Source organism: Gastrolobium bilobum, unplaced genomic scaffold (genome assembly GCF_033153095.1).
Source record: "Gastrolobium bilobum isolate Gb01-03AN ecotype WA unplaced genomic scaffold, APGP_CSIRO_Gbil_v1 utg11809, whole genome shotgun sequence".
Lineage (NCBI taxonomy): Eukaryota > Viridiplantae > Streptophyta > Magnoliopsida > Fabales > Fabaceae > Gastrolobium > Gastrolobium bilobum.
Window position 1 is genome coordinate 250,657 of NW_026897907.1, and position 72,089 is coordinate 322,745.

Genomic DNA, 72,089 nt, shown 5'->3' on the forward strand with positions numbered 1-72,089 from the left:
GAAAACTCAGAAAATCCCTTGAGTCATAGGTGAAAGGCTTGAAAAAGCCCTGCATCTGAAGATTTCATGGTCAAAAGAAATGAAGCAAAAAAAAAAATGGTTTTTCCTTTAAGGGTGAATATGACATACAAATCAGAATTCAGAAGGGTTTATAAAACAGTACTATTTCAACTTCAGGGTACTTTACTTACATGCAAACATGATTAAAATTTTAGATTGGATTTGCATAGAGATTAATGAAGGCACAAGCTTCTTCATGCCATAAATGGCATAGAAATTGCTTCCATACTCGGAACCACATGCAGAAAATAATAATTGAATTTGGAAGAATGGTATTGGGTCATGGAAGTGGGTCTACATAACTTTTGTTAAAAGATTATTCAAAGCTATGTGTTGTTATCTTCTGGCTTTTGAGTATGTAGAGGGCCCCGTACATAGTTGCTCATTTTAGACTTGGTGACCTTAAATTAAAAATACTTTTGATACTAGTTAAGGTGCTTTCATGTCTTAATCTGATAGATAATTTTTTGGCTAATGGATGTTAGGATAAGTATAGCAGCCATCCCTTTCTTAAATGTTTGATATTTTATATTCATCATGTGTTCGGTCCTAAAGGATCATACTTAGTGGGGGATATGTGAATCAGAAATATCTATAATAGGCAAAAACCCTATTTATTGTTGTACCTTTGCTTATTTTCCTGTATTTATAATTGTTAAATAGTTAAATTATTAATATAAAACTTCTTTGTAAAATCTAAAGGTTGAAAATAAAAGGACACCATGCATTGCAATTTGTTCCTTTTTTTTTTATTGGTGCACATGAAGTAAAATTAAAGGTTTTTTATTTATTTTTTTTATAAATTTACCCAAACAAGTAATGTGGCCAGTTCTGAATCTTCTTCTTCTGATTCTGTCCGCTCACCAAATGACAACTATCTTATCGTATCACACACTTTGAAATTGTATAAAGGGAAAGCCATCACAGGTTTCTCCCTTACAGATAAGGACATGGAGAATTCTTCCTATAGAAAATAGAAAAAAGCTAAAAAGAGAACTCATCTTCCACCTACTTGTCATGATGGATGGTGATGTATCAAACAAAGAACTCTACCCCTTTACGCTTAAATATATATATAAGTTGGGATTAGTATTTTTTTTTATAAAGAAGGAGAGAGAGTTGATAAAAAAAAATAAAAGTGTGGGTCTTTCCCTCTCTGTGAAAGTGAAAGGATTTAAGTTGTGTCATTTAAAAGGATAAATAATTTTCCATTAATAAAAACCTATTTGGTGGGAAAGAGAGAGATGCAAACTCTCAATGAAAACCTTATAAATGCTTTTAGGAGGTGTTTGATTCAGGTGATTGAAAAAAATTTCTATGCACCTGACTTTGATCTTTTGGGAGGCTCATGTTTGATTAAGCATATTGAACAATTTCCCCACCTAATATATTTGCCTAGCTTTTGAAAAATGGGAAGCAAATGAGATAGAAAGCATTGTTTAGAAGATCATTCCCAAGATTGTATTTTGTACTTAGCTGGCTAAATGGCAAGACACACTCCACTGAAAAGATAGAAAAGACACGGTCATAAAATTTTTAGTATTATTAACAAATTTTCATAAAGTATGATAAAGGGTTATTTTAGTAATTTTTATTTGATTTTTCCATCAATATTTTACCTTCAACCAAACATATACTTAAAAAATTTAATTTCATTTTTCCGGTAATATTTTAGCGTACCAAACAACTTTTTTAAAACTTTTTTGCCAAAATCATTTTCCCACCATATTCCTACTAATTTTATTTTTTCTGATAATTTTTTTTTTCTGAACCAAACGCCCCCTTAACTTCTCAATAAAAACTCTTCCTCTCTGCGGTAAAAAGAGAGAGATGCAGCCGGTTTTATTTTAGGGAGATGATTGAGAAACAATCAAAAGTTTGAATTTTCTCTCTTCATTAATTTAAAAGTAAATATCATTTTTTGTCTATGCAAATTTCACGATATCCGCTTTAGTTCCTAGCAAATAAAAAGGCTTATCGTAGTTCTTAAAAAATTCAAAATGGACCCATTTTAGTCCTTTTAGAGACTAATATGGATCTTTTTTTAATTTGAAAAGGATCATGATTTCAACTAAATAGGTCCATTTTGAATTTCTTAGAAATCACAATGGACCTTTTTATTTGCTAGCGACTAAAACAGACATCGTAAAATTTGCTGGAATATTTACTCTTAATTTAATATTCTCATCTTCATAAGTTATTTAATTTTTTTAAGAGAAAAAAACCCAACAATAGCGAATTTGTAAAGACAAGACACGTGTCCCTGACCAGAAAATGTGCCACGTGACAGGGAGTTTAATAACTTTAAGAAACGTGACACTTGACAAATCATACTCGTTGCAATTGTCAACTAATGGTAGTTTGTTAAAAAAAATTAAGGGTGTGATGTTATCATTTTAAATGAAATAAATTATGTTATTTTAGGAGAGAGATGGATACAAAGAATAAAAATCATGGAAGAGAAAGTGGATGGTTTTTTTTTAATTTAAATTTTAAATAATTTTTTATTTTGTGTCTACCTCTCTTAAAATGACATAACTTTATGTCATTTTAAATGACAAACACTTTTCCCAAAAATTAACCCCAACATTCAGATAATTGTTTTTTTTTTTTGGGAATTGTGACATTCTGATCAGTATTTCAATTTAGGAATATAGGGGGACTAATTCCTTACGAGTCTTAATAGTCAACGCATTGGGCTGTCCTCAGATATTGACTAACATATCATTCTTATAAATAATAGGGGTGTTTGAGGTCTGGATAGAATCGGTTTTGGAATCAAAAATTATCTGATCTACTCCCTTCGGTAGAGGTGGCAATATGGGTTGAACCCGACGGGTCAATCTGCCAACCTGTCAAAATGAGGCGGGTTGGGTTACATATTTCAACCCACCAACCCGCCTCAACCCGCCCCGTTGGGTTTTGGGTCAAAACGGGTTGGCGGCGGGTCGGGATGGGTTGGCCCGCTGGGTCAATTTTTTTTTTTACTATTAGGTAGTGTTTTATTTTTTTTTAAGCGTTTATGATATCCAATTTTTTGTTATCTTAGTAATCTCTAGAAAAAATATAGAAGAAAAATTTTATTTATGACAAAGGTAATTTATGTATAGAGATAAAAACAAGTTTGTAAAGAATATCTGACTAAATATTAGCATACATTTAGATTTAAGATTGAAAAAAAAACTAAGGGGAATGTGATATGAAAATAAGTAATATTATAATATTAATAAAATATAATTTATTTTTTATTTTTAATTATTTTTAATTTTTTAAGCGGGTTGACCCGCCAACCCACTATAAAACGGGGCGGGTTGGGGATTTCAACCCAAATTCAAGAGGCGGGGCGACCCAACCCACTTTTGACGGGTTCGCGGCGGGTTGGGGCGGGCTGATCCGTTTTGCCACCCCTACCCTTCGGTTTGATCATATAATCATCCATTTTGTTTGGATTGTTTTTCGAGTCTGATCCGATCCAATCCAATTTTTTTCGGTTTGGATTGGATCGGAAATTTTAAAATTTGTTTCATGATTATTCTGCAAAGAACATCTTTTGTATATATTGACTTTGTAAAAAAAAAATTGAAATACAAAAGAATCATCAAACGATAATATAATTTTTTTTTGGCAATGAGATTTGAAGAAGCTCTACACAGATGAAATTTTATTGATGAGAAGTGACTAGGCTTTTTCTTATTGATGGGTTAATGGGTCTTGAGTTTAGAAATTTATGGGTTATGATTGGGGAAAAGCCCAAATAGGTAGAGGAAAATTAATATATTGAATCGGTTTGGATTGAATCGGTTTTTATCAACTAATCCAAAAACTGATCCAATCCAATTAAAATTTGCGATTTTTTTTTTTTCGATTTTTCAATTTTTCGGTTATCGATTTTTCGGTTCGGTCACCGCGGTTTGAATCGGTTGATGAACACCCCTAATAAATAGTATTTATCTGTACGTCCCGTTCCAATCAAATTTTATCAAAATGTCACGTCACATTCTTGCTACGCCACCCAGCAAGAATGTACTGGACACGTGGCAGCATCTACATGGCAACCATTCTCGCTAAGCAGCCAACGAGGATGTCAGGGAGCTGACACGTGGCAAAAATACATGCATTTTCTGCAAAAGCTATTCAGGTGGCTAATCTCATTGGGCTGCCCAGCGAGAATGTCTGTACTTTTGTCACGTGCCAGTAGCCTATCATTCTCTCTGGGCTGCTCAGCGAGAATGGTTTCCCATGCAGACGCTGCCACGTATCCAGTCCATTCTCGCTGGGTGGCGTAGCTAGAATGTGATGTGACATTTTGGCAAAATTTATTTGAAACGTGGCATATCGATATTTTTTAGTCACAAGCATGTTATTATGGTAAATGTCCCAGGCTGTTCCAATGTGATCGATTCAAAATATAACATAATTAAAAAGGAGAATAAAAAGATTATTTTAATAAAATAAAAAATAATAATAAAAAATAAAAAGTTCACGAAAATAAAAGGAGAAAATAAGTTTTCCAATTATTTAATTGGTTAGATTAATTAAAAAATAAAACCAAGGTTGTTTATTGGCAAAATCATCTGATAAAAGCTAATGATAGATCATTTTGCAATGTCGCAAGCTATATATGATAGGTTGTAGGAGCCGTAATATATTATTAGCTAGTAAGACTTAGTTAATACTTAATTAGTTAGTTAACCAGTATATAAATAAGACTTAGAGGTTTCAAATGATTCATTAAACGATTGTTATAATGATTAGAGGGTGAGCATGCTTCTAGATAAATCTGTGAACCTGATTAACTCGAATTGACCTGAAACTAAAAAGTTGAATCATATGATGATTTGGTTGTATTTTAGTATTGGGTATGACTCATATTTCGCATGCTGATAAAGGTTCTTGTTGTTAAGATTAGCAAAAAGGCAAAGGTCCAGGGGCAGCGTCTTCAGACCCGTAGAGGCTAGGTACTATTGTAGGCATCTGATCTATTGTAATTTTCTTAGTAATTTGGGCTTGAGCCCATGAATAGCTATAGTTAGGATTTTTATAATCCTATTTATATTCTCTTTGTAAACCGAGTGACTTGTAACGAGTAGCGGTGGAGTGAATATAGTACAGACAAGCTAGACGTAGTTTACATTGGATGAACCAGGATAAATTATAATATCAATTTCTCTTTTCTTTTCTGTTTTGTCAATTTCGTGTGATTCTCAATTTTCAACAAGTGATGCCATGCCAACGCAATCCGTTAAAAGCAATCCGACCCGTTTCGACCCAACCCAAATATAGTTGGGTTAGGTACTGCCTATGCGATGAAGCATTTCGTTTCTGAAAAAGAGTGAAACTAAAAAGGCCGAACCCCAAAGCTCACACCGAATTGATTGGAACCATTTCAAATCCCTGTATTTATTTATTTTTCTGAATCGTAAACGTGTGTGCCTAATAATGATATAATATTTAAAATAAACAGGCCCAATACACTGTATCATATTAGAAAAAGGGTAAACACCCTTTTTCGTCCCTGGCAATATCTACGAAATCTTTTTTAGTCCCTGGCAATAAAAAAGAATCAAATTGGTCCCTAAAATTATGAAAAAGGGGCCACGTTAGTCCTTATGTCAACTCTTCCATCACTAACGTGGCCCTTTTTACATACTGTTAGGGACTAATTTGGTCCTTTTTTATTGTCAGGGACTAAAAAGGATTTCGTAGATATTATCAGGGACCAAAAAGAGTGTTTACTCTTAAAAAAATTATACTTCCGAAACATGTCTATACTAAATAAATAAATAAAATCAACACCTCCGAAAAGATGATTTTAAAAGAAGGTTGTGCCGGGGAGAATCTCGGTCAGGATTTCGGGGTAGACAATATTTCATTTTAGGAGGTGCTTGGTAGATGGTTTTGGCAAGGATACTTAGGTAATTTAAAATGGGTTTTCAATTTGTTTGAGTTTGGTACAAGAGTTACAAAAATTATGCATAGCAAAATTCTTTCCCAGCCAACTTGATTTCTTTGCAAAATTTCTTATTTTGCACTGTTCCAGAAAACCATTTTGAGGGTTGTATTTTGGGGGTTTGCTGGAGAAGTAAAAATTGAGTACGTATTTTAGGTTCCAGCAAAGTAAAAATTGTTGAAACAATGACACCAATTAAGCTGGCTTTTAAAAACTGTCATTTTGGGCAAGGGTTGATCAGATTCAAAAAAAAAGGGTTAGTTTTGTAATTTCAACCCATTTTCTCATCTATATTTTACCTTCAACCAAACATGAAATTCGAAAATTTAAATCAATTTCTCTGGTAATATTTTGGTCTACCAAACAATTTTTTTAAAATTTCCCCACTAATTTTAATTTACAACCATTTCCCCACTATTTATATTGACCTGGTTAAAAAAATTTCTCCTATACCAAACACTCCCTTAGGATTTCCGAACAGGTCATTTCTCACCGGCTACATAATTAGCTCATAGGGTGAGAGGAGGGGTGATAAACGAATAAGGAGACTTTAGCTCGTCCATTGAAGGCCTGAGCTTACATGCCTAAAATTAATTGTTGGAATCGGGCTTGGACTTATATAAAAAGCTCGTTTAATGAGAGGCTTCAGGCTCCAATTCAAAAGTTCGGCTTTAAAGCCTGTCAACCTGGCCTAGTATATTAATTTTTATTTTTTATACTATTTGTAATAGTCCCCCCTCTCTCCTCAATCCATTTCACCCCATTTTATTGGTTAAACAGAATTTTTGAATAATTTTATTCTATATTATGTTGTTTGGATATACATTGAATTTATGAATATTTATAGAATTACTAGTCCTGTTGATTATATATTCTGTTTGAATAAATTTTGTCGTCTTATTTTTTTTAAACAGACTAAATCAGATTTTTATTTTTTGTAAACAAGTCATGCCACATGCCGATAATTATATTATAACATGTAACCGGCTTGGATACATTTAAACACAAGCTTAGCCTTTTAAGACCAAAGCTTGGCTCGGCTCGGTCCATTAACACCCCTAGGTGAGAGCATGTATTCGATCCTCTATAATATCGTTTTTGGGAGGATTTTAAAGTTTTAATCCCAAGATCCGCCTCAAATTTTACTTTTTTTTGTTGGACATTACAGGGAATCGAACCGCACACCTAATACACCCTAAACACACCCAACACCACTAGGCTATCCCAAGATCCGCTTCAAATTATACTAATCACGAAGCGATTAACCAATTATAATATATTAAAAAAAATTAAAGACAATCAGCCCACCAACTCAGGAAGTAGAAATGCGACCCATGATCTCCTGAATATCACATTTTCATCCATATCCACTATTCGCGAGATTATAGCTAGTCCCTGGAGGCTCAATAAAAGCCAGACCAGTGCCAAAGGACGAAACTTTTAAAACACAACTTGATCTATCCCAGAGCACTCATTATCTCCAGTTGTTTGCACATACACTTAATTTTTGCCCATCAGACTTTTGGTTAGAGGTATTATGCTTCATATTATCGGTCATTTTTATTTTCACTCTATAAATACAATCAGGGTGTGTTTGGTACAGGAGAAATTTTTTGGTGACCGGGAATCATGATTAATGGAAATTCAGTAGAAATTGAGTTTACTTGGAATCTTACGAAAGATATGTTTGGTTCGCCAAAATATTACCGGAAATATTGGGTAAAAATTACTGATTCCATATTTGGTTTAGAACGAAATATGACTTGGAATATGAGGTTATTTTACAAAAATAACCCCAAACTATTTTTACTTTTGTAATTGATAGATTGGGTCTAGATTTTTATGTGTATTGGGGTATTTTTGTCTCAAAATTTATTGTTGTGTTTTCCCTTTACTTGGTATTCTGATTGGTATTCCGAATTACCATATTATTTTTGGTAATCTGAATAGTGACTTTTCTTTATAAATCAAATTACCGGTAATCCTTGAATATCCGGGAATCGTAATTTATTCCTTCTACCAAACGTGGTAATTACATTTACCAAAGAAGGATTACCGATAATCCTCTCCAAAAACTTGAACCAAACACCCCCTCAGTAGCTATTCAATTAGACTTCCTTATTCACCTTCGAGTTTAACATAAATAATGCTTGTAGAGGTTAACACATGATGTTGTACTAAAAAAATTCAAAATTAATGTTTATTATTTTATTTAGGGTTGAAAATTTCCCTTATTCTTTTATATTGAACATAAATAATCTATGTTTAACCTGACCCAAAAAATTAAATTAGAGAATGTCTGTGCCCCAGCAGACAAGTGAGGCTGGCACATGTCACTGTTCCCCTTCCAGTGTGACTATCTGATTTGTATTTGACTTTGTGTAAATATTATTATAGCTTTAAGTTTGGGTATCCAATGTAATCAAACAAATATACTTATGATTGTGAAAAGCTTACTATAATGTTAAAGCCCAAGGGAGACACGTAAATACACAAGCCAGCACCTGGACCCACCAGAAGCCATAGACAGAACTTAAAATATGGCCCCTCCTACTCGTTTCATTGTCTCAATGGCACAAGGCAAAGGTATTAATTTCACATATGCATGATTGTTTGAATAGGTATTCATTATTAAATGGCCATAGACAACTGTTGTGAGTGAGTCTTTGTTTGTTTTTCTAGTCAAAGAAATATGAAAGGTTTTGATTTCTTAGAAGGATATTAGTTTTGTTCTCATTTTCCTTGTTGGGAAAACTCGGTTCTCTCTAGCTCGGCTTAAGGGCCTTTGTGCGGAAGTTAATCAACAAGATCTTGATCTCGGATCTCGACAATACCTCGGCCTGAACTTCACCAGGTCGGGTAGCAGAGCGGAAATATCAAAACGAAAAATCACAAAACAGGAGAGAGAGAGAAAAAGAACACAACCAGATTTAACGTGGGAAAGCCTTCTTCAATGAAGAAGTAAAAATCCACGGGACTTAGTCCAGATCAAAAATCCACTATGAAAATAATGGTTACTGTAAAGAACCTTGGGATACACCACCCCAAAAGCTAACTCAAGGGGTGGGAGTGCCCAAGACCTTATAAAGGCCATATTAGTTGCTCATCCAATTAATGTGGGACTATATATCACAACACGCCTCCTCACGTAAGAGCTCTTTAGGCTAGAAGCGTGGAAATTGCACAGGCTCATTTTTAGTTTACCTTTTTGTGTTTTTTTTTATTTTTAATTCCACTTTAAAGTGGGAGACGGTGAGGCTCTGATACCATGTAAAGAACCTTGGGATACACCACCCCAAAAGCTAGCTCAAGGGGTGGGAGTGCCCAAGACCTTATAAAGGCCATATTAGTTGCCCATCCAATTAATGTGGGACTATATATCTCAACAATTACAAATAATCAGAATCACCAATGTGGTGATTAACTCAACCTCTCCAACAATGGTGATAATCAAACTACCCTAGAGATGTTTCACTCAAACTCTCTCTAGAGATCTCTCAAATGCAAAGCATAAAGCTTTGCTCAAACAATCAAATAATTCTCTCAAATTTTCTCTCTAATCTCTTCAAATAAAATTCTCTCATATATGACTTAGCCTCCACCCACAACTAATGAGTATATATAGAGGAGATGAAAATTAGGGTTAGGGTTTTTAGTAAACCCCTCAAACGGGCTTGGGCTTAGCATTGAAGGAGGAAGCCCAACAAATCTCCCCCTCCGACTTCAATGCGTCGGCTTCAGCATCAACCCGGCTCCTTCACAGCAGTCTTCAAATTTTCTTGCTGGAACCGGCTTTGTCATCATGTCGGACCAATTTTGGTCAGTGTGCACTTTGACGAGTTCGAGCTCTCCACCTTCCACCACATCCCGGATCCAGTGATACCTCACGTCAATATGCTTAGTGCGGGAGTGATAGGTCGAATTCTTCGCAAGATGGATTGCGCTTTGATTGTCACAACCCAGCTCGTACTTGTCTTGATCATGGCCGAGTTCCATGAGGAACTTCTTCATCCACAACATCTCTTTGCTTTCCTCAGTAGCGACAATGTACTCAGCCTCAGTTGTCGATAGTGTAACACATTTTTGAAGTCTTGATTGCCAAGAGACAGCTCCTCCGGCAAATCTCATCATGTATCCCGTCGTCGATTTCCTCGAGTCGGCGTCTCCCCCTAAATCAGAATCCGAGTAGCCTTGCAACTCGGCTTTACCTTCTCCAAATCGGAGACATAAGTCGGTCGTACTTCGGAGGTACTTGAAGATCCACTTCACTGCTTCTCAGTGCTCTTTGTCGGGGTTTGACAAATACCGGCTTACCATTCCAACAGCATACGCCAAGTCGGGTCTCGTGCAAACCATTGCATACATCAAGCTTCCGACGGCAGATTGGTACAGGACCTTCATCATCTCATCTTTGTCTTCATCAGATCTCGGACATTGCTTCTGGTTCAGCTTTATGTGTCCGGCAAGGGGGGTGCTCACTGTTTTGGCTTTGTCCATGCTGAATCTCTTCAGAATCTTCTTAATATATTTCTCTTGACTCAGCCACAGTAGCTTCTTCTGTCTATCTCGAATAATCTTGATTCCGAGTATCTGCTTTGCAGGTCCGAGGTCCTTCATTGCGAAGGACGAGCTCAACGCCTTTTTCAGGGCGGCTATCCTCGATTTGTCTTTCCCTACAATAAGCATGTCGTCAACATATAACAACAAAATCAAAAATCTCCGGCCTCATACCTCTTCACAAATACGCAGTGGTCGACTTCTTTCTTCTCAAACTTATGATCAGTCATGAATGATTCAAACTTCTTGTACCACTGTCGAGGTGCTTGCTTCAAGTCATAGAGGCTCTTCTTCAACCGACATACCAAGTCTTCTTGGTCTGGAGCTTGGAACCCTTCAGGTTGCTCCATATAAATTTCTTCTTCTAAGTCACCGTGAAGAAATGTCGTCTTCACGTCCATTTGTTCTACCTCGAGGTCCATTGAAGCCGCCATAGATAACACGGTTCGGACCGAGGCCATTTTCACCACAGGAGAAAAAATCTCCTCAAAGTCTACTCCTTTATTTTGATTGCAGCCTTTCACCACAATCCGGGCTTTGTATCTCGGCTTTTGCTCGTTCTCTTCATTCTTAATCTTGTAGACCCATTTATTTTTCAAAGCTCGTCTACCTTTAGGCAACTCGGTCAGCTCATAAGTCTGATTCTCGTGCAGAGACTTCATCTCATCTTGCATTGCATTTTCCCATTCTTTTTTCTCTACGCTTGTCACAACCTCATCATAACTCTGAGGCTCACCGTCTTCAGCAACAACGGTGTATTCATCAGATGGGTACCTTGTAGAGGGTCTTCTTTCTCGACTTGGGTATCTCGGTTGTTCTTCAGCGTGAGAACCCAGTTCATCATTCTCATCCCGGATATCATCATCAACTCGGACCTCAGTGTCTTGGTCATCCTCAGCTGGTTGCTGGTCATCAATTTCTTCATTTTCATGATTTTCTCCCCCTGCTTCAGCTCGGACAGGAGGGATGGGTTCTTCTTGTCTGACAGTAACTCGAACTTTGGGCTTCGAGATGTCATGAATGTTCTCATCTTCATGAAAGATCACATCTCGGCTTCTCACTATCTTCTTATTGATTGGATCCCAAAGTCAGAACCCGAACTCACAACTCGACGAACCAAGATAAATGCATTCTTTTGTCTTTGCATCAAGTTTGGCCCTTTCATCTTTAGGGATATGCACGAAAACTCGGCATCCAAACACTTTCAGTTGATTATAGGCCGTTTTTCGACCTGTCCAGACTTCTTCTGAAATTTCTCCTTCAAGTGGCCGTGATGGTGAGAGATTGATCAAATCAATAGCAGTTTAGAAGGCTTCTCCCCAGAATGATTTCGGCAATTCGGCATTGGATAACATGCTTCGGACCTTCTCTTTAATAGTTTTGTTCATCCTCTCAGCAAGTCCATTCAACTGTGGAGTCTTGGGGGCATCTTCTCAAGTCGGATCCTGGCCGCTCTGCAGTATGCATCAAATGGGCCGCAATACTCACCACCATTGTCAGATCGGACCACCTTCAATTTCTTGCCAGTCTCCCTTTCAACCATCGCATGAAATTCTTTAAAGGGTTGGAGTACCTGGTCTTTAGTCTTCAACAAATATACCCACACTTTGCGGGAATAGTCATCAATAAATGAAACAAAGTACTGAGCTCCTCCAAGAGATTTCTCCGACATGGAGCAAACATCAGTATGGACGAAGTCAAGAATATTCCTTCGTCTTCTTGGTTGATCCGGTCTCACAAAAGAAACCCGGTGCTGCTTTCCAGCTAGGCAATGCGTGCAACTCTCCAACGCTTGGCCTTTCAAACCGGTCAGTAATTCTTTCTTGTGCAGGATTTGGAGCCCTTTCTCGCTCATGTGGCCGAGGCGCTTGTGCCATAGCTCCAAGCTAGGTTCATCTCGGACAGAATTGGCTTCTCCGCCATTGATCTTTCCTTGCATCACGTACAAGGAGCCTTCCTTCTTACCTCGGGCCACGACCAAGTTTCCCTTGGCCAGCTTCCATCTAACACTACCAAAGTAGTTTACTAACCCGGCATCATCAAGCTTGCCTACCGATATTAGGTTCAAACGCATGTCAGGTACATGCCTCACATCCTTCAACTCAAGTCGGCATCCGACATCTGTGGTCAGAGTTACATCGCCGACACCAACAATCTTGCTGGTCACCTGATTTCCCATCTTCACGACTCCAAAATCACCACCTCGGTAAGAGGAGAAAAAACCTTTGTGTGGAGTAACGTGGAAGGAGGCACCAGAGTCAACAATCCAGGTGCAGTCATCATATGCAACATTTAAATAATTATCCTCACCAAGGAGGAATATCTCGGCATTTGAGTTTGCAGCCACTGCAATGGTGCTCTTGTCTTCCCTCTTCTTAGGAATAATCTGATCCGGCTTCACAGAGCTGTTCTTCTCATCATTCTGCAGGGTCCAACAATCTAGCTTCTTATGGACTGTCTTTCCACAGTAAAAGCACTTCAACTCGTATTTCGGCTTTGACCGACCTCTGGACTTTACTCGTCTATCACGACCTCTACCCCGGCTCTTGCTTCTACCCCGGGAATCAGATTTCTCTTTGTTCTCAGCAACGTTGGCCTCAGACGTGCTCGAAACACCTCGTTCTCTTCTCCTGACTTCTTCGCTCAGGAGACTGTCTGTCACGACATCCATCTTCAACTTTTCTTCTGGAGCTGAATTGCTCAAAGTCACCACCAGAGTATCCCAGCTTTTTGGCAGCGAGCTCAACAACAGCAAAGCCTGCATCTCGTCATCAATTTTCATCTCAGCTTTTGACAGCTGATTCACAATACTTTTGTAGGTGTTGAGGTGTTCAATCATTCTCATGTCGTCCTTGTATTCAAGCTTCACAAGTTGGCGAACTAGGTATGCTTTATTCCTGGGAGTCTTCTTCTGAATCATGGACTCCAGCTTCGTCCACAACTCATACGCGTTCGTGAACTCGGACACGTGCTCAAAGAGGCTTTTATCAATATATTTCCTGATAGTGGCTACCGCCTTATGACTCAAGATCTCCCACTCCTTATCAGTTTTACCTGCCGGTCTCTCATCAAGGATAATGAGCTCATGCAAATCTTTGCAGTAGAGATGATCTTCCATCATTGGTCTCCAATATGTGAAATTATTTGCGGTCAACTTGAACATGTCTCCATCATTGGTTATGCCATTGGTCTCCATCTCATCTCCCTCAGAACCCGTCGAACTCGGGCTCTGATACCACTGTTGGGAAAACTCGGTTCCCTCTAGCTCGGCTCAGGGGCCTTTGTGCGGAAGTCAATCAACAAGATCCTGATCTCGGCAATACCTCATCCTGAACTTCACCAGGTCGGGTAGCGCAGTGGAAATATCAAAACGAAAAATCACAAAACAGGAGAGAGAGAGAGAAGAAGAAGAAGAACACAACTAGATTTAACGTGGGAAAGCCTTCTTCAATGAAGAAGTAAAAACCCACAGGACCTAGTCCAGATCAAAAATCCACTATGAAAATAATGGTTACAAATAATCAGAATCACCAATGTGGTGGTTAACTCACCCTCTCCAACAATGGTGATAATCAAACTACCCTAGAGATGTTTCACTCAAACTCTCTCTAGAGATCTCTCAAATGCAAAGCATAAAGCTTTGCTCAAACAATAAATAATTCTCTCAAATTTTCTCTCTAATCTCTTCAAATAAAATTCTCTCATATATGACTTAGCCTCCACCCACAACTAATGAGTATATATAGAGGAGGTGAAAATTAGGGTTAGGGTTTTTAGTAAACCCCTCAAACGGGCTTGGGCTTAGCATTGAAGGAGGAAGCCCAACATTCCTTTCCATATTGATTTCTCACTTTCAAGACTCCGTTTTGTTTAGTCACCACTTCTTTTTAATTTGTTGTTTAGTCATTGAGGTATTCGAATACGCAGTAGATATAGATAATTGAATTTTAACATCCAATAAATTGTCTGAGAGCATAATAATATGGGAAAAAAGTATCTAATGTTACACTTTAGACAATTTTATCTAATGTTTATCGAAACGACGTCATTTTGGGTTGAAAAATTAGAAAATTAGAATGATAAAGACTATTAAACCCTGAAATAAATTAAAATTATAAAAAGACCATGATTTTCGCCTCAAAACGACGTCATTTCGATGAACATTAGATAAAATTATTTAAAGTACCTTTAGAAAAAACAAACCCTAATAATATATATAAAAGTTGTTCCAATATAGCTATAGTATAATTTTTTTAATTAAATTTTTTTAACTTTTATTCTTTATTTTTCGTCTTTTTAGTTTTATATTATCATGCTTTTTCAATTTTTTTATATTTTTTTCTAATTTTTTTATCAAGTGGAAATTAACATGTGTTCTAATTTCAGTTAAATTAGAAAAATACACACTTTATTATATTAAGTAGTTTTAAACAGAGAAAATAAAATAAAATAAAATAAAATATACATTAATAAAATAGCCCTTAAATGTAATTCTTTTATTGATTTATAGATTTTATTATCTTATACTCTTATTCTTTTAAATTTGAATAATATTCATCTAATTTAATTTTTGTATGTTTCATTAATAATATATTTTGATTTTATTTATATTTATAATATTAGCATAATGTTCATAATCTTTTTACGAATATATATAAGATAAAATATTATTCCATTACATATACTAATAAATTTTTATATAAAAAATAAAAAGTTACTTTTGAGTTTGAAAAATTAATTAAGCTAATACTTATATATTTTTGGTTTGTTTAGTCATCAAAGTTTAAAAGTGATTAGTCATATGAAATTGTTAAAAAAAATACCGACGAATGGAATATATTGTGAAATAAAAGTAAGGTTCGTTTTTTCTGCAGTTACTGCAGATAAGTTATCTGCGGTAAGCCCAATACGACGTCATTTTGGGGCGGAAATCATGGTGTTTTTGTAATTTTAATTTATTTAAGGGTTATAATAGTCGTTATATTTATAATTTTTTAAGATTTCAATATCAAAACGACATCGTTTTGAGGATAAATACATATAATTTATTTGCAGTAATTGCAGAAACATTTTTCCCATAAAAGTATATTAACTTTGATATAATTTAAAATATATTTCATCTAGAATCTACATTTTATTGTTATATATAAGATCATCTTATGATATATTTAATAATACTAATAATAAATTTAAAATTAATTGTAAAATAATCTCGATATAAAAATAATTAATGAATGGATGGAAAGAGTGTTCTTCTGAATCTTTAATACTTGGAACTTTTCAAGTTGTTTCCTTAACACTGCCTCATTCAATATTTTAGTTTAATTTAAAACGCAACTATATTATTCTTCTTTCATCAATCATCGTGATTGGAAGCATTTTTATTGATTGACTTCAAACTGATGATTGATTCAAGTAAGATTTCACAAAAGCCATGTACGGTTTGTTCTTGGAAAACACACAAGTAAAACTAAATAAATAAAAAAGATAAAAATGGAGACAAGTTAAGCAGGTTGGGTGCGCAATGCCAAAATTTGAAAAGGACATAGCAAGGCATTTGTTAAGCCAAAATGATTAAGGAAATTTTAATTATATAGCCCCAAAAAAAAGAGATAAAGATCTCCATGATGGAGTGATGTGTAACGTCTGATCATGGGACCATAGAATCAAATAATCAATTGCCATGATGTAAGGAATCTTTGTGGCAACCTATGAACCTAACAGTACTGTTAGAGTGTTAATTGCCTTTTTATGGTACTAAGTGGTTGTGTGATAATTCTCTCGCCTAATAAAATTATGATGGAGTATATATTTTTATATAAAAAAGTGATTATATAATCATATTATTTGATCATAATTATTTATTTAAAAATTATATATTTTTTTTTTATTTCATTGTCAATGAATAATTATGATTAAATAACATACACGCATCATCATTTTTTCATCCACTCCCAAATTATCAACATAGCCCACAAAAGCAGTGGAAAAGCCAACGACTCTCCCTCTCTTTAGGTATGCACGTTCGTTGTAAGCACGCGACTTTTAATGACGATTCAATTGAAGTTATTTAAGAGCCCGCTTGATACAATTTTTTTAATGTTAAAAACTATTTTTAAGAGCCTATTTGACACAGTTATTTTTTTTTATGGTTAAAATATAAAGTTAGAAATTATTTGATAATTATATAAAGTTATTATGAGGGTTTTAAAGAATGAAATAAATTATTATATAAAGTTATTATGATAGAAAAAACATAAAATCATTAATCTGACATTCACTTAATAGATTAAGCTCTTCGATTAGAAGTGGTTCTTTATATTTATTAATTGAGTTGCAATTTGTTTTATAACATTTAACGAGTTTAACATTTTATTCATATAGTTTTTAACATATTTAGTTAAACTCATATTTAAAAATAATAATTAAACTCATTAACTAATGTTTTACTGTTATGTCAAATGATAATGTAAAAAAAGTTACAATATGGTTTGCACAGAGATAAACTCACACACCCAATCAGCTTAGTTGGTTTTTTGGCGCTGAGTTAATAGAGTTGGACATATGTTCGATTCTCGCTGAATGCATTTTTGGGGAGGGGCTGAACTTTTAGCCCCTTTAGCCATCACTGACCCCCACACTCCGGATTAGTCCTATAGCCGACTAAAAGAGTTGAAGTTTGTGAGAATATCAGAAGGAGCCAACTCGCCTCAAAGATGTAATTAGAGTCGGGTAACTCAAAAAAATAAAAATAAACTCACCCTAAATCCTCAATTTGTGAAACTGACTATCATAGTATCATTAAGTGCAAGACAGATTGGAACAAAGGGACAGAAAATATTATTTGGGGTATGAAAAAAAAAGTTGAATGAGAAGTTCAGACAATTATGAGTGAAAGTTGGGTTGGGGGTGGGGAGGGAGAAGAACCTTTTAAAGTTATTGTTGAGAAATATAGTCTCAACCAATGTGAGACTATATTTCTCAACACACCCCTCACATGAGAGTCCATTGAATTTGAAGGGTGGACAACATACAAGCCTACCTACATGTGGAAGAGAATCTTGAGGTCATCACACCAAAAGCTCGCTCAAAAGGAGGTGAGAGTACCCAAGGCCATATAAACCTCACATTAATTACGTGTTTGAACATGCTAAGTTTGTTTTTAGCCTTGAATTTTGGGTCGATACCGATTTTAATTCATGGTTTAGTTTTCTTCTTGCTTGTCTGGAAAAGTTGTTTACTAAATTTATTTTCTTTACATATTTTGATATAATGTTTGAATTAACTTATGATTATGGATATACATATGTAATCAAATTAATATAATCACACATAAAAAAATTAATACAATCATATTTCACGTGTATTCGTTCTTAATTTTCTTCTTACTTAATTGGATTTTTTTTGGTTTATCTTCTTAGTTGGATTTTTTTTTTTGGTAAGCTTTCTTAATTGGATTTAACTAAATGAATAGTAAGCAATCATTATATATTTATCTTATATTTTAAATGATAACTTGTAATTTTGTCAGAATGTAAGTTTACAAAGATATTTTTTAAGGAATAATATTTCTGTTTTTGTTATAATTTTTATTTTTCAGTCACACTCGTATAAAAATAAGTGTATTACATTAATTTTTTTGCTTCTTTTTATGATGAGACCTATTCACTTTTATATGAGCGTGATAGAAATTTTTTTCAGCATAAACACATACTTTTTTTTAATAACAAGCTTATAATAATACTTATACATAGTTCGGATATTCATATAGACAAAAAAATTGAAACTAAACTTTACAAATAAAATCCTTTGATCGTGACTAGTTTAACAAATTATGTTGGCTCTATTGGATATTTTAGTTTATGAAAAAATAGTTTATTTATCTATTAATTAGTGCAATAGGGAGCTTAATTTTTTAGGCGCGTAAATCATTAGGGTAATAGTTTTCTGGGAGGAGAAATTTGTCTTCTATTAACATAAAATATTGGTAGAGATCACTAAAAAAATATCACTGAAAAGAGAAAAGAAAAAAAATAAAAAAATAAAACCCATCCCTTATTTTGTATCAACAGTGGACAAGTTTGAAAACTATTGCCCAAATCATTATGAGTGTTCGGACTTTTCCTCTCATTTCAGCGGATACATTTAATGGTGGGGCTGTTGTTAAAAGTGAAACACGCTGTTCGATGTCTGCGTAATATAGAAGTCTTCCGGTAACATAATACTTTTGTTTTTTCTATCATTAAATAAAGGGGGAAAAATATTTACACAAATTATATCATTTTATTTTTATAAAGAGATGAGATTCATATTTTTTTTTTGTCAATTTTCTCATCTTATTTATCTATTTTTTTCTCTCACTTAAAATGACTAACTTTATATCCTTTAAAATAACACATATTTTACTCTTAAATCAAGGGATTTATACCTCTCCTACCGCAAAAAAAAAAAGTTATCCTCCTTTTGCATTAATAATTTTCTTTTTAAAAAACAGATGTGGCACACAAAAGTTATATATTTGGCATAAGAAGACTTTATCTATGTTGATAAAATCTCAATTTATTATTATAATTTTATGTTTTTGTAATTTTTTTATCAAAACAATTTTATTAATATTCTAAATATTTTTATATTTTTTAACAGTTTTTTATGATTTTTTTATATTATAAGTTTATGTTTTACAATTTTTTAATTCTTTTTTAGTTTTACTTAAAATCTTGAATTTAACAATATTAGCTTCTCCTATAAAAAGAGAAGTGTTTTTCCCTTAAATCAATGTTTGTGTTTAAAGGTTTCACTCTTTTTCTCACTGTCCACTCAAAGGTGAACTTTTGGCAGTACGGATATAAATAGTTGAGTTGGGTTGGACTTTATCGTAAAGAAATTAGATTTGTATAAAATATTTTAAACCTAACTTGATTTATTAGTTTTGAACAAGCTTAAATTACAAGTTTGATTTAATTTATATTTAAAAATAAAATTCTTTGATCTAAGCTTGTTAGTTTATTTAAGTCAATTTAATATTCAATAATTAAAAAAATAATTACAATAATATTACTTTATATATTACAAAATTAATAATTTATTTAAAATAAATAATATAATATAATCAGACTGTAAACTTATAGATCGATAAATAAAAGAAAATATATAATTTACTTTCTAAAGAGAATTTTTATGATATCTAAACCTGTTTTAATATAGGCCGAGATGTATTATACCGGCGGACCATTGACACCCATATTTGACAGCATAAAATATGCACCGCCACAACTAATATTATTTTATTTTAACAACAACAACATTATTATTATTAAATAGGAAGAGTGTTTGTCATCTTAAATGATAGAAAATTATGTCATTTTAAAAGAGATCATACATAAAAAATTTGAATTTTAAATTAAAAAATCCATCTACATGATTTGATTTCTGTTTTTCTGTGTCCATTATGTCATACAAACACCAAACTCTAATTAAATATATAAAAATTTGATTATGTTACTCTAGTTTAATATTTTTTATTTTTTATTTTTTTTGTTGTCTTCAGAAACAACTACTCTACATGTTTCTCTTTCTCTGAAATCCTTGTGGTGGTACCCTAGATCCATGGCTGTTCACCTTTCTACATGTTTCTGAGTTTCAATGTTACCCTTTTTCGCTGTTCCTTTCCTGGGAAAGCCTTCTTCTGTGGGTCCCACATTCAAGGCACCGCACAGAGCCTTGCAAACTCAATTCCACAAAAAGAAAGTTGTGACTTGTGAGGATCTACCTGTTGGTATTTTACACTCTCCTAGTTCTGAATTTGCAAACTTAGGTGCTTCCTGGTTCATAAAGTAGCAGTCTTTCCTTGGGTGGATTATTCTACTGTGCAAAGAACTGTATTTTTTTTTTTTTTTTTAGATTTCTGAGGTTTTATTTGTTGAATTTGAGGTTTTTTTAACTGTTTGGACATCTAATTGAGTTTTTGTTTATTGGGTGGTTCGTGATATCACATTTGGGATGATATGAATACTGGGTTGCTGTTGTACTATTATTACAATCACAATTACAATTTGGCTTTTTTCTTTTTGGGGGTATAATGTTAGTGGTTATGTGCACTGAAGATCCTGTTGTTAGGATAGAATTGTGGGAATGCAATTGAAGGGGTGAGAAACATTGAGATTGAAACTTGGTTTTGTTGGAGGGGGTTGCTGTGCATAATGGGTAGCATCTGTTGCAAGCCCTCTTCCATTGAAGATAGCAAGGAGAGCCCAAGGGAGCGTTTGTCAAGCAAGGCTTCATTGGACTCTCATGTGTCTAGGGGTACTTCATTGAGGAGGGAGGAAGCATATGGAGTGAAGGATAGATATGATGGTAATGATGTGAGAACTGCATTGATTGATAAGGTAGGGAATGGTTCTGTCCGGTCGCAAGGTGATAATGTTGAAAGGAAGAGGGAGAGAATGGAATATGTTTCTGCTCAACAACATCCAAGGGTTGGTAGTGTTCCCAAAGCCATGGAAGGGGAGCAGGTTGCAGCTGGATGGCCCTCCTGGCTTGCATCAGTGGCTGGAGAGGCTATCAAGGGATGGTTACCGCGCCGTGCAGATTCTTTTGAGAAGTTGGATAAAGTATGTTTCTTTCTTGATCTGGTCTCATAATGGAATTTTGACAATGCTTTGGGTAGATGCAGATATTCTAGTTTTAGTTTTACAATTGCCGGTTGAGTATTGATTTAAATGTAAAAATTTCTAATTTGTTTTCTTTTTCTTTTAAAATGCTAAATTTGTTTTTCGTCATCCTCTCCTGCATTTTTCTTTGGTTATCTTTGTTTCCAAAATCTGCTCTATTCCTGTGATTTCAATTTGGACAACATGTTATCAGTTTCCCCACTATCTTCTTTGGTCATGACTTATTATGAATATAATAGTTGCCATTATGGTGGGCTTAACTAATGTATATCTATGTTCTTTCTTCTGCCAATTAGTTGATCAAAATTGGTTGTTTCTTTGCACAACTTTGGTAACTTATAAGTCTTGTAACTTATTTCACTAGTGGAGAAACTATCTGTAAGTGATTTAGAGTTCTCTCTTTCTCCCCCCCTCTCTCTCTCTCTCAACTTGTTACCCTAAACAATGCTTTATGCAAGCTATCATTTTTAAACTGATACTTGAATTTTATGATCTTACTATATAACTTGAACGTTATTATTAATTTAATGTAAGATACAAATGATGTTATGCTTAATATTTTACTGCTTTTTGTTGGTAAGACCAAGGTCAAGATACTATGAATTTGGACTGACTAGTCCGATTATGCTTCTATTTGCATTTCTTATATTCTTGATTTCACCCTCTGATGTATTTGACAAAACATTGAGGTAAATTTGGGATTTATTTACTTGTAGTTTGGAGATATATATTTAGTTGTCTTTTGTTTCTCCTTGATCTCAGTTAACTAAATGATGATATTACCTTTTAGCCTGCTTTAGTTTGCCAAGAATGATAAATTTTTCATCCTTCTGAGTTGCAGATTGGACAGGGAACTTATAGTAATGTTTACAGGGCTCGTGATCTTGAGCAAAAGAAAATTGTTGCTTTGAAAAAAGTAAGGTTTGATAATCTTGAGCCTGAGAGTGTTCGCTTCATGGCAAGGGAAATTCAAATCCTGCGTAGGCTTAATCATCCAAACGTCATAAAACTGGAAGGCTTGGTTACGTCAAGGATGTCTTGCAGCTTATACCTTGTTTTTGAGTACATGGAGCATGACTTGGCTGGGCTTGCGTCACATCCTGGTTTGAAGTTTACAGAAGCACAGGTAATTTGCAAAGCTTCTTTATTTTCTATTTCTTCCTTGCTGTTTTACAACAAATGTAACTTACGGCATGTCCCAAGAAGGACCCTGCTTCTACTTACTGCTGTTTGATGTGATATTCAACCAAATGACTTTTCCTATATTTGTATTTTTAAGCTAGTAATTGAAAACATTCATTCCTATTGCCACTGAGCTTTAATTCCATTTTTATTTTTGGGATTGAAAATGAATATATTGAAAATAAGAGGAACAATCTAGTAAGCTATATGAAAGGGTAAGATTTCCCCACAAAAATATGATCACTGTGGTTTAATTACTTCATATTTTTCGGATTGAAAAAGAAACGTAAAATAAGAGGATTGTTAGAGATATAATATAAAACCATTGATGGACCTTCACTTCTAAGCTTAAGCTTTTAGGTGAGATGGTTACTTTACAGGGATGAAGCTACTCGAAAGCGTTTAAGATTTCGTCTAAAGACAAACCTAGTCAAAGACAAGATGCTACATGACAAAAAAAGAAAAGAAAAGAGAATTTCAAACAGAGGTTTAATTTCTTATTGGAACTTGTCAGGTTAAATGTTACATGCAGCAACTTTTACGTGGACTTGATCACTGCCACAGCTGTGGTGTGCTGCACCGCGACATTAAGGGTTCCAACCTTTTGATTGACAATAATGGAGTCTTGAAGATTGCAGACTTTGGTTTGGCGAGTTTTTTCAACCCCAATCAAATTCAGCCTCTAACGAGCCGAGTTGTCACCCTTTGGTACCGGCCACCGGAGCTTTTACTTGGAGCCACGTACTATGGCACCACTGTAGATTTATGGAGTACAGGTTGCATACTTGCTGAGTTGTATGCTGGCAAACCTATAATGCCTGGAAGAACTGAGGTATGAGCTTAACTGTTTCAGTTCAAATATGGTATTAATGTATTTCCTTCATTTCATCTGTTAAATGTTGGTGGCAGTGTAGATTTTTATTCTTCACTGGTGCGGTAAGAAAATTTAGATTATACTTTTGTATAACGTATTGTTATGGCTCTGGAATACTTGCAAAATAGAAAGGAAGAATGGAAGAAAAAGATATGTTTATTGATGAGAAAAAATAAATGAACATACAAGAGACACTTCTCTTGCCAAGGGGTACTCCCCTTCTTTGAGAACTCTCAGCCTAATCCTATATTTATTACAAGCTACTTCAAATTAAAAGCACATTCCCTTATATAGTTGGGGAAGCTAACAACTCCTAACTGCCAATCCTCTCAACTAACTAATAACCCCTAATTTTCTATTCACTTGGTATATCCTATCAGAGGGAATATCCTTTCCCTCCTAATACAAATCGTATCACGTATGGTGGCTTTTGAAGAATTATTAAACATTAATAATTAGGTTTTGTTGACAAGGGAATATCAGTATTGCCTAACAAATGAATATTATGTACTGTAGAATTTCCTATTCATGTTCTTTTTTACAATCTTGTGTATTAGTAGCCTAGTTGTATACATGTATTAATAAAATGATTAGAAGCTACTGCTCTTTCTTACAGGTGGAGCAGTTACATAAGATTTTCAAACTTTGTGGTTCACCTTCAGAGGATTATTGGAGAAAATCAAAGTTGCCCCATGCAACAATATTTAAGCCTCAACAGCCCTATAGGCGTTGTGTTGCTGAAACATTCAAGGACTTTCCTACACCAGCATTAGCACTCATGGAGATCCTTTTGTCCGTAGATCCCGCTGATCGTGGAACTGCAGCATCCGCTTTGAACAGTGAGGTGTGAAATTTTTGAAGTTGTACTACAGCATCTTTTATAATTTTCATATTTTGCTGTTAATGCCAGTTGTCCTGATATTGTCAATATGCAATGTAACTTATCACATATAAGTAGATGTTCATGTTGGGAAAAGCATCTGTTTGACTTATATTTCAAAGTTCAAACCAAGGTTGTTGGTTATCCAAAAAGTGGCAACTTTAAAATGTTTTTGTGACATCTTTGGGCATACTTGCCTTTGCTTTAAACAAATTAATGCTCCTGTATTGTCTCTTGGTCACGCCTATTACTGTAAGTAACAACCAGGATTGTCTCCAAGATCTTAATAAGCTAGAAAATTTATATGTATATCAGCTAATTGATATGCTTATTACATATTGGTTAGTAGTTATTCATTATCTCTTGCTCAATTGTATTGTTTGCATTCATTTCTGTTTTATTGCGTTGTAAATTATTGTTTTAATGCTTCAGTATGCATTGTTCCTGACTGTCCCCTTTTGGTGTACTTGCAATTTAGTTCTTCAGAACAAAGCCTCTACCTTGTGATCCTTTGATCTTGCCAAAGTATCCTCCTAGCAAAGAATTTGATGCCAAAGTACGGGATGAAGAAGCAAGAAGGTGTGTATTCAGTTTTGGTGTGCATATGTATTTGTCATAAGTTCAGTATTGCCTAATGCATTATTACTACTCAGTTTTAAAGGGTGCCTCTGCATTTGTGTTTTTATGTTTCAACTACCTAATATCTTATAAATCTTCTAATTGAATTCTGCAATTACTCTTGTTGCTTCTCTATGGCAAGATTTTTCTGGTTCTTTCTTTTCCAAATGCAATGGCTTCATGTTTGTTGATTAACTTTGGTCATTTGGAAAAGAGGAACAGTTATTCTCTGAATTTCTTTTTTAGATTAAGTCTTCCATTTCCGCCCTCCTCTCCCCCTAAAATCTTCAAAAAACACAAGTGTGGCTGCCCGGAAATTGAGCAGCCATATCCTTATTTTTCTTCTTGAAAATTATTATTTGTACATTGCCAATGATGGTATATACTTTGGCTGCCGGAAAATTGAGCAGGGGATGATGTTACATTTGCCTCATGGCATAGGTTTATATTAAATTAGTCAATAAAACAATCTGAACTGTATCTAGTTTTTCTAATCAGAATGGTGCTTGTTAGCTATGTGCTTTAGCCCAACTGTAATATTCTCTTTTGGTGTTGTACTCCTTCATTGCTAGCTTGTGAAGTTGACTGTTATTTTTTCGTTTTTGATATTTGCAGACAAGGGATAGCAGGAAGCAAGGGCCAGAGACATGACCTTGAAAGGAGAGGGATAAGAGAATCTCGAGCAGTCCCTGCACCTGATGCCAATGCTGAACTTGTCTTGTCAATGCAGGTACCCATAATTAATCGTAGTATTAACCTGATTTGATCAAGGTGATTTGCTGTTTATGTTTGATTTTGTTAGCTGTTTCCTAACTCTACTGGTCTTGTCAATGCATGAATATATCTTTTTGGATTAGCTCTTGTTTTTATCCCACAAAACAAATATCTGCCTGGCATCTTAGGAGTTAAGGAATCTGAATGCTAAAACAAAGACAATCACAAAGCAAATAGAAAAAATGACAAAAGAAAAGGGGGTTTATAACTCTAGGGATAAATACTAATTTGAACAAAAGAACTTATGATGCTAAAAGAATAGAACTGCAAAAAAAATATTTTGCAGATATTACAAAGAAGAAATGTTTGATTAACCCGTATATTGCATTCTTTTTTTAAATTTTCCATTGAAAGTGTATACATAGATATCTTTCTATGTATCATTAGTATTCTTAGGACCAATGGACAACTTTTTCTTAAATCAACAAAAAAAAAATTATATATAAATCCATTTATAATAATGAAGCAAATGCAGAAAGAATGATAAAAAAAGAGAACAACTGTTTGAAAGTTGAATTACTTATTTCAGTTTCTCCTTCAAAATATCTTTATCCTCTTTGAATCCGGTGAGGAGGATATTTTTATACCATCTTATTTATTTATTTGTTTATTTATTTATAACATCTGTTTTTCTTTTTTTGAAACCTAAAATAACCTTTTATTACAGAAGAGACAAGGTCAGGCTCATTCTAAAAGCAGAAGTGAGAAGTTTAACCCTCATCCAGAAGAAGCTTCTGGATTTCCCATTGATCCCCCTAGACCGTCACAAGCAGTAGATGTAGGTGTAGATCCTCAGGTACAGCAACATAAAAGAGCCTCCCATTCTGGTCCGCTGGCTCACCACGCTGCATGGGCTAAAACTGGAAAGAACCAGGATGACAATCCAAAGATTTCAGTTGGGGGCGACCTATCAAAAATCTCAGGCTTAGTTTCAGCCAGGTGTATGTTGTCAGATGATCGAAGAGAAAGGTCTGGTTCATCACACATGGAGGCTTCAAAACTAATTAGCAGGTTCCCAGGATCATTCAAGGAGGCATATGATTCGACAATGCAACAGGATCAAAGAAAACATGTAAATAATAGCCTAGTAGGTGCTTCTCAAAAGGAAGAAGGGAGAGGCAGCCACAAAGACCCTGTTCTTGTAAGTAATTCGACTTCTACCCTTACCTTTTTTTTATCTTGAACTGTACAATACAATTTGCTCCATCATGTCGTTCACTACTGGCATGTTATTGTTTTTTTTAAGGGTTGGATTTGAAATTTTTTTGGTTTATTTGGTCTTAAAATATTTGCTTGTTCTCATATTTTCTTCCCCACATAAATAATGCTGCAGGTTGGTTATGGGTCAAAGGGTCATAAAATTCATTATTCTGGTCCATTGCTAGTTCCATCAAGCAACATGGATCAGATGTTGAAAGACCATGACCGTGAAATTCAAGAGGCTGTTAGAAGAGCACGTTTGGACAAGGCAAGAATGAGAAGACTTCAAGCCGAAGGGAACCAGATAACCAATTCATTATTGGTTTCTGGTCGTTGAGTTGTGGAGGCTGTTGCAGCAAAGCGTGTTTAAGAATATTTGATTCTTTTTTTATGTTTTTCTTCCCCCCCTTTTCTTTCTAGTTTTGGGCCAGTATAGGGAGAAAGTATCCTTTGCAAAATGCCCCCTTGGCCATTTTAGGTAACTTCATAGCATAGAAATCTCTCTTCCTTCAATTTGTCACATATGCAATTTCTGGTCTATGACCATTCTTGTAAAGCTTATATCACCCTTAAGATGATAGAGTACTGGAGAACAATGTTTTATGTTATGATAGAGTTAGTATTCACACGGAAGATGCTGTAAAGAACCAATTCAATTAGGAGATGCAATATATGATGAGGGGGTCAAAGGTTCTATGAAGCTAGGAGACAGAGGTGAAACTTGAAAGTATATGCAGCTACTGAATAATCGATTTCATGCCTCTCTCATTTGTAGTGCAAAGTCTGCTAATGTGTACTATTTTTTTGCCCATCTTTATTTTGGTGAAAATACCTATCTAAATTTCATGCTATTGCGCTTACTCTCTAAACCCTCTGCTGATTCCATAACTGTAGTTGCATTCCAAGATAAGACCCTCTTCTTGGGGTTCTTGAGAAGGCCATTCAACACATTGTATTTCTCCAGGTTCATCAACATACGCTGGAATTTCTCGATGAACAGTCGTAGATATCTGTAACACAAGATTCAATTTCTTGATATTATAACGATCTTCATCTAGACTCTTGCGTCCTATAATTTGCAAACAACTGAATCAAGCTTTAGTGGTGTGAATAAAAAACATGCAGAACAAGATTGCCTATTTTTCAATATTATTTTTGGGAGGGGTTTAAAGTCTTAATTTTGAATCCCTTCTGAACAGGATTATTTCTTGGGAAGAATACCTTTGGTTTATCCAAAAAAAAAAAAAAAAACATGCGGAATCAAATAAAAAGAAGGGAAAACTTCAAAAACCCCCATGTAAGTTTCTTCAGAATCACTTACTCCCTTCCCCAAAATTTTTAATCATTTACCCCCCTACCTAAAGTTTTTTTTATCATTTACCCCCTAACTTGATTTTCCATCCAAAACTACAGTTAACAATGTTAATTATTTTATAAAATACCAAAAATACCCTTTAATAAAAAAAAATTGACCGTTTATGTGTTAAGAGTTGTTGCCATATGCTCTCTTTGTCATAGCCTCTCTTGCTCCAGTTGCAGATTTCCATAGTCGTTGAGCTTCACACCTACATCGGTTTAGCTTCTCCTTTTCTCTACACACACGAAATCATTTGACCGAATCCCTATCCACCGGTGCACACAACGTTTGAGCAATTTCAGGTTTGTCAATCGAAACCCTAACTTTGTATGAAATTTCAGGTTTGTCAATCCCTAACATTTTAGTTAATTGCTCAAAACGCTGTGTTTCTGCAAAAAAAAAAAAAAAAAAAGAGTGCAGATCCACAGGCTTCATGTCTTCTCAATTAGCTAAAAAATGTTTCCCTGCATCTTTGCCTACACATACCCATATTAGGATGATTCAATACCCAATTTGTAAATGCTTTTAATAGTCTCTTTTCTACTTTTTGGATAAATTTTTATTGTATATCTAACTATATAAATGATGATATTAGTGATTTTAATACCAAGGTATGAAATTCGGTCATGATTCAAAAACACAGCGTTGAACTATTATTTGTGTGCTGCACCAAACCGGCCCGAAGGCCCTGGCTACAAAATGGTAGGCCACACGTTAAGGACTTTAGTGGACTTGAGATAATTATTATACATCTTCATTGTATATTATTGGTAATTAAATTAAAGATTAGAGAATCCACCTAGTTTTTTCCAAAGGAATATTTCTGAAGTAATATGCTGATTATATATGTCCCCAATATTCGTTTTGTCCACATTGTGCGAATACTCTAACTTACATAACTCTTCCTTCTATTTGATCACTGCAGTGACCTTATATGCTACACTAAACTGAAAGGTTAGAATTTCAGTTCATACTTCATGTTCAATCCGAGCAATTTCATAAAGTCTAATATCACCTGAACTAGATTGTAGAAATTTTTTATAGACTGTTGATAATATTTTCTTGAGACAGACCCAATATAGAAATGCCATCAACATATGTTAGGTTCTTTTTTTGATTTGCTTTCACCGTCAATGTTTTTTTAATTAAAGGGTATTTTGGTATTTTATAAAATAATTAACACTGTTAACTGTAGTTTTGGATGAAAAATCAAGTTAGAGAGGTAAATGATAAAAAAACTTTAAGTAGGAGGATAAATGATTAAAAATTTTGGGAAGGAAGGTAAGTGATTCTGAAAAAACTTACAGGGAGGTTTTTGAAGTTTTCCATAAAAAGAAATGATGAAGATCATTTGTGTTAATAGGATGCCTTATTGGAAATAAACTGCTTAGGTAACTGAGATAGGAGGGCAAGACAAAGACCAAGACCAATAAGACGTGTTCTCCTTGTTTTTGGAAGATCACAGGAATCCATTCTTATTGGAGACTAAATCCAGTAGGTGCAAGTAGTAAGGATGGACTCCTCTTAATTTTCCAAGAACAAGACTAAGCGCCCATTTGTATTCACTTTTTTTAAAAGTCATTTTTATTACTTCTTTATTTTAAAAGTACTTTTTATAAAAGTTACAGCTATTTAGATTTTTAAAAAAATATTTGATTTTTGAAAAAAATATTTGACTTTTGACTTCTGCTTTTTTGAGAAGCTAAAATTTTTAGCTTCCGAAAAAAAGTAAGTTTTTTGCTTTTTTTATGACTTCTGCTTTTTTTAAAAGCAGGCATCCAAACAGACTTTTTTCGAGAAATGCTTTTTTTTCTTAAAAAAAGCAGTTTTTGAAGAAAAAAAAGCTTATCCAAACGGGCTCTAATAATCTCGAGGATTTCTTTTTATTTGATGCACACTGATTCTCTGCATGTTTTTTATTCACACCACCACGTCTTGATTTATCCCACAAGATTCGGATTGGAAAAAAAAAATGCTTTAGTAAAAATATATGATAAAAAAGGAAAGTAAAATTATTAAAATACTCTGAATTTTTTTTTTCCTAAATTCCAAAATGATGTCATTTTAGAAATGTTGGAGATAGTTTTATCACTTGTTGCTGGAGAAATTTTTTTCCTATAAATATATTATTTAAACCTTTAAAAATATATTACTTAATTGAAAAAAATACAGGAATAAAAAAGATTGTTACACACCATCTCTCAATATAATTTTAAAAAGAACATTTTTTTGGGTGAGAGATTGCATTTCAAACTAGTAAATGTGTAGTTTGGTCCTTCAAATGTATATGAGATTTAATATTCATATTTTAGTTATAAATAGATTGAATTGTACAAAAAAATATTAAATTATTCTTTCAAATATATATATATATATATATATATATATATATATATATATATATATATATATGAAACGTTATATTTTCCTTTTAACTTTGTATTTTGTTATAAATTGACTTTAAAATAGTCTTTAATTCATCCTTAAAGAACGAAGTTTATGGTATTAATTTTCGTTGAGGAACTAATTTAATACTGCTGAATTGCTGATAAATATAAGATGAATATAACATCACGTATTTTTTGGAGCATCAAAATAGGTCCATTTCTAACAATTGCCTTTGAACTAGATAGTTGTTTTCGTTTCTAACAAAAAGTTAGATATGATGTAACAAAATGGTATCAAATTATTACCTTAAAAGTGGAAAAATTAAATGATAAAATTGTGCCTTCGAAACAAAATTGAGCAACGCTGATTGAAAAAATTATCCTTCTTTTAATTTTTTTTCTAACGTATCTCATTTTCCAATCTAAAACTAATATATTCCTATTTAATCAAAGTTAACCAAATGAGCCATACCTTTAAAACAAATTTGACACGGGTATGACTTCATTCACTATTCGACATTTAATCAAATAAATTACTTATTCGAATAAGTGCCCATTTATTAGAAAAGATTTTGGAGATGATAATAACCATTTTTATCTGGGCTCGTCATGTAATTTTCCTCTACACAAATGATTTGATACAGCTTTGACTCATGTGCTTTCACTAAAACAAGATGAGGGTGTATATGTAAGACATTCTGACACCCAAGTCAGATTTTGTGTAAACAGATTTATTCATGTAGAAAAAAATGTGTGTATACCTTTGATTAACACATTCATATTTATAGTGGGGAGATGATCAGATTTAGGAGATATCCCTCCAAGTTGCTTGCAAGTGGTAAGGCGACAAGCTTTCCAATTGGTTTCTACGTAGGTGACTGAGATAAGCTTTGCAGAGGTAATCATGACTAAGATGTAGAGAAGTTTTTGTTGACTGAGATAATCAACTTATATCTTTCTTCGTGGTGAAAGCTTCTCAAATGGGTTTTCTTCATGGTGAAGACTTCCAACGTGGGCCTTTTATTTCATTACGGATCAGGAAATAATACTACTACTCAAACATTTATGCACATCATCTCATATTTGTACACTTTTTACCATCTGATTCTTGTAGGTCTCACTAAAGATTGTCTCACACCTACATCTTAGTTTATGTTGATGCGAAGAAGCATCAATAGTGGGTGATGCATGAGAAGTGTTATTTTTAGAAAATGCTACTTACTGCATAATCAACGTTCAAACACTATTATTGGTCCATAATCAGCATGGCTCAGAGGCGGATTTAGGGAGGTACCCTATGTAAGCTATTGAATCAGTAATTCATGATTCATGTTCAACAGTAATCAGTCAAGAACATGACATAGGATCTTTAGAATTCACGAGTTTCACACAAACATACCTTTGTCCATAATTGCGGAAGATCTTTAACAGTAGAATGCTTTCTCTAAGCCTTAACCCTTTCACCGTTCTTGTACCTTCTTTGATAGGGATAAGATACAACTTTTCTAGGCAGACTCAGAAGGTCAATTATATAACTGGCCTATCACAGTTATTTCTAATTAACTTCCCTTAATGCGAAACGTCAAAACGTCAATTACCATTAATACGAAACGTTGCCATAATGCAAAACGTTAAAACGTCAATTATCATTAATGCGAAACGTTACCATAATGCAAAACGTTAAAATGTCAATTATCATTAATGCGAAACGTCAATTACCTTAAAGCCTCTTTTATTATTAATCAAACCAATTGACACACATCACACATGAGACACAAATTGTTTTACATTCTCCCACTTGGCTCATGTCATAAGGTGTCCCTTCATGATTTAATTAACATTAACTTTAATGCGCATTTACTAGGCTAAAGGTTCCATACATTGACGTCATCATAATTCATTATTAGAAATAAAATCAACATGAGTCATGGCGGTTGTATGCTATCAAGTCGGCATAGTCCCTTCCATGTACTACTATATTGACTCTTCTTCCTAACATGATACTTTAATAGGAAGTGTACATTATGTCCAACAATAATGTCTTCATAACGGACCATAATTATTTTCAATATCATCACATATACTTGCATGCATTCATAAATTGAAAATAAGACAATATCAGAAACATATATTCATCAATGAGCTCAGAGTGTCAACACTTAATGCATAACTATAATTTTTCATCATTCACTAGCTGACATAATGCCCATTTTACGTAGTAAATGTCTTGGGCGATAGTCCCTTCGTTAAGGGATCAGCTAACATAAGATCGGTGCTAATATGCTCTATTGACACTCTATGTGTCTGAACATCTTCTTTAACAGCAAAGTACTTTAATTCCATATGTTTAGCACCTTTGGAATACTTGTCGTTTTTAGAAAAGAAGACTGCTGCGGAATTATCACAATAAATTTTCAGCGGTTTTTCAATATTGTCGACCAATCCAAGCCCTGAAATAAAGTTCCGTAGCCATTTAGCCTGAATCGTGGCTTCAAAGCATGCCACAAATTCAGCTTTCATAGTGGACGCAACTATCACAGTCTGCTTTGCACTTTTCCATGATATAGCTCCTTCAGCTAAAAAATACAGGTAACCACATGTAGACTTTCTTGTGTCTACGCATTCTGCAAAATCCGAATCTGTGTATCCAATAACTTCAAGGTTGCTAGACCTTCTATAAGTAAGCATGTGACCTTTAGTTCCTTGCAAATATCTCAGAACTTTCTTTGCAGCTTTCCAATGATCCATACCGGGATTACTTTGGTATCTACCCAACATCCCAACTGCAAAGCTAATATATAGTCTCGTACAAGTCTGAGCATACATTAAGCTCCCAACTAATGATGCATACAGAATTGCTTCCATTTCTTTTCGTTCCAATTCACTTTTAGGACATTGTAAGAGACTAAACTTATCTCCTTTCTGAATTGGAACTGGAGACGATGAGCAGTTTTCCATTCTGAATCTGTCTAGAACTTTATTAATATATTCTTTCTGAGACAAACCTAACAGTCCTTGTGATCTATCACAGAATATTTCTATTCCTATCACATAAGCTGCCTCACCCATATCTTTCATTTCAAAGTTACTAGAGAGAAACTTCTTAGTCCAAGATCGTTAGATGCAAGCAAAATATCATCAACATACAGAACCAATAAGATGAACTTGCTCCCACTGATCTTCAGATATATACATCGATCAACGATGTTTTCTTTAAATCCAAAGGAAACAACAGTATCATTAAATTTAAGATACCATTGCCGTGAAGCTTGTTTAAGTCCGTATATTGACTTCTTAAGTTTGCACACCATATGCTCTTTACCTTTTTCTATGAACCCCATTGGTTGGTCCATGTACACTTCTTCATCTAAATTTCCATTTAGAAAGGCGGTTTCACATCCATTTGGTGTAACTCTAGATCATAATGAGCCACCAATGCCATAATAATTCTTAAAGAATCCTTCTTTGAAACTGGTGAGAAAGTTTCTTTATAGTCAATGCCATCTTTCTGAGTGAATCCCTTTGCAACTAGTCTGGCCTTGTAACGTTCCAAGTTACCATGAGAGTCACGTTTGGTCTTAAAGACCCATTTACAACCAACTCTCTTGCACCCTTCTGGTAACTCAACAAGATCCCATACCTTGTTCTGTTCCATAGATTTCAACTCATCTTTCATAGCATCTAACCACTTATCACCATTTTCACCATTCATGGCTTGTGAAAACGTTACTGGATCATCCTGAATACCCATGTCAAATTCAGACTCTTGTAGATATACCACATAATCATTAGAAATAGCAGGTCTCCTTTCTCTTTGAGATCTTCTTAATGCTATTTGTTGTGGTTCTTCTACTATGGGTTCATTCGGTTCATCAACAATGATTTCTTCATGAATAGTGGGATCATTAACTTGCCCTTCATTATTATTGATTGGTTCAATAGCATAAGGAACAATAACTTTACTAGAGCTACAAGGTAATGAAACTTGTACTCTCACTTCATGAATATCCACTTTACGTGGTGTTTCACTCCCACTAACTTCACCATTCTCAATGAACCTTGCATTTCCAGATTCATTAATCCTTGTAGTATGATAAAGACAGTAAAATCTATACCCTTTCGATTTTTCTGGATAACCAATGAAATAACTACTGATTGTCCTTGCATCCAGTTTCTTTTCTTGCGGATTGTAGTATCTAGTTTCTGCCTGACAACCCCAAACATGCAGGTGTCTTATACTAGGTTTCCTTCCAGTCCAAAGTTCAAAAGGAGTCTTTGGAACTGACTTACTGGGAACCCTATTCAATAGGTACATGCAGTTTTTAGAGCATAAGTCCACAATGAAACGGGTAAAGAAGAATTACTTAACATACTCCTAACCATATCCAGTAAGGTCCTATTACGCCTTTCTGATACACCATTCTGTTGCGGTGTACAGGGCATTGTGTATTGAGCACAAATACCACGCTTTTCCAGAAATTTAGCAAATGGGCCCGGATGTTGTCCACTTTCATCAAACCTTCCATAATATTCACCACCCCTATCAGACCTGACAATCTTCACCTTTCTGTCTAATTGCCTTTCAACTTCATTAATATAAATCTCCAAAGCATTTGCAGCTTGAGACTTATCATGCAGCAAATAGACATAACCATAATGTGAATAATCATCAATGAAAGTGATAAAATATTTTTCTTTATTGAAGGCATTAACATCAAACGGACCACATACATCAGTGTGTATAATTTCAAGAAGCTGAGTGCTCCTTGTGGCTCCTTTCTTTGTGTGTTTTGTTTGTTTTCCTTTAATACAATCCACACAAACATTCAAATCAGTAAAGTCTAAATCCGGAAGGATTTCATTATTTACCAATCTTTTCATCCTTTCTTTGGAAATATGTCCCAAACGTTTGTGCCACAAGTAAGCGGAACACTCATTAATTAAGGTACGTTTAGTACCAACATTATGATGCAGAGTCATAAGTGTTTCAACATAAAGATTATCAAGACATAATTTATACAATCCATCACATAAATTACCATTACCAATCAAATGATTGTACTTGTACAAACTGAAACTACCACAACCAAATTTAAAAGAGTATCCAGCAACATCAAGTTTGGAAATTGAAACTCAATTCCTAGATATACTAGGGACATACAAAGTTTCACATAAGTCCAAATGATATCCACTGTCGAGAATTAAACGATACGTCCCAAAAGCTTCCACCGGAACTTTCACTCTATTGCCCATAAAGACAAACTTTTCATTTGGCCTTGTGGATTTTAGAAGAAGAGGTCTCATTCACTTTAAGGGGTCCTCCTCGTCCTCCTTTCTTCTCATGCATCTTACCTTTATACTTTTCAGCTTCTTGATGCTTTACATAATTGACAGAATGATTTTAATAACATGCTCAATGATTTTAATTTTGCCGCAATGCTTGTCATTTCAATAACATGCTCATGCATAGTACGCGAACCATCAAACTTCATGGTGGTCAGTGTACTCATAAGTGTCCCAACAAGAGACTTATCAGCGGTTTGGGAGCGCTCTTCCACAAGTTCATCATTTCGATGGTACTTTCAGTTTGTGGAAGAGCTGACTTAATGCTTTGAGTCATACATGTCACATACTGACATACTTCACAGATTCAACTATACTAACTTCAATGCATAGATTCAACTATACTAACTTCAATGCATATTAATGTTCGCCTTTGGGGATCCATTAACATACAACATTAACTATAATGATGCTATATAAATTTCACATAATTTGGCAATGATGCATACCCCTATCATAATTATTTGTCATCTTTGGATGTCCAAATGTGAGGAAATATGCTAACAATACCAACATCCATGTTCATTTTATAAAACAAATAATCAACCTTTGGGTTGATCCCCAACTGTTCTATAATAATGAACTTCAATATACCATAACTATAATAATTATATCATACTATTCATAGCATCACAGTCATGGTAATTGAAATAAAATTCATAATATTTGAAATTAAAATAACTCTTCAAGATTTGGTCACTTTGGTGACTAACAAATCTACCATAATTAATTTCAAAACTTTAATATTTCATGGTAATTGAAATAAAATTCATAATATTTGAAATTAAAATAACTCTTCAAGATTTGGCCACTTTGGTGACTAACAAATCTACTATAATTTAATTCCAAAAATAAAATATTTCATAAATAATGATAGGATTAAATTTTCATATTCAATTTTAATCCAACCACATCATATAATCATTCACATTCACGGTTTAGAAGAAAAAAATAAAATAAAATATTCATACAGTACCTAAAAGCCGATTCAATCAGTAGCTAAAACTATTATGGGTCTTCTTATTATACTTTAATGAAACCCACCGATTGACTTTTAAAATTAATGAGCAACAATACTGTATGCATATATATCAATTATTGACAAGTTGATAATACAAGCCGATTCAATCTCTTTGCATACAGTATGCATTATTTTCAAATACAAACCGAATGGCAATCTTTCCAACTTTGTCCTTTTGTGAATACAAAGTCAATTTGAATTTTTCCTTCAAAACTCACGATTCTTTTCAAAATCAAATGTGGACACAAATGGCAGTGATTCATGAAACCAAATTGAAAACCGAATGGCTATCAAGAAGTACCTTTAAGCATGATGATCGGAAATTTTCAATGATGATCGTGAATTTTATTTTCAAAAACCCTAACTTTTCGTGAATCAGAAATTCATTCATAATTATTTATGGAAAAACACAAATTCTTAAACCATGCTCTGATACCACATGTAAGCTATTTAATCAGTAATTCATGATTCATGTTCAACAGTAATCAGTCAAGAACATGACATAGGATCTTTAGAATTCATGAGTTTCACACAAACATACCTTTTGTCCATAATTGCGGAAGATCTTTAACAGTAGAATGCTTTCTCTAAGCCTTAACCCTTTCACCGTTCTTGTACCTTCTTTGATAGGGATAGGATACAACTTTTCTAGGCAGACTCAGAAGGACGTTTGTTTTCTATCAGATACCCTTATTTGAAAACTGACCATATAAACTATTATATAACTGGCCTATCACAGTTATTTCTAATTAACTTCCCTTAATGCGAAACGTCAAAACGTCAATTACCATTAATACGAAACGTTACCATAATACAAAACGTTAAAACGTCAATTATCATTAATGCGAAACGTCAATTACCTTAAAGCCTCTTTTATTATTAATCAAACCAATTGACACACATCACACATGAGACACAAATTGTTTTACACCCCACCCCCAATTTAAAGGAAAAAAAATTATATATAAAATGACATTTTGATAAATATTATAAATTGAGTGGATAATAATATATGTGAGAATATCCCAAGAAATGAACATAAGCCTGGGTAAAAATTATTGTTGCACAATAAGATGATCTGATCTGGCTTTTCATCTTGTAGTTAGAAAATAGAAAATATTTAGGATTTGTGGTAAAGCAGGGTTCCCAAATTTTCTTCTATGATTATATTAAATATCTGGTGTCCATGTTGCTTCTTCTGTCTATATTAGTTGCAGATGCAGACCTTTGCTTCATATTTTGAGTTAACTTTCATTTATATGGATTGTTATTTGTTAATCATTTAAGATGCGATAATTTCATGAAGATTACTCTTTTTAACTTGTATCAATATAAAAATATTTATTCAGTTGATCTGTACAACAAAATTTTCATAGATAACGATGACTATTTTGTTTGTGGGATCATTTTGAATTGATGTTGATGTTAAGTGACCTCAATATTTAATGTTGATGTTTTTTTTTTGTATAAGATATTTAATGTTGATGTTAACAGAACTCAAACTTGTTGGTGTATGAATACATGCCAAATGAGAGCTTGGAAGAGTGGGTGCATGGTTCAAAGAAATTTACACAGTATATATATTCACATAACATTTTTTGTTTTTTAATGCATTTAATTTTTTTTTAAATAATATTTTTTGCGTCCATGCACTCTCATGTAAATTCCTAATTCCGCCATCCCTCTCTATTGTGCAAAATGGAGGGAATATTGGCCCACATATTTCTAAAACTCGCGTTCTTGCTTCATTTCTTGAGCATTCTCTACACGCTATCACCTTTTGTTCTGTCACGTACGAATATTATTTAATAAGTTTAACAGTATATAAGTTATTAAAATTTTTAAATAATATATTAATATATTATTAAATCACAGTATAAAGCTTTTTTATATTGTATATGAAGTTGCGTGAACCGTACCCCTAAAAGTGCCTACTTTACATAGAGTTCGAGTGTCTATAATAAAACCCCATTATTAATGAAATAAAGCACTATTAATCAAATTTATAATATAGAAAAAAGCTTCCAGGATAGAAGTCTTCTTTTCATACCTGTGATACATTGCCTAATATTTAAAGACAATGATTTATGATTGAAGTAGTTTTGCTAGTGATTTTTAATACTTGAAAAGAATCAATATCATTTTTCCTAAAAATTGTTATATTTTTGCAAACCAAATAATCATATTTTATCAGGATCTTTTGTGTCTTTTAAGTTTATTCTCCCGAAAAAAAAAAAAATGACAATATTGTCATGACGTCCACCTGTTGTGTCTAGGGGTGTTAACGGGCCGAGCTTTGGTTTTAAAATGCTAAGTCTTTATTTAAATGTGTCAGCCTGGCCAAACTTGTTACCTGTCATGAATATAATTTCAGTTTATGGCCTGTCTTATTTACAAAAAATAAAAGCCTGGTTTAGCTTGTTTAAAAAAAATAAGACAACAAAAATGTATTCAAACAAAATATACAATCAACAGCACTAGTAATTCTATAAATATTCCTAAATTTAATGCATATCCAAATAACATAATATAAAATAAAATCATTCAAAAAATCTGTTTAATTAATAAAATGAGATGAAATGAATTGAGGAGAGAGAGGGCTATCACAAGTAGTATAAAATAAAATAAAAAAATAAAATAAAATATTAGGCAAGCCTGATAGACTCTAAGACCGAGCTTTTGAATTGGAGTCTGAAGCCTTTTTATTAAACGAGCTTTTATACAAGTCCAAGCCTGGGTCCAATAATCAATTTTAAACACGTAAGCTCAAGCCTTCACGAGTCAACCAAAGACCCCTGACTCGTTTAGCACCCCTGGTTACGTCGTTTGTGTTTATGTTGTTACGTACTAACAAACGAAAATATCTTGTGGGCACATTCTTGTAATATGCTTTTGATTTTTATTTTTTCATAACATTTTTTTTTTCTTTTTTAGAATTTATTTTTTAAACGTTTACTTAATCTTTACGGTTTGTATGGTTGATACAAAGTGTAGTCGACTCGTCGTCCTTCTTTTAGTATATTTTAATATAAAAAATTAAGAAAAAAGGGAAAGATAAGAAAAACAAAACCAAGAAAACGAGAAAAGACACAAAAGGAGAGGGAAATGGCAACCACCACACCTCTGAAAAATCATAAAATTTGGATGCATGTTGAGGTCCTACCACTCACCGACCCAACTCCCACTCTGTAAATGAACGAAAGATCCAAAGATAAACAAAACAACAAGAACAGGTACATACATTTATTAAAGCCAACATAGATTTATTACCTATTACAGAAAAATGACACGCAGGTGAGAGTTGTGGTTCAAATCAAAACATGGAGAGGCCGTATACTTATTGCCATACAAAATCTATGGTACCACTGCAACATAAACGTGCTGCAAACAACATTGTTAACTCTTTCTCTAATTCTCTCCTCCATTAAATGTTATACTACAACTACGGGCTAAAAGGAGTAATATATATACAGAGAAAAATATTTCTGCAGTTAATGCAGATAATTTATCTGCATTTACTTTCAAAACGATATTATTTTGAGATTGAAAGATTAGAAAATTATAATTATAAAGATTATAATAACCCTGAAATAAATTAAAATTATAAAAACATCATGATTTTCGTCCCAAAACGACGTCGTATTGGGCTTACTGCAGATAACTTATCTGTAGTTACTGCATATAAGTTATCCGCAGTAACTGCAGAAAAAGCAAACTCCTTATATATATATGTGTAATATTTTTCTCCTTTCACATGACACAACCAATTTTTCTACAGACACATAAAAGTGAGCCCATCAATTCTTTTACTTTTCTTTTATTTTAAAAATAGTGACCCCCACAATTGATTGTCTATATGACATGACCTAAGAATTTTTCTACAACATAATACTTGTTTTTCCCTATATATATATATATTATAAAATTATTTCTGCAGCTGCTTTACGTACAACAACGACAGGTGTATGGTTATGATTCCCCACATTTAATGTTTTCATCCTTTGTATGGTTATGATTCCCCGCATTTAATGCTTTCTTCAAATATATATATGGCAATTATTTGATTGCTGCACGTACAACAACTGCAGAAATGTAAACCCCTATATATATATATATATATATATATATATATATATGGGTTTAGCGGATGTAAAGTGACTGCATCTAAGGATTGGTGCAGTAATATAAAACTACGTAGTTTTATAGTAAGAAAGTATTAAATATGGAGAATCATAATCATACAAAGACGGAAATAAATATAAAGCATTAAATATGAGAAATCATAACCATACAAAGGTGAAAATAAATATAATATTTCTATTTTTTACAATTAATTTTGAACGCGAACTTCCTTTATCCCAACCAAAACGACGATGTTTTAAGGTGACTGCACCAATGTTTATATGCAGTCACATTATAAATCATTTTGCCTATATATATATAAGTAGGTAGGATCCTTTGACACCAGTGACAAATTTGAAATTTGACACATCATCTGACAGCCCTTGGATCAAAAAAGATCAACGACTCCGATTTGTAAGCATGTGACACCATTGATCTTTTTGGCCTAACGACTCTGAGATGAGGTGTCAAATTTAATATTTGACACTAATATCAAAGGATCCTACCTCATATATATATATATATATATATATATATATATATATATGTTATTCTACCTATATTTTTTCTGTCTATATGTCTTTGTCTATCACTCTCCAACATTTGAAATTTTGATTTAACAGTGTTGGGGAATGGTATGCAAAGGTAAACAGAAAAAAAGTAGGTAGGTAGAATAAACTATATATATATATATATATATATATATTATTAATTCCCAATATTTGACGTTGATGTCAAGCTTGACAGTTATAATTTATTGAGAATAAATGATATATATATTATTTTATAAAAATAGGGTACAAAACCAAAGTTAGACCTATAAATACAGTCAAAATTAAAAGTTAAATGAGATAAATAATAATAATGCCTAATGATCTTTTTTTTTTTATGTGTGGCACAATATAGTTATATACTTATATTGGAAGTTATCTAATGGTGATTATGACACTGCTAGAAAAGTTCAAATTATTAATGGAAAAAATTTCGTTGAAATTAATGACGGGATTTTTGACCGAAAACGTATTCCGTCGAAAGTAGAAATGGAAATAAATTTTATCAAAAATAGAGATAGATCTTTTGACAGAAAATTTTCGATGAAAAAAATGTATTCTTTCAAAAATCTTCAACGAAAAAAATATTCCGTCAAAAACTTTTGAAAAAAAGTTGTTGAAGAAATCATATTAGTGAAATTTTTCAATGAAAAATAAATTCCGTCGAAATATATCGACGAAAAATTAATTCCGTCGACAAGTATAGTCAAATAAAAGAAAATATAATTCAACTGTAAATATGAAATAATGAGACTCAAACAACTAAACCTTCTATAATAACATAATTAAGACTTAATAATGATTTACTTAAAATAATGTTATGTAAAATGCTATATTTAAGTGAGGAAAAAAATCCACGAAGGAGCAGCTATACGCATTGGATATAAAAGGTTTTTTTTCCGATCTTATTTCTAAATCTTATTTACATTGAAATGCTCTTAAAAGTTAAAACTAATAAATTAAGGATTAATGTTTCTTATGTTGTAAGAAATAATTTAATCTTCTGTACACACATAAAAATATGTGAGATTCATATTTCTTTTTCTCTTTTCTCTTCACATGAACTCCACCCGCTTTTATGTGTGTTTAGAAGATAAAATTACTTCATACAATATGTGAAACATTAATCTCATAAATTAAAGTCCTTAGAGGTAAATAAATATATTTCACAACTAAATTGGATATAATGGCTTACATCAGTTTAACGATAATTTTGAATTTAAGTTAGTAGCTTCTCTCGTGATTAGTTGCATTTCTTGGAGCGTGAATGGCAAATGCATGTGTTAAGGGCCCATTTGGTAGTCGGATTGTTTGCGTTTTCCTGGAATTTCTTGGTTGGATAAATAGGAATGCAATATTTGGTAGGCATAAAAATGGAATTATCTAAGAAAAGTTTAAGGGAAATATTTGTCTCCTTTTATATGAGGTAATTTATCTCATTTTCTCTCATTTCAATTTTCGCACCTCAATTTTATTTTTTTTTGTAAAGGTGGGACCCACCTAGTTTTTCTCTATAACATAAGATACCTATCTTATGTAAAAGGAGATTAATAAAACTCAAAGTTTAAATACTGGAATTTGGAAATGCTGTCTAAATGACTTGGAAATCTGATAGGAACCCACACACACCACCCTTAGATATGGAGCACCAGCCGACATAAGTGAGACATGATGCAAGGGATGGGGATGAATGTGGCTTGCGTTTGAGGGAGAAGAGAGAGAGAAGGACACCTCAATGGCTCAAGGAGTTTGTGACATTGACACGTGGCTGAGTAGTGATCAGGAGGGAAAGAGTAATGGGCCGAGTACTGGAGGCATGGCCCAATTGATAGATATTATAATTCTGGTTGTTAATAGAAGGGCTTAGAGTGATGATAGGCCCAAGGCTATAATTCCTTAGTTTTATAATTCTGTTGCTATAAAGATGAGTAGGGACCACAGGGAGGGTTTTTATCCAAATTTGTTGTAACAAACTATCTCTTCTCTCTCATTGTAATCCTCTGGAGTTGCCGGCGAGCTCGAAATTGCCGTTGAAAATTTCACAATCAATACGTATTTCTTCACTCAGACTTTAATCAGATCCATAATCTATCATTTGGTGCTCTTTTCATTGAGAGAAACTTCCTCAAGAAATGGCGGAAGGAACTCGCTCCACAGTTAAGACCAATATGATGGAGGAATGCATGACCAGGCTTGCTCGCCACGAGGAGCAGTTTGGTGCTCTTGGAGAAATGCTCCAAAGCATGAACCTGAAACTAACATTAATGGAAGCTAAATTGGACCAAAATCAAAAAAATAAATCGGAAGTTAAAGGAGGAAGCAGCGGTGAATCGGGTTTAAATACCTTCTTTGGAAACAATGCGTACAAGTCAGTGAAGTTCTCTGTGCCGAGGTTTGCAGGAGGAAATCCAGAACCGTGGATTCATAAGATTCAACAGTTTTATGGTTTCCACAACCTAAGCGATGGGGACAAACTCACCCTGACATCCTTCCAAATGGATGGAACGGCTGAAGACTGGTTTCATTGGATGGATAGAAGCCAGCGATTGACAACCTGGAATGCGTTTGTAGCAGCCTTGCGTTCAAGGTTCGGTCCTTCAAAATATAGAGACCTTAGAGGAGAATTGGGGAGGTTGGTACATAATACAACGATGACAGATTATCAGAAGGAGTTTGAACAATTGTCCAACCAAATCATAGGGATTGATGACCTTACCTTGCAAAGTTACTTCGAGAATGGGCTCCGATCTGAAATTCGGAAGGAGGTTCGAATGCATCTCCCTGAATCCTTGCAGAATGCCATTGAGTTGGCCAAGGTAGTAGAAGATAAATTTAATGATAGAAACCCTGCACGAGTGGGTTTCCAAAGGAGTTTTAACAACAGTAATCCAGCTAGACAGCAACCAGGCTTATTACCAACACCAGCAAAAGGGGTAGCCAACAACACTGGGACCTCCAAAGAGATTTTGCCAATTAAGCGTTTGTCAGCTGCAGAGATGATGGAAAAAAGGGAAAAGGGTCTGTGTTATTACTGTGATGAAAAGTTTAACAGGAACCACATATGTAAAGGAAAAATGTTTTTGTTGCTAACTCAAGAAGATGAAGAAGAGGAGAAAGATGCAGTGTTCGAGGTTACCAATGAGACAATTGGGGGTGAGGAGGAAATACCTGGAATCAGTTTGCATGCTATGGATGGGCAATACTCTTCTAGCACTCCGAGATTGAAGGGGTTCATCAACAAGAAACCGATTCAGGTATTGGTAGATGGAGGATCCACACATAATTTTGTGCAAGAAAGGTTGGTTAAGTTTCTCGGATTGGAGGTGAAGCCTATTAATCAATTCAAGGTTTTGGTGGGGAATGGGGCCAGCTTGGGGTGTAAAGGGGTTTGTCAGCAGGTGAAACTCGAACTGCAAGGGAACAAATTCCTTACAGATCTCTTTGTCCTACCAATACAAGGGGCCGAAGTAGTACTTGGGGTGCAGTGGTTATCTGAGTTTGGGGATGTGACTACTAATTACAAACAATTGGTATTGAAGTTTGAAAGGCAAGGGGAGCTGGTTGAATTACAAGGAGAAAGCAGAATACAAGTAGAACCCATAGAGCTTCATCAACTTCGCAGGCTCACAAATTCGAATGCTGTGGCTACCTATTTTCAGCTGCAAACTATTGATCACCATTATTTCCAGGAGTCACTCAAGGAAGAAGGCTGCCATTCAATGATCCAACTGGTGTTACAGGAATATGAGGATATATTCACAATGCCCACTCAGCTACCTCCCAGACGCCTAGAGGATCATAGAATTCACCTTGAACCTGAAACCAAAGCAGTAAATGTTAGACCTTACATGTATCCATACTTTAAAAAGTCAGAAATTGAAAAGATGGTGAAGGAAATGCTAGACACGGGTGTCATCAGACCTAGCTTGAGCCCTTTTTCATCACCAGCTCTATTAGTCAAGAAGAAGGATGGAACTTGGAGGTTCTGTGTAGATTACAGGGCTCTAAACCAAGTCACCATCCCAAACCGATTTCCAATTTCTACAGTGGATGAGATGCTAGACGAATTAGCAGGTTCTGTCATTTTTTCAAAGATGGATTTGCGCTCAGGATACCACCAGATCAGGATGGCCCCTGAAGATGTGTATAAAATTGCATTTAGGACTCATCAAGCGCACTACGAGTTTGTAGTAATGCCCTTTGGGCTCACCAATGCCCCAACAACTTTTCAAGGTATAATGAACTCAATTCTGAAAGAGTTTTTGCGCAAATTTGTTATAGTATTCTTTGATGACATACTGATCTACAGTAAGTCATTATTGGATCACATGGGTCACCGAAGGAAGGTTATGGAGTGTCTTAGGCAGAATCAATTATATGCTAAAAGATCTAAGTGTGCTTTTGGGCAGAGAGAAGTGGAGTACTTGGGCCACATAGTGGATGCCAAGGGAGTGAGACCTGATGTAGGTAAAATTCAGGCAATACAAGATTGGAGTAAGCCTACTAATGTGAAGCAGTTATGTGGGTTTCTCGGATTGGCAGGTTATTACCGTAAATTTGTTCGCGGATTTTCTCACATTGCATCTCCATTAACTGCACTACTGCACAAAGGTGCCTTCATCTGGAGTGATAAGGCAGATCAAGCCATGTTCGATTTAAAGGCAACACTGTCTAACCCACCTATTTTGACTCTACCTGATTTCACTAAAAGATTTGTTTTGACTACTGATGCTTCAGTGATTGGAGTAGGAGCTGTGTTAAGACAGGATAATCAACCTATAGCCTATTTCAGCAAGAAGCTCAATCCGAAGATGCAGCAGGCTTCTACTTATGTGAGGGAAATGTTCGCAATCACAGAAAGCGTGGCTAAGTGGCGGCAATACCTACTGGGAGGGCCCTTTACAATTAGAACGGATCAAAAAAGCCTAAGGGATATGATGGGGCAGGTTATCCAAACCCCGGAGCAACAACGTTTTTTAGTCAAACTACTTGGATTTGACTACACCATAGAGTATTACCCTGGGGCCGTGAACAAAGTAGCTGATGCACTATCCCGCAAGTCAGAAACCGAACCATCAGAGGACACCAAGGGGGCTTGCACGATGATAATCACCACTATCAATCATAACCTGCTGGAACAAATCAAAACAGAGGTTCAACATACAACAGAGCTGATCCAATTGAAAGAAAAGATTGAAAGGGGAATCAAAGGGTATGAACATTACAGCTTCAGAGATGGACTTATCCTCTTTAAGGGAAGAATCACCTTGGCTTCAAACTCAGAGCTACGCACTGTTATTCTACATGAATTTCACTCTTCGTTAATTGGCGGTCACAGAGGAGTGAAAAAGACATTGCAGAGGGTGCTTCCAATATACTACTGGCCCAATCTAAAGCGAGATGTCCAAGAATTTGTGAGGACTTGTCCGGTTTGTCAAGTGACAAAATACCAGCCGATGTCCCCTGCAGGGCTCCTTCAACCCCTGTCGGTCCCACTGGCAATCTGGGAAGACTTATCCATGGACTTCATCACCGGACTTCCAAACTCCGAAGGAAAGACAACCATCTTGGTGGTTGTTGATCGTCTCTCCAAGTACGACCATTTTATTGGACTGCCTCCAAGCTTTTCAGCTACAAAGGTTGCTTCGGTTTTTGTCGAACACATTTGCCGCTTACATGGAATCCCTCACTCCATTGTATCAGACCGAGATAGCATATTTGTGAGCAAATTTTGGGCTGAACTGGCACGTTTGAGTGGAACAAAACTCTGCTACAGCACGGCTAATCATCCTGAAACAGACGGGCAAACCGAAGTTACTAACAGGGGCCTCGAACAATACTTACGATGCTACACTATGGAAGCTCCAAAACAGTGGATGCACTATTTACCGTGGGCGGAATTCTCCTATACTTCAGCCTACCACTCCTCGATTGGGACTTCCCTTTTCCATATTGTCTACGGCAGGGCACCTCCTAACATCCCAGCATACGAAGGAAGTACATCCCAAATTGAAGCTGTTGATGTACTGTTGACTCGTCGAGATGCCATCATACGGCAGCTGAGAGAGACTCTGCACAGAACAAGACAGAGAATGAAGAGCCAATCAGACAAGAAAAGAAGAGATGTGCAATTTGAGGTAGGCACCCAAGTCTTGGTCAAGTTACAACCGTACCGGCAGCGCTCCGTTCGAAACCAAACGTTCTCCAAGCTCCGGCGCCGCTTCTATGGTCCGTTCTACATCACTGAACGCGTGGGTCCGGTTGCATACCGCTTGGATCTTCCGGCGGAGTCAAGAATTCACCCTGTGTTCTATGTGGCACTCCTCAAGCAGTACCGCCAGAATCCCGAGTTCCACTCAGCTCCGTTACCCCATGCAAGTTGGGAAAACCACCCAATCACCAAACTGGTGGCTGTGCTGCGAACCCGTGTGTTGCAACAAGGAAAAAAAGAGTCTTTACAACTCTTAGTGCAATGGGAAGGCTTACCTTTGGAAGACGCATCATGGGTATCCTACTCAGAGTTTGGGCAAGCTTTTCCGGGTTTCGATCTTGAGGACAAGATCGCTTTTTCAACGGGAAGGGGAATTGATAGGAACCCACACACACCACCCTTAGATATGGAGCACCAGCCGACACAAGTGAGACATGATGCAAGGGATGAGGATGAACGTGGCTTGCGTTTGAGGGAGAAGAGAGAGAGAAGGACACCTCAATGGCTCAAGGAGTTTGTGACATTGACAGGTGGCTGAGTAGTGATCAGGAGGGAAAGAGTAATGGGCCGAGTACTGGAGGCATGGCCCAATTGATAGATATTATAATTCTGGTTGTTAATAGAAGGGCTTAGAGTGATGATAGGCCCAAGGCTATAATTCCTTAGTTTTATAATTCTGTTGCTATAAAGATGAGTAGGGACCACATGGAGGGTTTTTATCCAAATTTTTTGTAACAAACTATCTCTTCTCTCTCATTGTAATCCTCTGGAGTTGCCGGCGAGCTCGAAATTGCCGTTGAAAATTTCACAATCAATACGTATTTCTTCACTCAGACTTTAATCAGATCCATAATCTATCAAAATCCCAACTAAATAATTCCACCGGTTAGATGGAATTGTTCCTTTCTCAAACATTAAATGATTATAAATATTTAACAAGTAGAGAGAGACACACCTAAGTGAGATATGAACATTGTAAAAAAGAGGCTTAATATTTAAAATCGAAGGTAGATTTGTAAATTTCGTCCAAAATTCCAGCAAAATTTTACTATCAACCAAACGTAACAATATGAAAATACACCCAATGTTCCTAGGAATATTTCCACCTACAAAACAGTTTTTTGATAATATTTTTGAAAAAGTTATTTTTTCACTATATTTCCGAAAATCATAATTTTCGGGTAAAAAAAAATTTCTTCTATATTAAATGCCTCCTAAATGAATAGCTGTGTCATCTGGCTTATGTGGCATTATATCACACGAGAATTAGCCGGCTTGCTTGTAATTGATGCACGTGAGAAGAAAGAGTGTGATATTATGATATATACTTAGACGATAGTTATATTTATAATTTTTTTTTATACATTCTTACAAACTATACTATATACTAGGAATAATACACTGTATGCTAGAATGTATTATTTCTAATATATAGTATAGTTTGTAAATAAAAAAGTTTATAAATATAACTTTTTTTCATATAATTATGTTAAAAATTTGATAGGAAAAGTTTGCTTCCCTCTATAATTTTTTTAACTAGTATCTAATTAATTGACCGGTGAATAAATTAAAGGAAAAAAAATATAAGGCTAAGAAATATGCGAGTTGATATTCTAAAACAAAATAAAAAGGTAAAAAACCTGTTGCACCAGCACGCATTTATTTAGAGCGCCATCTGCATTACCGAAAGGGATTCTATATAACGAAAAATATTTTCATTAATACCATGGATGCACCGCGCTCATTCGGTGGATTCTTTATCAAATATGAAAAAAATAATATATTTACATAAAATTTTTGATATATTTTTTGTTTTATTTTTGATAAAAGAGTACTTACTTTCATTACACACAAAAATTTAGAGTAAAGTTTTTTTTGGCTCTCCGACAAAAATTACGGTCCCCACTTTCATTCTTTACAATAAAAAAAATCCGTATTAGTCATTTTTTAGGGATTAAATTGGATCTTCATTGAATTTTTGAGAAATTACATTTCTAAAGAACTGAAAAAAACATTTGACTTTTTTTTTTTTTTATAAAAGATGAAAATAAAAATTATATTTTTTGTTAGGGATAAAAACACTTTGCTAATATTATGAAAAAAAGTGTGTCATTTTAAAGGGAATGAATCCTCTCATCTAGGGATGTGCATGGGTCGAACCGAACCAGTTTTTTTGAAAAACCGAACCGAATTGGTTTAAATGGTTAGATTCGGAAGTGGTTCGGTTCAGTTCAAAACCGGTTTGAGTCGACCCTCTTTTGAAAAGACAAAAAATTAAAAATTAAAAAATAAAGTTATAAAAATTAATTTGGTTCGTTTTGAAATGGTTTGGTTCGGTTCTTAAACCGGTTCTAAAAATCGGCTCGGTTCATGAACTGGTTCTTTAAAAACTGGTTATTTTATGTTGTGATTTGGTTCGGTTCAATTTTTTGGTTATTTTGCGCACCCCTACTCTCATCTGCTAATTAACATGATTATGTCACGTTGGACAATCATAATCATACATGGGTGAGTTAATGGTGATAAGGGAGGAGAGAGAAAAATATAAGGGTACGAAGTTACACAATCATCACCGTTGATTTAATTATTAATAGTTAAAATACTCGCACATGACATGATCGTATTAAATAAATTACACATGAGATGATTCATTTCTCATTTTAAATGACACACCTTACATCCTTTCAGTCTCACAAAAAAGTGAGATCCATATTTTTAATTTTTTTTTCCCATTCTATCTCCCATAATTTTTATCTTTATCTCATTTAAAATGTGATAACTTTATATCGTTTGAAATCATACACACTTTTTTCAAATTTATTCCTATATAACGGGGAAACAAGAATCTCCGTACAAGTTTTCGCAACTCCCACCAGATTTTCACCGATTATCTAAGCCCGTGTTTCAGCAATGATTAGTCCTGTAATTATGAAACATTATTTTGTACCTTTATTAAAGCTATAGGTATTAAACCCAATAATTTAAACACATTTAATTATTTCTTTATTATCTTCAACGGCACTTTTACCCAAAGAGATTACCATTGGCAGATACTACGGTTTGGTTTAATTTGTTTTTAATGAGTAAGATCACACTCACAACAAAAGTTTCTGAAATTAACAGAACTCGTTACTCTTTTTTATTCTTCAACTTGTGAGGCTATGGTAAAGCCACGTCGTTTGTTTGGGATAAAACGGTAAGAGGACTAGAAGAAGCGAAAAAAGTAAAATAAAATAATAACAAATTGGTGACAAAAGACCCAATAAGGAAACAATGGAAGAGGGACTCATTTTTTTAATATAATATTGTCAACTGCGGTCTTTGTTTTATTTATTTATTTTGTCTTGTTTGATTTTTTATTTTTTATTTAAAATTAATATTTTTTTGTTATAAAAAGTAATTTTTAGAGTAAATACTTTTTTGGTCCTTGATAAAAAATACGATCTCTACTTTAGTCTTTTACAAAAAAAAATAGTAAGTTGATTCCTAACAAATTCAAAATAGACCTATTTAGTTGAAATTATGGTCTTTCACAATTTCAAAAAAGACTCATATTAGTTCCTCAAAAGGACTAAAATGGAAACACTTTGAATTTGTTAGGGATCAACTGACTAATTTTTTTTTGTAAATAACTAAAGTAGAGACCGTGTTTTTTGTTAGGAACCCAAAAAGATATTTACTTTAATTTTTATTTTTTATACATAGGTAAAAAATATGTGGGACTTATTTTTTATTTTTTTATTTTCTATGACGTCATATGAATCCTTATACGTGTGTTGATCTCCCATCACGTAATAAACATTAATTTTTTATTTTATTTTTAGTTTTTCTTTTTCTGTTTTAAGATTTTCTTTGCTGATAGAAATGTTGTGGATTTATGAGACTGTGGTCTGTGGAGGTTCATAAACTGTGCAAGTGCAACTACAAACTAGAAAGTTTTATCTTTTGGTTTCATTCTCAGGTTGGTTTAGCAGAAACAGAAGATCCTCCTATGGTGATGCACCTCTCTCTCTCTCTCTCTCATTTGTTCTCTCTCTCTCTCTGCATGTATTTTTCTGCCCCTATACTTTCTGAGGTGGACATTTGGAACCAAATGGGAAATTTTTGATTCTTTTTGAGGGTCTATACTATTTTTCCATATGTTGGAGTTATCTGCGTTATAATTGAGAAATCTATGCAGAAAATTATAAAAAAAGTATAATTTTTTTGTTGGGTTTTTGTAATATTTCCAATTTTCTTTACTAGAAGAAAGTTTCTTGTTTGACTTTTAATGAATTGGTTTTATTTTAATGTGATGAATTGCATGCTGATAAAAGCTCATGAATTCACGTTGATAACTTGGCAGGAAGTTGTCAATGGGTAGTGTGGCAACAAGCTTAGAATTTGATCTTGATATTGGCCTAATGGGGTCTCTTTATGGCCTTCCTGGAACCACTAAAATGAGTTTTTGAGTTATAATGGTGATGGTGGAGGAGGTGCAAGAGTGTGAAACAAGTTGGATAACTACACCATTTCTTGGCCTTCATGCAGCTCTTGGTGTATAAAGATGGAAGGTTCATCTGGGTCTACTTGGCACAAGTCTTTCAGTTCTAGGGCATTAGATGCTTCTGGAGGCTCAGTCATGAACCCAAGGCCTCATTCTTCTGAAAGAAACACCTTCTCTGGTGAGGCTTCTCAAGATTCTTACTTCATAAATGAAAGAGACAGGGTTGTGTTAGCTCAAGATGATCAGTCCAAAATCCTTGGTGGTTTTTCTGGTGTTTGTGAGGATGGAGTAGGGGTTGACCCTTTTGTTTGTACTATGGATTGTGGTGATATTAGCTTGAGGCTATGGTTAGATAAACCTGAACGATCAGTGGATGTCTTTGAATGCTTACACATATTTAGGCAAATAGTAGACATTGTTACTGTGGCCCATTCTCAAGGAATTGTTGTTCATAATGTGAGGCCCTCTTGCTTTGTCATGTCATCTTTCAATCATGTCTCATTTATTGAGTCAGCATCTTGTTCAGACTCCTACTCTGATACTTTAGAAGAAGATGGATTAAACAGCCAAGCTGTTGAGATTAAACTTCCAACATCTATCTGTCCCCATGATATGCATCAGGAGAGATGTTTAGGAAGTGATGATTTTGCACCTGTCAAGACTTCAACAACTGCTTTGTCAGACTCTAGTTGCATGCTGTCAAGTGCCGTGTTTGCAGCGCCTGCATCGTTAATAGAAGATACAGAAGAAAATAAAATGAAAGACAGGAGAATGGCTGAGGAAGTAGAAGGAAAGAAGCAATCATTTCCAATGAAACAGGTACTACTGATGGAGTCGAGTTGGTATACTAGTCCTGAAGAGGTAGCTGGTACTCCAAGTTCCTGTGCTTCGGACGTTTACCGATTGGGGGTTCTCCTTTTTGAGGTTCTCAACAGAAATATACAATTCTTGTTTAAGTTGTTATATTCTAATTGGGTGCTTTTGATCTAATTTATCTTTTTTACCTTGTTATTCAAATGGAAATAAGATAAAGTTTTCAAAGACCCAATTACTATTTCTATTTTTTATTTTGGTAATTATTACTATTTCTATTTACTCTAACTGGATTATCCATCATGTGACCAGCTATTCTGTCCACTCAGCTCAAGAGAAGAAAAGAGCAGAACTATGTCTAGCCTTAGACATAGAGTTCTTCCTCCACAGGTACTTGTAATGTGGCCTAAAGAAGCTTCATTTTGCTTATGGTTATTACATCCTGAGCCTAGTAGTCGTCCAACATTGGGGTAAATTCTCTTCACCACATGCCTTTTAAATATTAAATATCCAAACTGTTTGTGATATGTTCCGATTACCCGCCACTTGTATGCCTTATTTTCTGTAAAGAACCTTGGGATACACCACCTCAAAAGCTAGCTCAAAGGGTGAGAGTGCCCAAGACCTTATAAACTTCACATTAGTTGCACATACAACCAATGTGGGACTATATATCTCAACACGCCCCCTTACACGAGAGCCCATTAGACTTGAAGAGTGGACAATGCAACAGGCCCAGCCTACCTGTGCTAAGAAACGCCACAAGAGAAAGTGGGGGGCGGTGAGACTTTGATACCATGTAAAGAACCTTGGGATACACCACCTAAAAAGCTAGCTCAAAGGGTGGGAGTGCCCAAGACCTTATAAACTCCACATTAGTTGCACATACAACCAATGTGGGACTATATATCTCAACATTTTCCTTTTCCTTTTTGTTGTCCAATTCCTTAATTTTTGATTGGAAAGTTGAAATTCAGCTAATTGGCAAATTATTTTGAATAAGATCCTTTATAAGCTGGTTTTACGTATAAGCAAAGACTGCATTATGGTCTTCAGGTTGTTTAAGCTTTAAGGTTTGTGATGTACATATCTCCTTGATGGACTTGGCATGCAGTTTGTCTAGTTTAGGTGTTAGATCATGGATAAAACAAGTGCTACCAAATTACATGAGGGGGTAGATAGTATAGATATTGAGTAGGAAACAATATAGAGGAGAGAATCTGGTTTTGCAAAATGGAAGATCACATGCAATTAATTAGATAGCATGCATTGAGAACCACATCCCTGATAAAAATGCAAAATGACATGATTGTACTAGATTGTAAGTATGAATGATCTCAATTTTTATGCTTGCCAGCCGAGTGATGTGAGCACATAAAGGTTTGTGAAGCAGAAGGATCCCCTAGATTGACATAAATGTACATAACAAAGTAGACAAATATTCGTGGGCATTATCTATGTGTAATATAATAGTAGGGGAACAAAATGATTTTGAATTTCAGCACAAAAAGATTGAAATATTAGGAAACATTTCAGTATGATATATATATATATATATATATATATATATATATATATATATATTATAATGTAATCAAGTTCAACGAGGACCAATAATGAAATAAATGTGACAAGATAGTTTATTCTATGATAGAAGGGATCAACCAATTCAATGGGGACACAACACAATTATTAACTTGCTTTAGAGGCAAAGTATGTACTTGTTTGCCAAGTTGACATGACTTACTTAAGAGATGACAAATATGATAGATTAGAAACCATCTTATAAGCAACATGAAATGAAGGCATGGAAAGAAGATGTTTTAGCCCCTTGGACTTATGCCTTATGCCCTTGCCCTCACAAGAACTAGATTATCATTGAAGTTAGCAACACAATGAATAAGGCAAGTTGAGTTACTAATGAGGATAAGATTTAAAGGACAACCAGGGACATAATCTGAGTTAACAAGGGATGAGGGAGAGTTTTACCAATACATTTAGCTATGATAGTTTGAGATAGCAAATTCTTTCACCATGTACTAATTGCTTGCAATAGTGCATGTTTGTTTTAGCTTATTTTGGGTTTAGAAAAACTTATAAGCAAAATGATGCCAAGAGAGCTTTTGGCTGAAAAACTTCATTGAGTAAATATTAACCAAAACCAAACTTGTGCTTAATGTTTTAAAGGAATTTTGGTATGAAGGAAGCTGTAGTTTTTTGGGATTAATTCAGATTTCTAACTTGCTTTTCAACAAAGGGATTAGTACAATATATATGGATTAAAGGCTTTACATCAGGTCAGCCCGTTAATCCGAGATGAAGGGTATAGTCCCTATAAATCAGCTATACACTAATCAGGGAAAGAAATCAGCGTAAAAAAAGGGAAACGAAATAGGAAGCAAATAAATACAAACTGGGAAATAAATAAGATCAGGATAATTTTCTGAAATCAAGCAATGATGGAGCGCAATCATTGGGGCGCGCATAACAACAGTTTCAATATATATATATATATATATATATATATATAACGTAAGTCATACCAATTTTTGCTTAGCTGTTTGTTTTGAGTTGTCAATAACAAGACCTACTCCTATTTAAAAGTTTCTGCATCTGAACTGCCCATTGCCTTTCTAGATAATATAATATCTAAGAATATAACCCCTTGGCTGATGCCCTGCTCCCCCGTCCTCAAAAGAACAAATTATCAATGAAGTTAGCAAAACAATGGAAAGTTAGTCAATTTACTAATGGAGATAAGATGTAAAGGACAATCAGGGACATCAAAGAGTTAATGAGGGAAGAGGATGGATTTGACCAATGCCTTTAGCTATGATAGGTTGAGGCAGCCAATTCTTGCACCACATACTTAATGTCAGCATTAGTGCATGTTCGATTAGCTTATTTTGTGTTCAGAAAAGCTTACAATTAAAATGTTGCATAGAGAGCTTTTGGCTGAAAAGCTTAACTGTGTAAAAATTAAGCAAAACCAAACTTATGCTTAGTGTTTTCAATTATTTATTTACAAAAGTAATACCGATTTTCACTTGGTTATTTGCACCGAGTTGTCAATAACAAGAACAAATCCAATATTTCCAAGTTTGTGCATCTTATCAGTCCATTAGCTTTGCTAGATAATGTAGTATTTAAGAATCAGGAACCTGACTAATCAAAGCATTTGTAATTCCATAATAAACTAAGAAGATATTTTTTATAACATTTATTTGCTTGTGTAGCAGGGAGTTGTTGCAGAGTGAGTTTCTTAATGAACCCAGAGATGATATAGAAGAGCGTGAAGCAGCAATAGAACTTAGAGAAAGGATAGAGAGTCAGGAGTTGTTGCTAGAATTCCTTTCATTAATTCAACAGAAAAAAGGGGAAGCCGCTGAGAAGTTGCAACGTACAGTGTCTTTTCTGTGTTCAGATATTGAAGAAGTGACTCAGCAGCAAACTATATTTAAAAAGATAACTGGCACTGGACTACGGAATGATGATTGTTCAGCTTCAAGTTTCCCATCTCCGGCAACTGTTGACAGTGAGGATTCTGCTTGTCTAGGGACCAGAAAACGGGTAAGACCAGGTCCGTGTGTTAACAACACTGAGGGATGTGATAATAACAGAGTTGATGATAAGAAAAATCATGGAAGTGTTCTTTCCCGAAGTTCACGGCTTTTGAAGAACTTCAAGAAACTAGAGTCAGCGTACTTTTTGACACGATGCAGATCAACCAGAGGGTCTGTCATTGTGTCTGAAAGTTGTATCAATAAAGTAGCATCGAAAGAGCAGTACAGGGAGGGAAAATGTCCTTGGATAAATCCTTTCCTTGAGGGTTTGCGCAAGTACCTATCATTCAGTGAGTTAAAGGTTAAGGCTGACCTGAAACAAGGAGATCTTTTGCAGTCTTCCAACCTGGTCTGCTCACTCAGTTTTGATCGCGATGCAGAATTTTTTGCTACAGCAGGCGTAAATAAGAAAATTAAAGTTTTTGAATGTGACACAACCATAAATGAAGATCGTGATATCCACTATCCAGTAGCGGAGATGGTTAGCTGGTCAAAGTTGAGCAGTGTATGTTGGAATACTTACATCAAAAGTCAAATTGCTTCAAGTAACTTTGAAGGTGTTGTACAGGTAGGTCAATGGTTATGAATAATAGGTTGTCTATGATTTCTATAGCAATAACTGTAACTTAATGCTTATCTTTTTCAGTTATGGGATGTGACAAGAAGTCAAGTGCAGTCTGAAATGAGGGAGCACGAGCAACGGGTATGGTCCATTGATTTCTCATCAGCAGACCCAACAATCTTGGCAAGTGGGAGCGATGACGGTTCTGTCAAGCTATGGAGTATCAATCAGGCAATTCCATTTTTGCACTTGGTGGATCTCAGCTTTGAAACTAAACGTACTGCAGTCATCTATTGCATGTTTTATGTGTTTAATTCTCGATGTATGATGGGTTGTTTCTCTCACCTGGGCTGTTACTGCAGGGAGTTAGTGTTGGTACCATCAAAACAAATGCAAATGTGTGCTGTGTTCAGTTTCCCATGGACTTTGCTCATTTCCTTGCATTTGGTTCAGCAGATCATCAAATATATTACTATGATCTTCGCAACCTGAAAATGCCTCTTTGTACATTAGTTGGACATAATAGGACAGTGAGCTACATCAAATTCGTGGACAGTGTGAGCCTAGTCTCGGCATCCACAGATAACACTTTGAAACTTTGGGATTTGTCCATGTGCGCTTCCCGTGTTATAGACTCGCCGATTCAATCATTCACCGGTCACATGAATGTTAAGGTACATATGTTGATAATAGTAGTTTTTGTGTCTTTTCTGATATATGAGGGGACATTGGTTCAAGTTTTGACAAAATATTCCAAGGATTTACATGTTTAGGAATGGTATTACTCAGAGTGATGATTATCACATTTTGTTAATCTGTTGACCGAAACATTTGTGAGAATGACATTGACAGCTGCAGGGGTGGCCGGATTTTTGCAATCAGTGAGTGGCGGTAGTGGCTTAAGTCACCAGCCACTGTAAGTGCCTGCAGGGGCAGAATGTTAATAACAGTTGGGGTAGCCAAATTCCGGTGATCTGGGATGGTAGCAGAAGTTGGCCATTTTTAGTTGTGGGTAGAGGCTCAAAGTGGCTAGGTTTTGCAACCAAATAATTGCATGTGGTGGTTGTTGCCGGCAACAATGTGGAAGTGCTTGTTTGATATCTTGGAAATAGAAAAGTCATGAAAAATATATTCCCATGCCATGGGAATGGAGCATACCCAAGATTATCAAATTGTGATTCAAAACGTGAATTGCCAAAGTAACTTTTGAATTGTGAATCATTAATCGTATTAAATTGTATGATTGAAAAACACAGAAAAATAGCGTAAAATATGTCATAAATGATGTATGATGTATAGTGCCCAATATGTGAATAAAAAACCAAAATCATAAGTAGGAAGATCATAATTGAGTTTTGCAATCAACACAAATATAAGTAACAAAAAAAAAACATAGTGCATAAGTAACCAAGTCCAAAACTAATTATCTTCTTACTCATCAATCATCAAGACTAATGTCATCACTATAACTATCATCTATTATCATCATCTAGTCTGACTAATCCTCTCTTCTGCTCAGATTCTAGTTATTGCAAGGCATGAGAGTCGTCTAATTTTTCCTTAAAGTGGTGTTCAACTTCCAAGGGCTTGCTCCTGTCATGATGAACAGAGTTCTGAGCAATATTGACTATTATCTTGTTATCACAATCCAACCTTATAGGTTGGGAATAAGAGATATTTAGTTGATGAAGAAGTTTTCTTAACTATATTCCCTAACAAACTCCATGAGCTAGTGCTCAAAGTTCAACTTCGGTATTACTTCTTGCTACTACTGGTTGCTTCTCCAAGTTATTTGGTTGCTCCACCCATTGGTGGAAAACCCAAGGTTGGTTATCTATCCATTGATAAATCAACTCAATTCGCATCAACGCAAATTTTAATCATCCTTTGCTCCCTTTTCCCCAAAAAAATCCCCTATATGGTGTCTTCTTGAGGTACCTTAGGAACCTGTAAATTACACCAAGGTGTTTCTCCTTGTATGAATGCATACTTGCTTCTAAAGCAATTCCAGGCCGTGTATGAGATAGGTAGATCAATTTACCAATTAATGTTTAATTTTGCTCATCCACCTCTTTCCCTTCTTCAATGCTCAACTTGACATTAGGTTCCATGGGTGTCTCAATTGGTTTGCATCCTGGTTTGCTTGTCTATTGATACGAATCTAGGATGTACTTATTCAAAGATTTACGATCCTTGTCTTTTTCTGAGCTACTTCCATGTCGAGGAAATACCTTAGGGCACGAAGGTCCATCAGTTCCGACTGATCTGCATGATATTCCTTTAAGGAATCTATCTCCTCAGGATCATTGTAACACAATTATTTCCTCCACATATAATGTAAGAGTAGCACGCTTACCATCCTTAGTTTGTGGATAATGAGTGATCGGTTTGGGCCTATAAGAAACCTTTCCCCTTGACTATTTGAGTGAACTTTTCAAATCATTCTCTAGAGTATTGTTGTGCCCATAAAAAGACTTCTTTAACTTACCCAACAAACCATCTTTTTTTCCAAAATTAGGTTGAGGATCCATGTTAACTTATATAAGTTACCATTTAAGAAAGCATTCTTTACATCCAGTTGTTGTAGGGACCAATCAAGATTAACAACTAGATACATAAGAACTCTAATAGTGTTGAGTTTGGCGACAAGGGCTTATGTTTCTTGATAATCTATCCCATATGTTTAGGTGAATCCCTTTGCAACCAGTCTTACGTTGTATCTTTTAATGTTTCCATCTGCATTAAATTTAATGGTGTACGCCAACTTGTAGCCAACTGGTTGTTTTCACTTGGTAATTTCACAATCTCCTAGGTGTCATTCTTTTCCACGACATCCATTTCTTCAAGGACAACTTGTTTCCATTTCAAATCATCAAAGGCTTCTTGTATACTTTTCGGTATCTTTGTACTATATTGTGTTGAAAGCACAAATACCTGGAGACAATTTATCATAGGAGATATACAGAGAAATGAGATATAAAGTATAAGTCTTGGATCCGTTTCTGAGAGCAATTGCAGATGTAAATCCAAAGTACCATGTTGAATTGGATATGGATTTTCACCATTGGGAGTTTTAGTGTCGAAACTATAAGCCGAAGTGGAATCCTGACTGAGGAGAGGTTATGGATTATTTACACTTTGAGGAGGCTTCCCGCGCCTATACACCAAAAGTTATTGTTGTTGATATCCTCTTGTTTCAAATTGTGGAAAACACTGAGGGAGTGATGGGTAAGGCTAGGGGTAAAACTATGGTTGTAAGTTCCCATGACTTATGTTCATTTTCATATATATGCTCCCCTTGAAGAGGAGCTGGGGAAAAGAAAGATTGAGTTTCGAATAGGTGACATCAAGTGACAAAGACTTTTCATAAGGATGGGGAGTAACACTTATATTCCCGTTGGGTAGGTGTCTTGCCAATGAAGATACACTTGTGGGATTTAGGACAACTTTGGACCGCTGGTGAGATAGGACATAGACAAACATTACACAATTAAGTAGTTTGGAATATGTGTTTAGGGGACATGATATCGGAGATTGAAACTGAATGACTCGGAAAGACATTCTATTGATGAGATAGGAGGCAATTAGAGTAGCTTTCCCCACAGATATTTAGGGACATTCATTGTGAACATCATGGCTCGAGAAACTTTAAGGAGATGACAATTTTTTCTTTTGGTTATGCCATTTTGTTGTGAAGTATGAGGACATGGACTCTGGTGAATAATTCCTTGGTTGGAAAGTATTCCCCAAGAACGGAATTAATGTATTCTTTCCCATTGTCTGTTCGTAGGATTTTTATTGAGGGATGAAATTGATTTTGAACCATGATATGCAAAGTTTTGAAAACTTGTTCAGCTTCTGATTTTTTAGACCCAACCAACCCTAAAATGGTCATCGATGAATGTGATAAATCATCTTGTGTTCGAAATGGTTTGGTTTGGTTTTTTGCTCAATAAATGCTGCTACAACTTACTCTCGTGTAGAATTATTCCTGCACATATTTTCTTAGTTGTTCGTCGAGTGTAGCTCATCTTGTGTGTGATGTTTGAGATCCATATCTTGTTCATAATTAATTGGTGGGCCTGCAAGTGGGTGACTATATAGTAACTGCATGCAAAATTTAGTTCATTTATAATTAATTTACAGCAAATTTTATGGATACAATGTTTCAATTTTTGCGGTATTATGCTGATGCATCGTCCTTTTGTTGCAGAACTTCGTGGGGTTGTCTGTGTCCGATGGTTACATTGCTACTGGTTCAGAGACAAACGAGGTATTTTGTGGGTCCCTTTTCATTGATTTACCTGTTACGTTTTGTATATAGCCGTTGACGAGTTCCTTTCATTTTATTTATTTATAATTTGTTCATGATTAATTTACCTGTCACAAGAATATTGCTTTTGAATCTCTTTTTGATAGATTCTGTTATAAATGAAGTTGTTGAAATATAGGGATTAGAAAAGAGAGAATACATTTCTGTAATTTCACACTAATAGGACTTTAAATAATTGTGATGTTATGATATAAAACACTAGGCTTATACTTCATGGTATCACCCAGTAGCTTAAGCTTTTTCGGGAGGGATGATTCGTGACAGATGGAGGAAAATGTCATTTATTTCTTCTTGGATTTTACTGTATTAATTAAGGTCTTGTTCCTATATAAATTAGGTGTTCATATATCACAAGGCTTTTCCCATGCCAGCATTGTCATTCAAGTTTAACAATAGGGATCCAATTTCTGGGAATGAAGTGGATGATTCTGCACATTTCATCTCTTCTGTTTGTTGGCGTGGTCAATCTTCCACCTTACTTGCTGCAAATTCCACTGGGAATGTCAAAATTCTTGAGATGACTTAAGTTGGCCTCTACTTTGAAGCAAATATACAAACAAGGGTTTGTTGTGCATGAGGTTACTAATTCCATGATTATTACTTGTAACATAAATTTTTGCATTAGATCATAGCGGAAGCAGTGAGAGAATAGAGTGACATTGATCTCATTTAAGAGTGTTTTGTAGATAAAATTCTATATGGAAGAAAGGAAAGGTGAAAAAAAATATATCAAAATTTGTTACGGTTATGATCCTTATTTAATTTATAGATGCATTTTTATGGGCTCTATTTTGGCAAGCTCTGATTCCTTGAATTGGATCTATGTTGTTTAATTTTTGTTTTTTGTTTTTGTTTTTGGTCCTTTAGAATTTTAAAATATTGCTTTTAATAATTTAAATATTTTTACATAAATTAATAAGTTATATAGAACTTAGATAATAAATTGAAATTTTAAAATACATATAGTATTATTTTCATCTTGCGTTTAATTTCTTTTCTCTCTTATTTTTATTATTTTTCTAACACGATTTAAAAGTGAAATGAACTTATTCATGTAACGACCTACTCCTTCGTCTTACATTCTTTTAGATTTTTCTGCTATCTTCACGTTTTTATAAATCAATGAGAATTTCCCCCATTTTTAGATAAAAATAACTGTTCTTTGGGTCTGTTGAGTTGTGATGATAACTTATTAATGCAAAATTATGAAATTAAATTGAAAAATATTTCCAAATATATAAGATAAAGGGTTTTGTTTATCTCATTTTACATGAGATAAACAATTTTTCTACACACAAAAAAAAGTTGGGTCCCATCATTTTTTTTTTCTCCTCTTATTTGTGGGTCTCACTTATGATTTTATTTCTACAACATGAGGTAATTTTTTTCACAACATGAGAAAAGTATTTCCCATAACCAATTTTTAAAAATATATTAGAACCCATCAACCAACAAAATTTTTATAAAGAACTTTGACTAGAGGGGTTAAAAGAGTCTGACGCTTTTGACTTGGCTCGTGTAGGCCTGACCTATTCTGTGTGTTTTGGTTGTTAGATCTGAGCTTAGATCTGTATAAAAGCTTATTTAATAAAAAGGTCTTAGACTCCAATTTAAAAATCCGGCCTTAAAGCCCATCAGGTTGGCCTACTATTTTTATTTTATTTTATATTTTTTATACTAACCTAATTTTCATTCCCATCATCGTGCCTAGCCCACTTCAAGCCATCAAGCAACCGTTCTCCGTCATTCTTTTCGTCAATTGGTTAAGCAGACTTTTTGAATGATTTTGTTCTATATTACGCTGTTTGGATATACATTGAATTTATTTTTGTTGTTAGATCTGAGCTTAGATCTGTATAAAAGCTTATTTAATAAAAAGGTCTTAGACTCCAATTTAAAAATCCGGCCTTAAAGCCCATCAGGTTGGCCTACTATTTTTATTTTATTTTATATTTTTTATACTAACCTAATTTTCATTCCCATCATCGTGCCTAGCCCACTTCAAGCCATCAAGCAACCGTTCTCCGTCATTCTTTTCGTCAATTGGTTAAGCAGACTTTTTGAATGATTTTGTTCTATATTACGCTGTTTGGATATACATTGAATTTATGAATCTTTGTGGAATTATTAGTGTTCTTGATCGTATATTCTGTTTGGATGAATTTTTGTTGTCATATTTTTTTAACAAGCTAAGCCAAACTTTTATATTTTGTAAATAAGCCAGACCACATGCCGATAATTATATTCATAACAGGTTACTGGCTAGGGCAGTCTCACACATTTAAATACAGACTTAACATTTCAAGATCAAAGCCCGACCCGACTTGATCCGTTAACATCCTTAACTCTAACTTTGTCTTCCAATTTCACCGGCCGAATAATAAGTACAAAAAGTTACAAAATTTTTGTAATTTAATCTTTATCATTTTATAACCCAAAATTGTAAACTATGATACAATTTAACTTTATGATTGAATTCCTTGACCTAGCATCTAAATAATTATTGATTGATATTAAAAAATAAAATAAAAATGAGCTGCTTGTGCTTATATTAACAACTTTTGTTCCCTTATCTCTTGCTGTCTAAATTGTGCCAATATCAAACAATGACTCTAATTCATCCTCATTTTCATTCACCGGATTCCTATTTGAGGCATTCTTACTTCAAGATGACGAGTGCAAGATTGCCATTATTGAGATTAGAGGAATGAAAGCCAATAAATGTTGAAGAGCTCAGTGTTGGGTAAGTACCTTCCAACAAGGAGAGGATAACATAAAAGTATCTAGAAGAAAGTAGAGAAGAGAGAAAGGTTTTATCATTGTATTGTGATATCTCTGTAAGCATTGTACATGCCTTCAGGAGTTGAGATTTGGAATAATTTATTTGGGGTTATGGATATATCGAAACAATTATATTATTTATAACACATTTAACACTCTCCTATAGATGTCCATTAATAGAATGTATTTCATTAAAATATTACTAGGAAAAAAACTCCAAATGAAGGAAAAAAAAGTATAAATTCATAGTAATATATATTGCAAGCGGTCTCATTAAAAACCTTACCATGAAAATCCAATATGAAAAAACATGTGTGAAGGTAAAAATTAATACAACATGTATATATATATATTTTGGGTAGAATACAACATGTATTTTACTCTCCTTAATGATAACATCATTTAACATTTCTGAGTCCACTACTAAAAAAAGCTCAATTTTCAACGGAATTTTTCCGTTGAAAATTATGAAAATTCCGTTGAAAAATCATTTTTTGACGGAATTTTCGACAGAATTCTGCTGTTGGATAACCCTTCGTCAAAAGGCAACGGAATTTTTTTTTCCGTTGAAATTTACAACGGAATTTTTTTCCGTTGAAAACTTCAACGGAATGTATTCCGTTGGAAGCTTTACTTTTCCGTCAATAAATAAAGTCATGAAATAATATTAAAGTAATAAATTCCGTCGAAAATTTCAACGGAAAATATATCCGTCAAAAAATTCTATCTCAATTTGCAACAGAAATTAACAAAAATTCCGTTGAAATTTTTTACGAAATTAATTTTCGTTGAAAAATCCCGTCACAATTTTTCGATACAATTTAATTATAATTCCATCGATAATTGCAACAGAAAAAATCTCCGTGAAAAAATTCCGTTGTAAAATTCAACGGAATTTATCTACAATTCCGTCTATACTTTCAACGGAAAATAATTCTGTCGAAAAGTTTCGTTTCAGTTTCCAACGAAATTTATCTATAATTCCGTTGAAAATTCTTAACCGTTTACAACGGAATGTACATAAAATTCCGTCGAAAATAATATTTTTAATTTTTTAAAAAACATTAAATTCATATGGAAACAAAATTTATCCGTCCCTAATAGGATCAAAATATATCCTTCCCAAATTTCGTCCCTAATTTTTTTATTATTATTTAATCTTTCTATTCCAACACATACAATATTCAACTTCACCAAATACTCAAACCTAAGAATGATAAGTTTTACAGACTAAAGAACATAATCCTCCTCTTCATACACATGAATAATGATTTTAAGTGGAAGAACTTTAAATATTCCTCCCTGGTCAAGGCTCTCCTTGACTTGAACCCTCCTTGGCTTTTTTCTCCGTCTTTGACCATCTTCTTCTTCATCAGGAGCATCATCTTCCAATTTGAAACTATCCACGGTGGGGGAAGTTCCTGATTAATAAAACCAGATCATACTAAATCCCTAAAGAGAGAACTGCTCAAAGGAAGAACTTGAGATGACATTAGATGTTGAGTTCATGCAGAATAACAAGAAAAACACCCTTCAAGTCGAAGAAAACGCCTTCATGTAGAAAGAAACTTACCAAACATATAGGTTGAAAGTTGTTGAAATGTGTTATCAAGTACTGCAATACAAGAAAATATAGATCCAACGTCAAGAAGAAAGGGAGCAATATAAAATTAAAAATTTAGTCAATAGAAAGGAAAAGAATAGAAACACTGTTTTGATTTCAAAATTTATCATCACACTATCACACTAATCCAAAAGAAAACAGTTGATAGCAAAGTAAGAACAATTCAACCTCCAAATGTAGCTTGGCCCAGCATTTTTCATAATGAGATCAAAACACCCATGACAATGATATAATGCATAGTTCTCATCACCACAACAAAGAAACTTATCATCAATTTCATATAACATAATAAGTAATTTAAGAGACTAAGTGTGACAACTGATAAGAAATAATAATAATAATAATTTATGTTAGATTAATCATCTATTTATATATGTTAAATTAGTTATATAATTAGTCAATATATAAAAGTCACGTGTTCGGTTAATTATAATATATATATATATATATATATATATATATATATATATATATATATATATAAATAAGCTGACCTTAGTAGTCAATGTATATAGAAATTTAAACTAACTGAAACTCTTATATTATATATACACGGTTTGGATGCTAGCTTACGGAGTTATGTCTTTTTTAATTAAATAAATAAATTTTATTAGATGGGTGCAAGCAATGATACATGAAAGGTACAATGCTTTGGAAGTCACACATCAAAATCATACTTTAACTTTTTCCTTTTCCAATCTTTATAACTAGCTTGGTTATTTTAGTGTAACTTTTTTTTAACTGTTTAGTGTATAAGGAATGATATAATAAATAATAATTACAAAAATATAGTACTTTATAACTACAAGTCGACATCAGTCAACAACATGACAATATTGAATAGATGCATTTAATTCATGAGTATTAGCATGTTGAACACTTGGCCGAAAATTTCAAATTGCCTAAACTTGCATGGAGGCCACTTGGCTTGAGGCTTGGTGCATGAAGGACACCTTGCCTCATTCACTTGACACATTATACTCTCAGCCATACTAGGAGGAATAAGGTGGAAAGGCTAAAACAATAAGTTCAATTAGGCAAGGGTACAATGCCTAGAGTCTTGATAAATTAAGACGAAGGGAACTTAGTCTATAAAAACATATATTAGTACACATAGATGGTGCTTAAATAATATATTATGAATAACATATAAAAAAGATGGTTTGGGGGAGGAATAATTTGGGAATGAGGACATGTAGTATTCAAGCTATGGCTTAAAGGATTATGCAAAATAATTAAATGTATATTGAATAGATGCATACATACATATATGTGTGTGTATGATATTCGGGAAAAAAAAACCCATTTGTTACAAAGAACCAAACCTAATCCCAAGTGCAAATGAATAAACTTTGTCACACAAGAGAGGAATAAAATAACAAAAAATAAAAGGCAATACTTTAACAACCAAAGGCTCCAAATGTGCACCTTAGTCTCTAGTGTACTTCTGAAAGTTGATACACTGCATACAATATGAGTGTAATTTATGTTCTAAATCTGTCATATACTATTATTAAAAGAAATAAATTACAAAATAGTTCTCTACCAAATGATTGATTACCAAAACATATAACAAAAACCAATGATGTGGCTAATCGCAGAAACAAGATGATAAACTAAAGGTTGAGCTCATTGATATAACTTATATATACATTTGAAGAATTCAGAGAAAAGAATAACCTTTGTAGTTCGACCAATGATGAATGAGTAGTTTACCTGGAATATTATTTGAAAGATATAACCCCAAGTGCCTGCAGGTTGATGGATAACATGTCCAACTACAATATCAAGAACACAATGACAAGTATATAGCAGAGAGCCAGAGAATACAAACTAGATTATAGGCATGACTAACATAGGCAGTACTTACCCCAAAATAAATGGTTATTGATGTAAAAGTTCACCTCTACCAGTTCATTCTGTATGTCTTCCATTGGTTTAGTAACCTAATAAAGAAGTGTAACATAACCAGAGTGTGTTAAGTTAAAGTAAAATTCAAAAGGATTAAAAACAACAAAATAGAGAATAAAAATTAAATTATAAAAATGCATAAATCAAATGAATGACCCCATAACGCAAATATTTTCTTATCATAAGTCAACTCTGAATCTCCCAAGTGGTCTTCCTCTTTACATTTGAGTTAAAGAAGGCACAATGTCCTGAAAAATAAACATTACTAGAATAAGAAAACACAAGTTTGGGAAAATCCAAAAAAAAACTAACGATGTGCAGGGAAATTAAAAATTTGCGATTACTTTTAATACCTTTGGGTTGGTATTATCAGCGACAGCCATGTGCTACAAAAACGGGGTTGACATGTGCAGCTTCTTTTACATAATTCATCGAAATCGGACAAAAATGTAGGACACCAAAATCGGTATGATGAGCAGCACAATGCTTCAACCAACTGCAGCACAATGCTTGAAATTGTAGTGTTTGTGGTGGTTGTGGAACGGTGTTATGGAACCAAAATCAGTACACACAGGGGATGAGCACTTGGTTGACGAGGGATTGGGGTTTGAGAGAAAAGAGGAGAAAAAGAAGATGGTAAATAGGAATATGAAAGAGGAAACGTGTATAACTTAGAAAAAAAGGGAGCTTTGAGATTGTGAAAAACCAAAAGAGAGGGAAATAATTGGGGTAAGGAGGGAAAATAACAACGGGTAAAAAGTACCAAATTTTAAAATGAATTAAATTTTGAGATAATTAAATTGTATCATTATAAGGATAATTAATTGCTAATTATAAAATAAAAAGATATTTTTTATGCTAATTAGATAATATTTTTCCAAGAATATTAGCTAATTTTGGAATCATATATAAATTTATCAATTATGATATTATGGAAAACTTCATTTTCATCAAATGAAATTAATAATTAAAGTTTATATTAAATAATTTTTCAAGTCTCTTGGTTGAAATTAATTTATAAATTATCTTTTTTTTCATTTTATAATTATATTTAAAATATAGAATCAAATTTATTTGAAATAAATTAAATATGTATTATCAAAATAAGATATTCTAATACTTTAATAATCTTCCTAACGATATTGGGTAAAAAATAGATAAAATAAAATAATATTTGGGTAACAATGAGAAACGATAATAATCAGAAACGGTAACAATAAAGTTAATTTTAAAATAATTTTAAGAGATATTAATTATTGGATCATACTTATTATTAATTATTAATCCAATAAATTATAACCGTTAGATTGACGGAAATCAACAGTTACGATTTAGTAGTAACCAGTAGTAACAAAAAGAGGTAGTAACTATAACATTCCCTATATATAAATATAAATAGGACCAGGATCATTTTACACCGGTGTAAGACTAATAAGTCTTACACCACATCTCAACCGTTGATTTCTGTACATCCAACGGTTATAATTTAGAAAGTTATATGAATTCATTAATATTAATTAATCATTAATTACACTACAAATACCAACCGATGATTTCCGTCCATCAACGGTTGAGATGTGGTGTAAGACTTGTTAGTCTTACACTGGTGTAAAAAGAACCTGCCTCATATAAATATATATATATATATATATATATTTGTACTAAAGAGGTTCTTTAGGTTGGTTATTCAAATAAATATTTTTTATATTTAATAATTCTCTTTGATATATTAAATTATAAATATTAATTTTATAAGGAGAAAACTCTAAATTCCAGCCCTAATTTATTTATCTTGTTGCTACCACGGTCACACTATTTCATGGAAGCTCAAGAGCACAACCACATTATACGTAAACATATATGTTCACCCGTAATAAGATAAAGACAAATGATTTTCCCTCCCTAATAAGGAAATAATTAGAAATATATTTTTTTCATCTCAAACCCATACTTTCTAGTAGTCACTAGCGGATTGGATTAACAACCCTTCAAAAATTTCTCACCATATAAATCACATAATATTACTTTTTTTAACACAAATATGCAAAGTGTATTCCTAAATGACTCGTGAGAGACAATGACTTATTAGTGTCAAAAATTGCAACAGAATTATTTCCGTTGAAAATAGCAACGGAATAACTTTCCGTTGAAAATTCCAACGGAATTTTAGACTTTATCCGTCGAAAATTTCAACGGAATTATTTTCCGTTGAAAATTTCAACGGACTTTTTTTTCGTTTATAATTTTGATTGGATTTTGTTCTTCAAGTAATCACAAGCATTATGAAAAATCAAGAAATTTATGCAAAAATGCAAAGTGTATTCCTAAATGACTCGTGAGAGTCAATGACTTATTAGTGTCAAAAATTGCAACAGAATTATTTCCGTTGAAAATTGCAACAGAATAACTTTCCGTTGAAAATTCCAACGGAATTTTGGACTTTTTCCGTTGAAAATCTCAACGGAATAATATTCCGTTGAAAATTCCAACGGAATTTTGGACTTTTTCCGTCGAAAATTTCAACGGAATTATTTTCCGTTGAAAATTTCCACGGACTTTTTTGCCGTTTATAATTTTGACTGAATTTTGCTCCTTCATTTTGCTCTTCAAGTAATCACAAGCATTATGAAAAACCATAAATTGCTTTTATGCAAGAATGCAAAGTGTATTCCTAAATGACTCGTGAGAGACAATGACTTATTAGTGTCAAAAATTGCAACAGAATTATTTCCGTTGAAAATTGCAACGGAATAACTTTCCGTTGAAAATTCCAACGGAATTTTGGACTTTTTCCGTCGAAAATTGAAACGGAATAATTTTCCGTTGAAAATTCCAACGGAATTTTGGACTTTTTCCGTCGAAAATTTCAACGGAATTATTTTCCGTTGAAAATTTCCACGGACTTTTTTTCCATTTATAATTTTGACTGAATTTTACTCCTTCATTTTGCTCTTCAAGTAATCACAAGCATTATAAAAAACCATAAATTTCTTTTATGCAATAATGCTATCATTTATAATTGTTTATGGTATTGTGCATACATATTGAAACATTCACATGAGAATTCAAGTAGTCATGACTATCCACAACTACAAGTGTTGAAGTAGTGGGTGAAGTTATGAGTATACAAAAATGATGCTAAGATGTACTCATATGATAATGGATATGAAAATAAGTAAATATGTTGTTAACAAATCTCTTTAAGCTTCAAACAAAAGATAAGGTCTTAGGCCTTGACAAAATTATTCGTATAAATGGCACACACGCCAAAGCTCGATGATGGACAAAACCTCCGAAGCGCGTACCTGCTGGAAGCCATCAATAGTAAACTTAAACAATATAAAAAATGCAATCAACGAAAACAAACACAACATGAGTGATATGCAATTATCATGTGAGTACATCTGAGCATCATTTTAGTATACTCATAACTTCACCCACTTCTTCAACACTTCCATATGTGGATAGTCACTACTTGCATTCTCATGTAAATGTTTCAATATATATGCACAACACCATAAACAATTATAAATGACAGCATACTTGCATAAAAGGAATTTAGGGTTTTTGATAATGGTTGTGATGACTTGAAAATTATCAACGGAAAAAAACTCCGTTGAAATTTTCGACGGAAAAAGACCAAAATTCCGTTGAAAGTTTCAACTTACCAAAATTCCGTTGCATTTTTCGACGGAAAACTATACCGTTGCAATTTTCAACAGAAAATTTCCGTTGAATTTTTAAACGGAATATTATTCCGTTGTAATTATCAACAGAATTTGTTGTCCGTCGATATTTTTCGATTAAAAATAATTATGTTATAAATTTTTGACAGAAAATTTCAACGGAATTTAATTTCCGTTAAAATTTTTGACGGAATTTATTTTCCGTTGAAAATTTCCGTCTCAAAATTCAACAGAATTTTTTTCCGTCTCTACTTCCAACGGAATTTAATTTTCGTCAAAAATTCCGTTACTATTTTTGACGGAATATTTTCCGTTAATAAATTCCGTCGATAATGGAGCTTTTTCTAGTAGTGGTCTGCGAATCCCAAATATACCAGTTTCTCAAAACTTAAAGTAGGTGATGTCTTAGTAAATAAATTGTCAAATTATCTCTTGAACAAATTTGTTGAATGTCATGAAATAGTTGTGCTTTCACTTGTGACTAAATATCCTGTTTGGAATCTAACTTTGTGTAAATCAAGTAAATATCTTGCATTATTCTGGTATCTTTGTGTTGAAGAAGATTAAGTCATG

At 34.0% G+C, this 72,089-nt stretch overlaps 3 protein-coding genes across 8 annotated transcripts; 2 read left to right on the plus strand and 1 right to left on the minus strand.

Moving 5' to 3' along the window:
* The first annotated feature begins 20,171 nt into the window (after positions 1 to 20,171).
* LOC133311335 (probable serine/threonine-protein kinase At1g54610) lies at positions 20,172 to 27,595 on the plus strand. Of its 2 annotated transcripts, XM_061512359.1 has the most exons (9): positions 20,172 to 21,177; positions 22,079 to 22,363; positions 22,934 to 23,251; positions 23,910 to 24,137; positions 24,652 to 24,754; positions 25,412 to 25,521; positions 26,233 to 26,504; positions 26,535 to 26,706; positions 26,899 to 27,595. In XM_061512359.1, the coding sequence occupies exons 1-9, from the start codon at positions 20,767 to 20,769 to the stop codon at positions 27,100 to 27,102; spliced, it is 2,103 nt and encodes a 700-aa protein (XP_061368343.1). In that variant the 5' UTR covers positions 20,172 to 20,766; the 3' UTR covers positions 27,103 to 27,595. The 2 variants fall into 2 exon arrangements, with proteins under 2 accessions (XP_061368343.1, XP_061368342.1); XM_061512358.1 differs by having other exon boundaries at positions 24,652 to 24,752; positions 25,407 to 25,521; positions 26,233 to 26,706.
* A 24,034-nt stretch (positions 27,596 to 51,629) lies between these two features.
* On the plus strand, positions 51,630 to 62,292 carry LOC133311328 (protein SPA1-RELATED 4-like). 3 transcript variants are annotated; one of them, XM_061512349.1, is made up of 8 exons: positions 51,630 to 51,751; positions 52,103 to 53,167; positions 53,369 to 53,526; positions 56,296 to 57,187; positions 57,266 to 57,433; positions 57,544 to 57,855; positions 61,395 to 61,454; positions 61,852 to 62,292. In XM_061512349.1, exons 2-8 carry the CDS (start codon positions 52,304 to 52,306, stop codon positions 62,038 to 62,040), a joined length of 2,643 nt encoding a protein of 880 aa, XP_061368333.1. In that variant the 5' UTR covers positions 51,630 to 51,751; positions 52,103 to 52,303; the 3' UTR covers positions 62,041 to 62,292. The 3 variants fall into 3 exon arrangements, with proteins under 3 accessions (XP_061368333.1, XP_061368334.1, XP_061368335.1); XM_061512350.1 differs by having other exon boundaries at positions 57,266 to 57,412; XM_061512351.1 differs by lacking the exons at positions 61,395 to 61,454; positions 61,852 to 62,292 and having other exon boundaries at positions 57,266 to 57,458; positions 57,544 to 57,680.
* Positions 62,293 to 65,466: 3,174 nt separating this feature from the next.
* LOC133311340 (uncharacterized) lies at positions 65,467 to 68,432 on the minus strand. 3 transcript variants are annotated; one of them, XM_061512369.1, is made up of 6 exons: positions 68,184 to 68,432; positions 67,987 to 68,078; positions 67,790 to 67,865; positions 67,636 to 67,670; positions 65,869 to 65,910; positions 65,467 to 65,716 (listed from the first exon to the last, which is right to left on the minus strand). In XM_061512369.1, the coding sequence occupies exons 2-6, from the start codon at positions 68,011 to 68,013 to the stop codon at positions 65,519 to 65,521; spliced, it is 378 nt and encodes a 125-aa protein (XP_061368353.1). In that variant the 5' UTR covers positions 68,014 to 68,078; positions 68,184 to 68,432; the 3' UTR covers positions 65,467 to 65,518. The 3 variants fall into 3 exon arrangements, with proteins under 3 accessions (XP_061368353.1, XP_061368354.1, XP_061368352.1); XM_061512370.1 differs by having other exon boundaries at positions 65,467 to 65,694; positions 67,636 to 67,697; XM_061512368.1 differs by having other exon boundaries at positions 67,636 to 67,697.
* Between the last annotated feature and the right edge of the window lie 3,657 nt (positions 68,433 to 72,089).

Bases quoted from the DNA above. Each gene is read 5' to 3' on its own strand.
- LOC133311335 (XM_061512358.1), top strand. From the start codon at position 20,767: ATGGGTAGCATCTGTTGCAAGCCCTCTTCCATTGAAGATAGCAAGGAG. The intron at 21,178-22,078 runs GTATGTTTCTTT...TCTGAGTTGCAG, and splicing joins CTTTTGAGAAGTTGGATAAA to ATTGGACAGGGAACTTATAG. The intron at 24,138-24,651 runs GTGTGAAATTTT...CTTGCAATTTAG, and splicing joins CATCCGCTTTGAACAGTGAG to TTCTTCAGAACAAAGCCTCT.
- LOC133311328 (XM_061512349.1), top strand. From the start codon at position 52,304: ATGGAAGGTTCATCTGGGTCTACTTGGCACAAGTCTTTCAGTTCTAGG. The intron at 57,188-57,265 runs GTAGGTCAATGG...TATCTTTTTCAG, and splicing joins ACTTTGAAGGTGTTGTACAG to TTATGGGATGTGACAAGAAG. The intron at 61,455-61,851 runs GTATTTTGTGGG...TATATAAATTAG, and splicing joins CTGGTTCAGAGACAAACGAG to GTGTTCATATATCACAAGGC.
- LOC133311340 (XM_061512368.1), bottom strand. From the start codon at position 68,013: ATGATAAGAAAATATTTGCGTTATGGG. The intron at 67,866-67,986 runs GTCATTCATTTG...CTTCTTTATTAG, and splicing joins GAAAATATTTGCGTTATGGG to GTTACTAAACCAATGGAAGA. The intron at 65,717-65,868 runs GTAAGTTTCTTT...TTTATTAATCAG, and splicing joins ACTTTCAACCTATATGTTTG to GAACTTCCCCCACCGTGGAT.